The sequence below is a fragment of the Gastrolobium bilobum genome, unplaced genomic scaffold, assembly GCF_033153095.1.
Source record: "Gastrolobium bilobum isolate Gb01-03AN ecotype WA unplaced genomic scaffold, APGP_CSIRO_Gbil_v1 utg881, whole genome shotgun sequence".
Lineage (NCBI taxonomy): Eukaryota > Viridiplantae > Streptophyta > Magnoliopsida > Fabales > Fabaceae > Gastrolobium > Gastrolobium bilobum.
The window spans coordinates 22,844-94,932 of NW_026898866.1; the positions used below are offsets into that span (position 1 = coordinate 22,844).

At 34.4% G+C, this 72,089-nt stretch overlaps 6 protein-coding genes and 1 pseudogene across 7 annotated transcripts; 4 read left to right on the forward strand and 3 right to left on the reverse strand.

Moving 5' to 3' along the window:
• The first annotated feature begins 321 nt into the window (after positions 1 to 321).
• On the forward strand, positions 322 to 1,209 carry LOC133284833 (uncharacterized). Its single transcript, XM_061481945.1, has one exon. It carries the CDS (start codon positions 322 to 324, stop codon positions 1,207 to 1,209), a length of 888 nt encoding a protein of 295 aa, XP_061337929.1.
• A 13,078-nt stretch (positions 1,210 to 14,287) lies between these two features.
• On the reverse strand, positions 14,288 to 19,104 carry LOC133284854 (uncharacterized). The gene is made up of 5 exons (XM_061481963.1): positions 18,980 to 19,104; positions 17,688 to 17,789; positions 17,536 to 17,589; positions 17,235 to 17,286; positions 14,288 to 14,731 (listed from the first exon to the last, which is right to left on the reverse strand). The coding sequence occupies exons 2-5, from the start codon at positions 17,771 to 17,773 to the stop codon at positions 14,525 to 14,527; spliced, it is 399 nt and encodes a 132-aa protein (XP_061337947.1). The 5' UTR covers positions 17,774 to 17,789; positions 18,980 to 19,104; the 3' UTR covers positions 14,288 to 14,524.
• Positions 19,105 to 19,538: 434 nt separating this feature from the next.
• On the forward strand, positions 19,539 to 21,091 carry LOC133284864 (uncharacterized). The gene is made up of 3 exons (XM_061481985.1): positions 19,539 to 19,732; positions 20,468 to 20,547; positions 20,675 to 21,091. Exons 1-3 carry the CDS (start codon positions 19,661 to 19,663, stop codon positions 20,934 to 20,936), a joined length of 414 nt encoding a protein of 137 aa, XP_061337969.1. The 5' UTR covers positions 19,539 to 19,660; the 3' UTR covers positions 20,937 to 21,091.
• A 6,099-nt stretch (positions 21,092 to 27,190) lies between these two features.
• LOC133284867 (uncharacterized) lies at positions 27,191 to 29,967 on the forward strand. Of its 2 annotated transcripts, none has more exons than XM_061481988.1 (2): positions 27,191 to 27,281; positions 29,374 to 29,967. In XM_061481988.1, the coding sequence occupies exon 2, from the start codon at positions 29,403 to 29,405 to the stop codon at positions 29,685 to 29,687; it is 285 nt and encodes a 94-aa protein (XP_061337972.1). In that variant the 5' UTR covers positions 27,191 to 27,281; positions 29,374 to 29,402; the 3' UTR covers positions 29,688 to 29,967. The 2 variants fall into 2 exon arrangements, with proteins under 2 accessions (XP_061337972.1, XP_061337971.1); XM_061481987.1 differs by having other exon boundaries at positions 27,198 to 27,277.
• A 3,189-nt stretch (positions 29,968 to 33,156) lies between these two features.
• LOC133284827 (uncharacterized) lies at positions 33,157 to 38,341 on the forward strand. Its single transcript, XM_061481937.1, has 6 exons — positions 33,157 to 33,532; positions 34,081 to 34,320; positions 36,517 to 36,628; positions 36,741 to 36,915; positions 37,364 to 37,604; positions 37,813 to 38,341. The coding sequence occupies exons 1-6, from the start codon at positions 33,349 to 33,351 to the stop codon at positions 38,091 to 38,093; spliced, it is 1,233 nt and encodes a 410-aa protein (XP_061337921.1). The 5' UTR covers positions 33,157 to 33,348; the 3' UTR covers positions 38,094 to 38,341.
• Positions 38,342 to 46,978: 8,637 nt separating this feature from the next.
• On the reverse strand, positions 46,979 to 54,472 carry LOC133284834 (laccase-4-like; annotated as a pseudogene).
• A 10,517-nt stretch (positions 54,473 to 64,989) lies between these two features.
• On the reverse strand, positions 64,990 to 70,065 carry LOC133284862 (transcription factor HY5-like). Its single transcript, XM_061481982.1, has 4 exons — positions 69,800 to 70,065; positions 68,771 to 68,963; positions 65,334 to 65,490; positions 64,990 to 65,208 (listed from the first exon to the last, which is right to left on the reverse strand). Exons 1-4 carry the CDS (start codon positions 69,954 to 69,956, stop codon positions 65,161 to 65,163), a joined length of 555 nt encoding a protein of 184 aa, XP_061337966.1. The 5' UTR covers positions 69,957 to 70,065; the 3' UTR covers positions 64,990 to 65,160.
• Positions 70,066 to 72,089: the final 2,024 nt, after the last annotated feature.

Here is a 72,089-nt window from a genome sequence, read left to right on the forward strand (position 1 = left end):
CCATAAGATATTTTGAAGAATTTGGAGGAAGATTCTTGCTGAATTTTGCCACTAGCGAAAAACAGCCAAAGTCAGAATTTGCGCTGGGAAAAGTAAGACAGCAACCTGGGGAAACCCTGCAAAAATATTTGGACCGCTTCAAAATGGCGGTTCTGCAGGTTCCAGGGCTGTCTGAAAATGTTCACCTGCACCTAGTAATTGCGGGGCTCATGGCTCTTCTACGTTGGCTAAGTCCATATACAAAGACCCAGTCCGAACTCTGGTAGAGTTCACAACACGGTCGAAGAAGTATCTAGAGCTCGAACAAAGGAGATCGAGAATATGGATCAGAGGCAGTACCCCGGCCAAACAGAGAAACCTGGAAGTCGGAAGCAAAATGATTTCCGGGGTAAAAGACAATATGACAAAATCTCAGCTAGAGGAAGAGTTGATAAGTACGCACCTCTAAATTCATCTAGGTCACAAGTCTGGAGGGAAGTAGCCTCCACAGAGATGAAGAAAGTAGATAGACCTCGGCCATTGTTGAACCCAGCCGGGTTAGACCAATCTCGGTATTGCGCATTTCATGATGGCCCTGGACACACTACTGATGAATGTTGGGATCTGAGAGATGCAATTGAAAAGTATATTAGAGACGGGAAACTGCGTCAATATCTGATAAGGACTCAAGGATGGAAGAACAACAGGAAGAGAAGAGGAGGCCGACCCATGAGCCCGCCACGAGAAAAAAGATTCAAGGAGGAAGGCCGAGGTAAGAAGCCGGCCAAAGAAGAAGACGAATTCATGGAACCAGAGTTTGAAAGCAATGTGATTAGCGGGGCTTTCGGTGGGGGAGGTGATACCATGAATGCCAGGAGAAAATACTTGAGAGAGGTGCTTTCGATACAAGAACAATCTAAGTTTAAACAAGCTGAACCAGAGCCGCCACTACTGTACTTCACGAAGAAAGAGTTGGAGGATGTGGTGCCAGGATATGTTGATGGGTTAGTTATTACAAGAACGCTAGTCAACTGCAAAGTCAAAAAGATATTTGTGGACAACGGAAGCTGTGCCGAGATAATCCTATGGCAGGCATTCCAAAAAATGAATCAAGATGAGGAATATTTGAAGCCCTGCAACACGGCTTTGATTGCATTCAATGGCCATAACACCATCCACAAAGGGTATATTGATCTAAGGCTCACTTTGGGAACCAAAGAGGCATACTAATCTGAAAGGGTAAGGTTCATTGTAGCCGACTTCCCTTCGGAATATAATATGATATTGGGAACACCGACCATCCACAATTGGGATATGTTGGTTTCCTCCAAACATCAAAAACTTAAGATGATTGGTAAGCAGAACACAGTAATCACTATTGCCAGGGACCAGAAGGAATCTCGAGACTGTTATTTCAAATCGGTTAGGGCAGTAGAAAGTAATCCCAAGCCTTCAGCCGGGATGAAAAGTGGTAGCAAACAGGGTGGCTCAAGCAAGGAGGAAAAGACGCCGGTCAACATGGTGGAATTGGACATAAGGGATGATACTTAGATCCCGAGGCCTAAACCTGACGGAGAATTGGAAGAAGTGACCAATGGAGAGGAGGGACAAACTGCAAAGATCGGTAAGGGGTTGTTGAACGAGGTGAAAGTTTAACTTACCGAATGCTTAAGGAAGAGTAAAGACGTTTTCGCTTGGAAGTCCTCAGAAATTCCTGGGGTAAACCCTGCTTTCTGTTGTCACAAGCTTGCAGTGTACCCGGGATCTAAGCCAATAGCTCAGAAGAAAAGGAAGCTCAGCCCGGAGCGTCGGCAGGTGTTAGAAGATCATGTAAAAGAACTGCTGGAAGCAAGGTTCATCAGGGAAATACAATACACAACTTGGCTTTCCAACGTGGTAATGGTCAAGAAGCCAAATGGAAAATGGAGGGTTTACACAGATTACACTGATTTGAATAAAGTATGTCCTAAGGATGCATACCCTATGCCTAACATAGATCAACTGGTTGACAGTTCATCCGGGTTCCAGATGTTGTCCTTCATGGATGCCTATTCGGAGTATAATCAAATCCCGCTACATCTGGAAGACCAAGAAAAAACTGTTTTCATTGTAGAAAAGGAGAACTATTGTTACAATGTGATGCCCTTTGGGTTGAAAAATTCAGGGGCCACATACCAAAGAATGATGAATCAAGTGTTCGCAGACCAGCTGGGCAAAAAGTGTTGAGGTATACATAGACGACATGATAGTCAAGTCGACTAATTCAGCAGTGCACATGGGAGATTTGGAGCCGACCTTTGAAAAACTAAGACGATACAACATTCAGCTAAACTCGGCTAAATGTGCTTTTGGGGTCCTTACAGGAAAATTTCTTGGATTTATGCTGACTCACAGGGGCATTGAAGCTAATCCAGATAAGTGTAGAGCCGTGCTGGAGATGAGAGCCCCGACGAATAAGAAAGAGATACAGCAACTGACAGGAAGGGTAGCCTCCCTCACTAGATTTTTACCTCAGTCTGCAAAAACGGCACTACCTTTCTTCAAGCTACTTCGAAAAGAGGTGCAGTATGGGTGGACTTCGGAATGCGAAGCCGCATTCCAGGAGATTAAGAAACAGCTGGCTTCACCACCAATATTAATCAGACCGAGAGAATGGGAGGCATTGATAATGTACCTTTCTGTGGGAGATGTAGTTGTCAGCTCGGTCCTAGTTCAAGAAAACGAGGAAGGGCAGCAACCGATCTACTTTGTGAGTCGTCTCCTACAGGGTGCGGAACTCAGGTACCAGAGGTTGGAGAAGGTGGCCTTCGCCTTGCTAATCTCGACTAGGCGACTCAGAGCATATTTTCAAGGGCACCAGATTGTGGTCAGATCGGACTTGCCAATTCGGCAGATCCTTCACAAGCCCAATTTAGCGGGAAGAATGATGACTTGGGCTGTGGAAGTGATATAGTATTCGAAAGTCGTAAAGCAATCAAATCCCAAGCATTGGCAGATTTTATTAGGGAGCTTACTTCAATCCAAATGGAGCATTCAAACAGCCCGGACACATAGAAATTATACGTGGACGGATCTTCTAACTCAAAAGGCAGTGGGGCTGGGGTCATCATCGAAAACCCGGTAGGAATATCGGTTGAGTACTCTATGCAAATGCAATTTGAAACATCAAACAACCACGTGGAGTACGAGGCCTTCGTAGCCGACCTACAGCAGGCTAAGGAACTCGGAGCACGGAAGCTGCAGGTTTACAGTGACTCTCAATTGGTTACTTCCCAAATTGAAGGAAGTTATCAAGCTAGGGGACCATTGTTGACAAAATATCTGGACTCTGCAAGGCAGCTAATAGCGGAGTTTGAGAAAGAGGAGTGATGTGCCTCTAGCAAGTGTGGTTTTTCCATATTAAAATTGATAAAAATTGATTCATAAAAGAGCAACTTAAATACATATTTGCTAATTATATTGATTCTTTATTTTCAATTATATTTCTCACCTATTGGTTGTGTTTTTACAGGAAAAAGAAGCGAAAATTATAAAAAGCCTATTAACGCAATTCCACACGGTGCAGCACACTACAAGTTCCAGTAATATGGCGCGGAATGGCGGCACACTGGCGCACACCCGCGCCAATTTTCGGATTTCACAGCGGTGTTTTGCAAGTGGCGCCAACCGGCGCCAATTCCATGTTGCATAGGCCAAATTCCAGGAAAATGACGCCACTTAGCGCCAAACTCATGCTAAGTGGCGCCAAAGTAAAGTAAAAGTGGCGCAAACCAGTGCCCAAAATGACAAGAAAGTTGGCGCCAAGTGGCGCCCAAAATACAAGGAGTTGGCGCCAACTGGCGCCAAGTTACGATTAATAGGTTCCAACTTTTGCAATTTGCACAGAGGCGCGGCGCAAACTGGCGCCGGGTTACGAGAAAATAATACTGTGCTGCGCGAAGGGTATTTTTGGAAGAAAGAAAAGAGGCATATAAATAGAATCCTCATGACAGAATTAGGTATTCAGACCTATTCTTCTGAAGAGAGACGACGGCGGTGCTCAGAGAGGATTCCTGGGATCAAGTTCTTCTTCTCCTTTCTCCTTAATTTTATGCTTTTGAATATTGGATTATTTTAGCCATGATTATGTTTGGCTAGTTTATCTTTTATTGTAGTTAGGGTCACGAGCCCTATGTGAACCCTTGTTACGATGGATTGATTTAGTTTTACTCATTTATATAATTATCTTTGTCTCTACCTTGTGCGTATTTTCTATTTTCTTTATTAGAACTGATCAATCTGATAGTTGAGAATAGTTTGAGGGTTAGAACCCTAGATAAGAATATTGGGGTTTTGATCTTGAAAGGGGGTAGGATAACAATTGATATGCATGCTAGGAATAGATGTGTATTTAATTGCGGATGCTTAAATTATTGCGTTCATTGCTTAATACCATGAGGAACATTGCAAGGAATTGGGGTTCCAATTGGGGATTAAAGGGTTAACCTTGTAAGGAATTGAGGGTTAACTAATAAATATTCTTAGATAATAATTTATCTGAGTAATTATATGAATAAGTATTGTGAATCAATTCAAAGTAAGAAGTGGGGATCATAAGGTGAGTGCGCTCTAGCTACAATATTTTTCTCATATTTTTAAAATCAATTCTCATTGTTATTGTTTTATTTCTCTTAAATAAAAATTTAAAAACAAGTATTTACTTTTATTTCATATTGTTACTCAAAATCAATTCGCAATTTTTCCATACAACAAACCGAGTTTTCCAACTTAAGGGGACTGGTTATTGTAGTACTTGGTTTACAATCCCTGTGGAGACGATACTCTACTTACTTTCTATATTACTTGTGCGATCGGTATACTTGCCGGAGAGCATCAAGGAGGTTAGTCATATTTCAAGAAGCGAAAACAGCAGGACAGACATATTATCCAAATTGGCAAGTACCAAAGGATGGGGAAACCATAGGATGGTGGTTGAGCAAAGTATCCTAGAACCCACGTGTGTCATGCAGATATCGGAGGTAGATGATTGGCGTTACACCATCATCGACTACATAGAAAATGGGACGTTACCTGTAGGAAATGAGGAAGCTAGGAAGCTGGTTAGAGATGCAGCACTATACACCATGGTGGAAGGATAACTTTACAGAAAAGGGGACTTATTCCCCTTTGTTGAAATGTTTGAGTTTGGATAGGGAAAAATACGTTTTGTCTGAAATCCATGAGGGAATCAATGGCCAACATGTTGGAGGCAAGGCTTTAGCCCGAAATGCACTTAGAGCCAGTTATTTCTGGCCATCTATGAGTAATGATGCAAAGGAACACGTGCAAAAGTGTGACCAATGCCAGAAGCACGGAAAGAACCTGCTAGCTCCCCCAGAAGAGTTAAGTTTGATCACAGCACCATGGCCGTTCTTTAAATGAGAGATGGATCTTTTGGGCCCATTTGCGGCAGCTGAAGGCCAGTTAAAATGGTTGATAGTGGTTGTTGATTACTTTACTAAATGGATAGAAGCAGAACCGGTGGCCACCATCACTTCGGCTAGGATTCAGCGTTTCTTTGAGAGAAACTTGATTTGCAGGTTCGGGATTCCCGCCGAGATAGTCACAGATAATGGAACCCAGTTCACGAGCAAAGCCTTCTAGGAGTTAATGGAAAACCTTCATATTCGACATCGATATGCATCGATAGAGCATCAAACTAATGGTCAAGCAGAATAAAAGGATTGAGGAGGAGAATAGAGCAGTCTGCCAAAGGAAAATGGGTAGAAGAGTTATACTATGTACTCTGGGGGTACAGAACCACGATGCAGACGTCTATCGGGGAAACCCCATTCAGGTTGACATATGGATGTGAGACCATGATCCCGGTGGAATTGGGAGAGCCGTAATGGAGAAGAGTCCAAGCTCTATCTCAGACAGAGGAAGAAAATAATAAAAAAGTAGCAATGGAACTATATCTGATAGATGAAGCTCGAGTTATGGCTCACTGCAAAAACTTCGCGGCAAAGCAGCTAGTTGCTAACCGGTTCAATAAGAAGGTGAAGCCTAGATCGTTCATAGTAGGAGATTTGGTACTTCGAAGAGCAGACGTTGGAGGGCGAAACGCGGCTGAAGGAAAGTTGGCTCCAAAATGGGAAGGACCATACATAATTAAAGAAAAATTGTTGGAAACTCCGCAAGGGAAGAGCATTAGAAGGACATGGAATGCAGACAAGGTGAAGAAATATTTTCGTTGAAAAGAAGAACGAATTTTATGTTTCCTTCTTGTAGTTGAAATTTCAAGTTATGAATAATTGAATAAAGTAAGCATCTCTTATAGGAATGTGTTTTAACTCTAGTCCGAGGTATTGGAACCCGACTTGCCTAAGGGCAAGCTTGAGTTCCAGCCCGGACAAAAACACCGAGGTATTTGAACCGGTCTTGCCCACGGGCAAGATTGAGTTCTAGCCCGGCCAAAACACCGAGGTATTTGAACATGTCTTTCCCAAGGGCAAGATCGTGAGTTCTAGCCCGGCCAAAACACCGAGATGTTTGATCCCATCTTGCTCAAAGGTAAGACCGTGAGTTCTAGCTCGGCAATAACTCTGCGATGTCGAAACCTGCATTCCTAATGGGAAAGGATAGTGAGTTTTGGTCGAAAATTAAATCCGAGGTATTAGAACCTGCCTTGCCAAAATGAGCAAGGACGTGAGTGCTAGCCAGGAAATAAAATCCCTTAAGGCATTAAAAAATCATCGTACAAAGACGAAAGATTAGCCGGGATACAACGCATTAGAGAATAAGGGGACGCCCTTAATTCCTAAGAAATTCTTGCAGAAAGAAGCAAGAGTCGTTAAACGACGAATATTAACAAAACTTAGGACGAGTTGACCTCTAAAACAATTAGTTGTGGCACAGTGCCACATCCAAATTAGACATCATATGGCAGATTATAAAATGTTCAAAAAGCAGTTCAAAATCTCCAAGATAATTGAAAGGAAAACAGGAAATTACAAAGTAAACCGGCATCCCAGTTCTTCATTCTTGGATATCATTGTGCATTATCTCTCGCATCTCTGCTTCAAATTCTGCGCCAGCAGCCTCCACCTCTGGATTGACCTCCACTTGGGAAGTACCGTCCTCGATTATGTTTTGGTCAACTGATGGGGGAGGGATATAAATCCTGCCCCGAATATAGCCAAAACAATCAAACTGATCAAGCTTCAAGGTAAATTCAGGATTAAAGTATCGCACTTGGTTAACACCATTCTTGAAGGCTAATGACAGCTTTCTCAAGGGCAGCCTGGTTAAGATAATAAGCAACTTGCAAATTCTGGAGATCATGCTTCAATTTGTCGTTCTCCATAGTCAGTGCCGCAATTTTCGAATCTCTCTCCTTTAGTGCAGTGGATTGCTCCTTAAAATGATTCACAATACAATCCTTGTCGACAGTCAGATTAAGGGCGTCAGAAATGAACTTCAAGTCTGCTTGTGATTGTTCTAGGGAAGACTTTAGTTCGGCAGCACTATTTGTTAGATTCTCATTGTCTTGAATAGCCTTGTCATGATTAACCCGGAGTTCGTCCAACTCAGCAACAACTTCAGAATTTTTATCTAACAGCAGAGAGTATGGCTTTAGCAGTGATGCCGCCTTGAAAGTATACAATTCAGCTTTCTGAAGTTCTTCCATGGGCGAACAACACCTCGAAGCTCTGGGGTTACCCCTGAATCCCATAATACGCCCCTCCTAAGTCCAGCTGGGAGGGCGGCTGGAGCTGGAGCACCCCAGGGAAGAGAGATCACGGCACGCGTGTTACCCCCGCCAGCTGAGGTCAGTGAAGCCGGATTAGCATCAGACTCTAGATTATTAGAGTCGTTGGTGAGATCTAAAATGGAGACGCCGAAATTGAAAGCGGGATTAGAAGTGGTGGCTGCAACAGGACTGACCGTTCTTGGTCTCTTGGAAGGTGGTGGGGGTGGTGCAATGGTCGGACCTCTCAAAGACAAAATGTAGTCCGGCCCTGGCCCCTCCTCTTCCATGTCAAAATTCATGCTGGAACCTGCAAGAAAAAAGGCGACATTACAATAGTTAAAGGAAAATAACAAAAGTAACAAAGATGAAATAATGAAGCATACTAGTTGGTTCTGGGTTGGAATGTGACTTAGCTACTAAGAAGGCTACACTTAGATGGCCTTTGGAACGGACATGGGCCAATAAAGCTTTAGTATTGAGTTTGTCCTCCTTTGACAACCTCAGCTTGAAGTCAGTCGACTTGCGAAGATGATGTTCCTGAGACCAATAAAGAGGAAATACTCCTTCCTCATCATCACCTATAAACCACGGCCTCTCGCCAACCTCGGCCACCACTTTGAAGAAAAATGGTTTGAAATCCTTGAAAGATTCGCTGTATACAGAGAACAGCTTCCTAGAAGGTTTGCTAGCACGACCTCGAATGCTAGTCCAGCCCTTAAGCTCGGGAGGCTCCGAACTAGTGCGGGGGTGTATATGTTAAAAAAGTAGAAGAACAGAGGAACGGTGCATGACAGAGATAAGGATGCACACAGCTGCTCGAATGCGACGATATAAGCCCAACCATTAGGGTAAATGTGAGTTGGTGCGAGGAAAAGGTGATTCAACAGTTGTATCCTGAAAGGAGAGAAGGGAAACCGAATCCCGATCTTCGTTACGAGATCGCGGTAGAAAAAGGAAGAGTGTGGTTCTTCAGGGTTCCGTCCTGAGCAAACAGGTTCATCCTCAGCAGGAGTGAATGTGTTAAATCCAACCGGGTTGCCAATTGGAAGCCTGGATACCTCCTTAGTGGACATTTCGAACCTAAAGCTTAAAACTTCTTCTGTAACCCACGGGTATTGCTTTCGAAGGTTAGTACTAACGGGGGCAGAACCTTTCTCTGTCGGATTCACTTCGACCTCGTGGCCCTGGCTGGAGGAAGCAACCTCCACGTTTAACTTTGCAGAAGGGGACTCCATAAATACCTAAAACAGCAAAATGAGAGGATTAAAAAGCAAGAAACAATACGTAGCAAAGAGAATACGTACCAGAACTAAACGAGTTAGTATTGGAAGAACTTGAGTCATCGGATTCAACGACTGAAGCCGGGGTAGATAAACTAGGATGGTGGAAACAACTGCCTAACACTAGGTCGGCCATAAAATCGTTCCCCTTCTCAAAAAACTGGGCACTAAGATAAATACAATTGAAGCATGGTTCTAAACACCTAGCACTCGGCTGAGCGGGTGCTCTTTGGAGAATAGGAAGAGGAGCAGGGCTACAGGCTGGAATGAGAGTCGAATTTAAAGGAAGAGAATTGAGAACCGAGTTATGAATTGGACGTCAGGACGGAATCCCCAAACCACGACGGAGACCTCTAGGACCCTGGCTTCGTCCCCGAGTTGAAAGGCAAGAGGAAGGCGCTTCTCTACCTCGGAAGCCCTTTCCTCGCCCTTGGAGTGAAGGGCGAGATGAAGACGCCCCTCTACTTCTACCTCCTCGGTAACCTCCCAGTAAGGCGGCTTAGGTCTCCTCCTCCGTACGAGGTCTTCCGTACAACCAATACCTTGGACCAGGAGGCAGGCTTTGGATAAACCTTTCCTCTTCTTTAGCATGTCTATCTTCCTCCTCGACAGTAATTTTGTCAGCACGACCAAAGATGCGAGGGCAGGTGGACCCCCCTCGAATAGTAAAGTTTCTTTCACCCATCCCAGGAGAATTCTCGCACTAAGATACGTCAAGAAGTGAACAAGCGGTAGATAGTCTTATATAAGCAATACAGTGGAAATAAACAAGGTTTAACAAGACAGACAAGAACAATGTGGCACATTACAGATACAAGGATAATAGAATCAGACTCATTACAAAAATACGCATACAACTGAACCCAAAATGTAAGGAGAAGATTATAAACAGGAGATAGCGTGGAAGAAAAAGAAGCAATCAGAAGGATGAAGAAGAATGCCAGTAAGCGTACCTGAGAAGTATGAGCTTCAAGAGTAAGCAGGATGTGAAGCGAAAAAGAGGTGTGAAAAGCGATGAGATGGCTGACAAATGGTTGAAGAATTGGGATAGTGGGTTAATGAGGAAACTGAAGTTGAAATGGTTAAACTCGCGAAAACCAAAGGGCAGGGATATTAAAGTAATTTCAATATAGACAAGACAGTTGAGGGACGTTTTTGCAGTAGGAATTAATGCAAAAGCGGCGGAGGAAGAGTAATACTACACGTCGCACCCGTTGAAAAGGGGAACGTGGAAAGGCAATCATTATGTGAAAAAGGAACCGATCCTTGGAACACACCAAGAAAGTGGAACTGTTTCGAAAAGGAATGTTATACCACACTACGGTAGAGCAACCTGGATATAGCCATATCTGGGATAGCCTGAGAAATCTCTGTTATCTCCTATAGCCAGGCTGATAAGCCGAGATTTGAATCAAAATAAAATAGCAGGGCCAGATGACCAGCACCCGGGCTAAAGCACAGACATCAAGCGGCCTGACTTGGACATCTCGGCATCCTGAACGCTCAGTCTACCGGGCTGGGGGCAACTGTTATGGACCTGAGTAAGGCCCACGTCCACAAGAAGCCCAAGTAACACAAGCCCAAATGTAAGCACTATAAATAGGAGCTAAAGACCACAGGTATGACTGATCTCTCTCTAACCCTATTTTATGCAATCACAACAGTGCACACACACACACCCTTTGACTAAGGCCGTCATATAGTGAGTAGTGATCCACTGTTCCCAAGATACCTAATTCATAGATATCTAGAGAGAAAGCATTAGATCCAACATTAATCACCTGATCTACGGTTGGACATCTCTGCCTTAGGGAGAACATAAGTAAATTTATATATCATAAAAAAGAAGTCGATCAACAAACGAAGTCGTAAAAATATATGTATCAAAAAAAAAATCGTAAAAATATGTTATCATGCGAGACGAGTTCATATGATAAAGTTTGTGAGCTTCTTTTTTTTTTGGTGTGGCAGTTTGTGAGCTTTTATTGATGTGAATGTAATCTAAAAATAAAATTTACCATCAGTTAATTTTAAAATAATTAATTTAAAAACCAACCAATTAATCTGTTAGCGGATAGTACATCTTTTATGTAATATGTAATTACATATTACATTTATATATTGAGAAAGGATATTCTTACTACTAAAATCTTCTACTACCAATTCATTACCTATCTAATCATCATTGAATCAAAGAGAGAGAAAGCTAAAAAAAATTTGAAAAAAGAGAAAATGTTGATACAATGGTGATTAGATAGGTAGTGAGTTGACAATAGAAGATTTTAGTAATAAGAATATCTCTCCTCTTATATATTTTTGAAATTTCATTAATAGATTCTTTTTATAAAAAGAAACTATTCATTAAATTTCATTAAATAAATTTAAAAACCAGCCAATTGGTTTGGTAGCACATATCTCTCAGAAAAAACAATACTCTCTGTCCAGTATAGCTAGATATCTCTCTCAAGAAACAGTACCACTATAGTATTGATTTATTATTATTTAGTTTATTTTAGATAATTCGGAGATACCTGCACACAAATATCTGAATACAATCTCCTTCAATTATTTTGTCCTTAAAGTATGATCTCTAAAGCTAATTTCTCGTTAAAACAAAAGATACATTGGATCACTGTCATCGGAAAAAATGTGAGACTAATTCCCCTTCGAGAGGGAAACAATTTTCCTCCAACTTTCAAAGAATTCTAAGAATTTATTTTAGTCAAGACTTAGACTTCTGATCAAAGCAAATCCTTAAACACTCAACTGCCAAAATATTATTATTTATGTTAATATTTCTTGGAAAAAGTAAAAGTATTATTTTATTTGTGTTTACAGCAGTCCAAGTGTGAGAGTTGAGGAATTTAATAGGACAAAAGGATAATAATCCAATTGGAATAATTGGCTTATCTATATGTTACTTATTTTTTTTATTTTGTAATTTTAACGGTTAAAAGAAAAAAAAATAACTATGTAGAATACAACATGTATTTGGACATGTTAATTAATAGAGTTTCCTCTTAAAATATTAACAATTTCATTAGATATTGATAAAATACATCTACACTTTCGTGAGATACATTTTTATAAATATATCTTTTTAACTGTAATAATGGTATAGATGTACAAATCATAATGGAGAGGCGTGTCATCTAATTAGTTTTCAAGATTCTAAAAGTAATGTATTTTTATTTTTTTATAAACTACAAGTATTTTTTACAGGAGACAATTTTTTTGAGTTTGGAATATCAATATTATGGTAGGGTTAACTCTCTCAAAAGAATTTTTTTATATTTACAATGACTTATACATAAGATCTTACTTAAGCGAAATCAAGCATATATTACTTGAATTAAACATTTTTTTTTTTCTAAAAGTAATGTATTGCGCTATTGAAGGTATGTTTGGTAGAAGTTTTATTTTGAGTTTGATGAGGAAGTGTGGGTGGCTATTAAAAAATATAACGTTTGGTTCAGGTTTTTGAAAAAAATTACTAGGCAAATAGGATGGTTGGAAAACGACTTTGGTGTTATTTTTGGTGAAATTCACTGTCACTAAATACCACTTGAGATGTGATATTTTGAGATAACTAGGAAAGTGAAAAAATAGGTGCGAAGTTCCTTTCGAATATAGACTTTGCAAATTTAAATAAATTTTTCGAGTAATATTTCGGTTAACTAAACATCTTTTTTTTAACTTTTCCATCACTTTTCTACCATTTTCCCATAAATTATATTTCTTTAATTAAAAAAAATTTCTACTCTACCAAATACCCCTAAAAGTAAACAATAGTTATTATAACAAGCAATGATCAGTGGAAAAAAACTTCGGAACACTAGCAACCATTTGGTTTGAGTTAGTGATACAGTAGTTTGTTCTCCTTAATTATTTGCTGGAAAGTCTCTTCTTTATAAGATCCGACAATTATTCTAATTGAATTGGTTGTCTTCGATAAACTAAAAGGAAAAATCATTTTAAAAAAGGATTTATTAATCTCCTTTGATAGAAGATAATTTGCCTCATGTATAGAAACAAATTATGTGAGTTCCATCATTTTTTAAAAATAAAAAAAATAAAAAAAGAATGAAACAATTTTTTATGCCTCACTAGCATAAGATAATTATCTTCTACAAAAAGAGATAATTTAAACCCTTTAAAAAAACTTACTGGAAATTCCTATTATCTTCCAAAGATCATGATTTTTTATTTTATTTTTTTTGGGATTTCTCCTAATAATGAATTTTTGTTGTGTAAGAGATAAAATTTCAATGAAAAACTATTGTAAAGATTTTTGACGAAAATCCTGGTTTGTCGAAATTTTTTAATGAAAAACAAATGAATTTTAAAAGTTAAAATGCTGCTATCTTTTTTTTAGCCAAGGGTTAGTTGCTTTAAAAAAAAGCATAAATTAAAAGATAATACAAATTTTTAAAATATAATTTTATCCTTATAATATCAGCTCCATTATTTTTCCTTATCCCACAATCATTTTAAACCTATCACTTTATAATTAAATATTTCCCTCTTCTGGGTTTTCACCCCTACGATATCTTCTTTTGGTTCTCGTCAATTTTGCTTTCGAGATCCCTTATTTCTTGGTGAAAGGTACAATCCAATGCTCGGTGTTTGGTGTTGGTTTTTTTCAACCTCTTTTAAAAAGAGTAAAGTGTGTGTCATTTTAAAGAATGTAAAGTTATGTCATTTTAAAGAATGTAAAGTTATATCATTTTAAGAGAGAGAAAGAAATAGATAAAGGAGAAGAGAGAGTTGACAAAAAAAATAAAGGTGTGGGTCCCACCTTTTTGTGAGAATGAAAGAATATAAATTGTGTCATTTAAAAAGATAAATATTTTTCCCTTAAAGAATGTTGTTCATGTTTTTAAGACCATCTATATGGACTTATGTTGGCTAGGAGGGTTAGGTATTGACTCCAAGATACTTGACTAGCAAGAGTAGCCTCAGCAATACTTTGACTACCAAAAGTAGCCTCAATCCTTGTATATAATAATTGAGCAAAAATGTATATAAAAAAAAAATCCTCTAATTGAATAATGTAAATGTTTAAATAAATAAAAAATTATAATTGCAATTTCAATGTGGTATATTAAAATTATAAATGCTTTTTATCCAAACATTATGTTAAAAAAGAACTTTTACATGTCCTTTTTAATAATTATATGATAACATCCAAACAATTTTTTATATAAAAATAATTTTCAAATCATACATCCAAACACAAAATAACTTTACCTCTTAAAAAAAATTCTTTTGAAAAAAAATAATGCATAATTTTTTTTTTTTTTAAAGCACATCCAAACGGGCTTTTATAGTCTTTATTACATTTTTTAAACAATAATCTCGGTGGTTCAGCTGCAGGTGCTTTCTATGTCGTATTGCTTATCATAGATTACAAAATTTTTATGCATAGATTATAATATTTTTTTCCCTAAATCACCAAGGATTCTACATCAAGACTATTATGATAAATCGTTTTAGTTCTGACGACAAAGCTATAACAACTTTGTGCCCTTCATCATTCATTGCTTTCTATATGTGATTGGGAAGAACTATTGGAAGCATGTGACTGAGAATTCTTGTTGAGGATGTAACCTTTACACCCCATGTTTTGCAAGGACGTCATAAAATTCTGAACACCATCATCTACAGCACTCTTCATATGTTGAGAAAATAACTCTGGCTTTTGAGAAGCTTTTATGGCCGAGATTGCTGTAGCATTTATCTGCAACAAAAATAAAATAAAAAGGGTAGAAGGCATAAGCCAAATGATGGAGTAATTCTTCATAAACTGAACTGCAGGGGTAAATTACTTTTCATTCATATAATAATTAGGTGACAGCGACAGTATATGCAAAATTGGATACAGTAATCTTTCCTCTCTACATATGTTTAGGAGATATATTTTTTCCTACACTTTCATATACCAAAAAAAAAAATTAATGGTCCAGAGAAATAGAGACAAACAAGTTCAAAAAGTTTTCATTACTGATTTAGCTCATTAATCCTGGTTCATTTGACTATATATACTAAACAAGTTCAAACCTACATGAAGCTTTACCTTTTGTACTTCTAAAACCTATATAAATAATCATCATAAGCCACAGAAAAGTATGGAGTTTAAAACAGCCTACTCCATCCACATCTTCAATTGATTGAGTTTCTATGTAAGTTAAAGGAACCTTTGACTTCTAAAGATAGTTTTTAATTATAAAATGAGAGGTAACAGAAAGGATATAAAAACATTTCAGAGATTGAAAGTGAAAAATGACTTGGCATATTCAGGGACCAAACTCTGAGTGATCCTCCAAAATAATAAATTCTGGACAATAATCCATGCTTTTACAGATGACAAAGTTGGCAGAAAGCAGCAGAGAACAGGGTCCCCCCTTCCCACAAATATTTCAGCTCAAAAACCAAATATTAAAACCACCCATGGTCCAATCCATTACATTGTAGTTGTAGACAAAACTTTCAAAAACTCTAAGCCAAAAGAAGTTAGGTCCCAGAGGCTCTCAACTTTAAAATTTCTAAGAACCTATAAATTCGAGAAATTCTAGAAGTCCCAAACCATGCCCAAATGACTTTTATGTATAGCCTAACTCTGAAGAGTTTTACATAACGTAATATGGTGTTCACAAAGTTGAGTTATATAAAGCATGGATTGCAGGATTCATTAATCAAGCTCGCATACTGTAAATTACAGATCAACTAAAAGCTTGTAGATCTCAGATCAAGACCTGTATTTCCTGCCACCAACAGGCACTCTTGTAGTCTCGGAATATGTGCATTAGACATAATATTTATACAAATAGATCCAAAGTAACTCAGTCCTATATATATATATATATATATATATATATATATATATATATATATATATATATATATCAACAACATCAACATCAACATCAACAACACCTTTATCCCAAATTAATTGGGGTCGGTGGTAGATGAACCCACATGAAAGATACAAAACGGTTGAAAAAAAGTAAAAAAAGCAAAAAATAAATAAATAAATAAATAAAAATAAACAAATAAAATAAAACAATAAAATAAAATAAGATAAAATAAAATAAAATAAAAATAAAATAAAATAAAAATAAAATAAAATAAAATAAAATAAAAATATATGTATATATAAATAAATAAAAGTAAAAAAGAAAGGGACAAGAAGAAGTGGGGGAAATGAAGGGGAAAGGGACTAAAAAGGGACCATCTAGAACATAGGAATAACAGCGGGTCTAACCCTCCACCATACTTATAGCTTTTCTCTATTCCGTTCTAAGACATACTGTCCGCCAATCTATATCCCACTCCATTAAATCTTGTTTTACTACCATCCCCCAAGTAAGCTTCGGGCCTCTTTTTGTGTTTAGCTCTTGGTAACAAACCTCTGTTCTTACAGGAGCATCCATGGGCCTTCTCATCACGTGCCCAAACCAACTCAATCTATGTTCTCTCATCTTCTCGGCTACCGGTACTACTCCGACCTTTCGTCGAATATCTTCATTTCTTATCTTATCCATCCTTGTGTAACCACACATCCACCTTAACATCCTCATCTCTGCTACTCCCATCTTATGCTCATGTTGCCTGTGTGCTGGCCAGCATTCCGCTCCATATAGCATTGCCGGTCTTACTGCCGTTTTATAGAATTTTCCTTTTAACTTTAGGGGGATTTTGCGGTCACACAAAAATGCAGATGCACTGCGCCATTTCATCCACCCTGCTCTGATTCTGTGATTTACATCCTCATCAATCTCTCCACCTTTTTGTAAAATGGAGCCCAAGTATTTAAAAGCATCTTTTTTGGGTACCTCTTGACCATTTAGATGCACGGGCTCTTGGTCCCCATCTCGTACCAGAGAAAACTCACACTTCAGATACTCAGTCTTGCTTCGACTTAATGTGAATCCTTTGGATTCCAATGTGCTTCTCCAAAAAAGTCATGCTCGTGGTGTCTTTTATAAAGAAAGGGAAAAAAGAACTCCAAAAACCAATTATGAATACAAAAGAGATTACCTAATAAAACTTACTATGAAGCACAGATATAATATCATAACAAGACATAAGAAGCACAAATCAAAACAGGCCCGCTAAGAACACTGTGACGCAATAAACTGATAGCTACAATAAAATTAAGCAAACAAATCTAATAAAGAAAGTAAATGCTAAAAGCCCAAATCAAAGTAATACTTTTAACAACGACAAAATCGACATCGTACCGATTGTGAGGCCATCTGCACCAAAGCTTTGGCAAGTGGGAATATGCAAAACCTTTTGACAGATAAAGAAACAAAAATAATTAGTAAGTACGAAATAGAGATTTTGTTGCTTACTTAGTGCTGCATAAGTTCTACAGAAGTAGAACTTTATATTATCTTTGCACTCCTTACTAAGCAGACAAAGCAGTAGATCAAATAATGCTTAAAAAATATATAGTGGACTTTTTTTATACTAATTTACTTTAATTTGTTCATTAGGAACCAAATAAAAGGATTTAAAAAGAAAAGGGAAACATCATACATTCCTCGGCCACCAGCAAGTGCTTCCTCTGCCGGCTCTTTCCATTCATCAATTCTGTTAGACACAAATCAATAGTATATCATAGTTACTACTATTTGTAAAACATACCACAAGATTAATAGAAAAGCAAGAGAACGAGACAAGGAGATTACACCCATCCATAGCGGCGGTCAAACAGAAGCCGCTTTGAAGATTGTCTAGAGTTTGGAACATTGATTCTGGAGCTTGTGGATTCCATCTATCACACGTATTTGCTTAACCGAGTGTAGGAGGAGGGAAAAAGGGAAAAAAAAATAACTCCTGTTACTATAGCTGGAGATGAAGGTCACCCATGACAGTATATCCAGAAAGGGAGAGACATTTTGCATAAATAGTTTCTACCTTTTTGGTGCTTATTTTCAAAATAAAATGTTAATTTGGAAAACTTAATTTGGTTCAGACTCAAGAGATGTTGACAACTAAGAAAAAAGTGAAATACACAACAAAAACCTTATTGCAAAAACTAAAAAAACCACTCCCCAATAAACCCCGACTAATGATGGTAGGGGTGAATATGCAAGGAGACTATTTTGTGCATTTGAACCCGTGATCTTTCAGTCACAAAAGAACAGTTTTACCATTGAAGTAAACTTGCCCTCTTCAAAAAAAAAAAAAAAAACTTATTGTATGTATTTAAAACTTATTGTTCTAGCAATTTTCCACATTCAATCACAAGGCTTCTTGGTGTTTGTATACATAACTAAAAATTCTCACCCTATAGTTAAACTTTGACACTCAATAATTCTTTAAAATAACTACTGGCCCAAAATTCATATTTTAGTATCTTCAAGACCTCAACCTACAAGGCTACAAGTCTTTCAACAAGATAATTAAAGTTTTAACAAAATTTTTGCAAGCAAAGCATAATAAGATACAAAATAGTTAATCTATATCTTGAGTTGAGAAACCAACACACTTCAGCTAGAAAACAGTACAAGCTACTAATATTTGCTCTACCATTTTTCTCAACTCAACCACAGAATATTTAGCAAGCAAATTACACAATTTGAAATTAAAACCACATGTCAGGTTCAGCCTTATAAAAAAAATTTAAAAAAAAATTGCCACACAGGACCTGATTCATATACCATCTAGCCCATTTCTGTTAATTTCATCAAACACCCTGCACTCTTTCTTGAAGAAACCTCCCACACAATAAACTGGTGAGATGTTATTTAACCTTTACAATAATCAAAAATTACTGAGCACCAAAGTTTAAAAGCTACTAAACATTAATCATTAAAAGTATATATTTATATACCCTTTTCACCGAACATTAACAAAACTCTTTATATTTTTTTTCTGAGAATTTGAGGTTTAAGTAACGGAGAGAATGCACAATCAGTGATATTTCCAATCATGAAACCATCCCAGAAGACGGAAATTAAACAACAAAAGAAGGTACCTTTGAGTAAAAGTTGAAGCTTGCAAATGGTTCTGCCTCAAAGTAACACTTTTTTTTTTAACCAAAAGCGTCTTACATGATCTTTGTGTGACGAATAGAAATGGGTTCGAAGCTGTGGGTAGAATGTGGTGAGAAAGAGATGAAATAAGTGGAGCTGCAATGGGAAATTTTGGCCGGTTCGAACCCAAAATTGGTAAACCGGTCCGAGTGAAATGCAATCAAACCAGTGAGAATCGATCCGACCTAACCGTTTTAATGAAAACCGCTGACCGATTTAAGGAAAACCGGACGGGTCATGGGAATTTTTATACGATGTCGTTTTTTTTTTCCGATATATTTCTCTTATAAATTGAGAGATTTATAACGAGAAAAAAAATAATGCAAACATATTACACATAATTTATTTTGACTGAACCAGAATAAATTATTCCGGTTCAAGGAAACCGGACGGGTCATGGGATTTCATATTTTTTTTAAAACGACGTCGTTTTTTTTTTTCGATATGTGAAAATAAAACGAATCAGCGATGATAGGCATTATTAGGGTTTACGCTTGCAGTACCTAACTTTACAATTTAGGGCTTGAAATTGAATTCATTGTTCCCACTCATTTATGTTGTGAGATATTTAGAATATATTGGTATTGGTTGTCTTCAATTTATCAAGGCACAAAGAGCTTGAAATGAGTTTTAAGGAAACACCGAAGAAAGCCGGTGCTCCCCAAATTGTTAAGCTGGACACGGCATTGAAATTGGTAAACATTTTTTGTCTTTTTTTGTTTTTTTGCCCATCTTTCTATGAACGGAGAATAGGGTTTGTGTATTTTGTGCTTGTCAAATGGACAGTAATTGTTTTGTGGTATTGATGGGCAAGAAAGTGTTGATTCATGTAAAATAAAGAAAGACATGTTATAAAAGCACAAGGTATTGCCACTACCCACTAATATTCAAATAGGCTCATGATTCATGACTCTTGAGAATTTTTTTGAAAGAAATATGTGAAATTTTTGTTGATTATGTTGGATCTCAGTATGTTTACAGTATGTGAAATTTAATTCCTTATCTATATTCCCACCCTCATTCTCAGAGAAAAAGGAAACAGTAAAAAATATGTTTACATCCAAATGTTGTCTCAAACTGGGGTGAGCGGAAAACTCGTAGAGCTCCACTCTTGCAATTGGGTCGTTGCGATTCCGGGTTGGATGTATTTTGTACCAGAACCGGTGACTCACTTTATACTCCCTTTCACGCTCATGTCACGGCGAGGTGCTACGGAACAAAAAACCGCAAAATCTGATCCAATTTATCGTAATCGATTAGTGTTGGTTAACCGTATTCTGAAACACGGAATCTTGTCTTCAAATTCTTTTTTTTGCGCAAAGCTTTTATTTTTCATAGTTATATAGGATAAGGTAGGAGGGACTTTCATCAAAATATTATGAATTTTTTGGTGCTTCTGGTAGTTACTTGTCAACCATTCTGATTGGCAGGCTGAGGTATGGGTAAATAATATGAGCAAGGGTACAGATGATGAAACAACAAATGCGGATATAGAGAGTCGACCTTCTAGGTCAGTATAATAACCACTACCAGTTTATTGTTAACCGTTTGACTTCTGTAAATCCATATGATGTACCTAGTTGTCTGTCATGATGACTATTGTTTTAGTTAAATTGTAACATCACATGTCTTTGTAGGCTTGGTCTAGGTGCAAAAGTTTCACGCCAATCCAAAGTTGGTCCTTCAGATGACCCTGTTGAAAGGAAATTGTATGCCAAATTAAATGCTGGAAAAAGAAAAGCAGCCAATATTGCTAAAGAGTCTACCACAATTGCAAGAGATGTTCTGGATGACTATGAAGACGATGAAGATGTTGAAAGCAGAACTAATGCATTTGCTAAGAGGAAGGCAACAGTTCCTTTCACCTCATGTATACTAGGAAATAAGAAGAAGAAGTGACATTTACTAATATGAGTTGTGTTTTTTTTTTTTTTACTTTAAGGCTGAGTTATATCACTTATTTTGCATTTGACTTGTTGACATGTTGGCTTCAACCTAATGTAACACATTTTTTTTTAAAATAAGGTCATTAGGCATTTCATGGAATGTAGTTATACACTTGAGTAAATAGGTGAAAGTAACTAGCTTATAGCCTACCCAATTGGCATCTAACTTACCTTAGGAGTTACTTGATGCGGGATTGATTTTAATCTTATCATCAATATTTTGACTATCTTTCTTACTTTCCTCTCCAGGTCTCAAGGATCTTCATTGTAACAAGAAAAAAAGGAACAATTTTCAGAAAGAAATGTAGTTTGTATATATTGGTTTAGTTTGACATATTAGCATTTGAGCATATATACCCTTTAAGTAATTGATACTAATTTTAGCAAAGTATCGGTGCCTCTTGCTGGGAGACATACATTGCTGGTTTCTTGTATGCCTTAAGTTGTCTTCTCCATGATGTGATGTTTAACTTGGTGGCACCTAAAATTTGTAGTGTAGATTGGTAAATCAGGTTTACTGATCATTCCTCCTTGAAGAAGAAGGGACAATAATATGAAACCAAAGAAATATCTGAAAACTATTTCTAGATCAATTTCTGGATACAGTACAATTTAGTGAACCCCGGCAACCAGTGCGCTTTTTTTATTATATTTCTACTTTTAGTTTAGAGCTTAGAGACAGTAGAACTACTTAAAACATGAAAGTTCCGGATCTTGTTTTTAAAAATATGGTTTTAACTTTTAAGAACATAGCAGATAGGCTCCTCAAGGTTCTAGTGCAGGAATGCTCACCAAATTTGCTTCTGGAGTACTCAGGGCTGAAGGAACAGAAACAGGACTTGGTCGCCCAGACACATTGGTATGACTTTCTAGCTCTTCAATTTTCTTAGTGAAGGAAGAAGAGTGAAAAGGGGATGACAATGGAGATGATGGTTGGTTCTCTTCTGTTATTTCCTGCAAAAGAAACAAATGATAGTTTAGTCTTTAGATAAAATCTTACAGATATAGGGGCTTTCCAAGAAATCTTGAGTTAGGCCTTTTGTATAAATTATTCCCAATTATACTTATGGCATTGTTATCAATTTATCCATAAATCAATTATTTTTTTTTTTTTTTTGATAACATAAATCAATTATTTTACATAAAAACATAATGTATAAGTGACATTCCATTTTCAAACATTCAGAACATCTTACACCATCAGGAATTTCTGAGATATCATGATTTTGGTCCTTTCCAGTGATGAAACCATTGGGATCCGAGGATGATTCTAAAACACTAATCTCTTTTGTAAATTCTACATTATCTGCACAAAATTTAGGAAAGGATAAATATAATAATATATGTAAAGACACGCACACACACACACTAAAGTTTATCATAGCATCTATAACTAAATCTTGTACTTTGAACATGGTATCTTCAGTAACTATCTCATATCTAACAGGATAACACAGGCTTCTGCTGTATCAACAGGACAGTGATCATGTGAGAAATTCGATTCTGATTTTAGTATTTGAGCTTTCATCACTTATGCTTGACTGCTTCTCTGAATTGTTTGTTTCCTGATCCGGATGACCAATAAAGTGGTTTGGGAGCTAGAAAGCACCGACACGTTTAAAAAAAAAAAAAAATTGCGTGTGGGTGTCTGACACGTGTTTGACACATTGTCAATATTTTGGGATATGCGGTCAACGTTTTGATACGTGTTTTTGACACACGGTCAATTTTTTTTTATACGCGGTCAACATTCTGACACGCATCCGACACATTTTTTTTTTTTGGTCTAAATTTTATTTTATTAACTAAAAAAAATTTAATTTATAAGTTTAATTTTTTCTATTATGGAGTTTGACATAAAATTGACAACGTATAAAAAATTACTTTTGCTTTATATTTATATTATGAAATTTGAATATTTGATTGGTTATATGACTTATTATGTATTGTTATATGTATTAAATATAAATTATATTAAATATATTAAAAATATTATTTAATATCAAAATATGTCATGATATGTTAAAATATGATATTTTTTAGAATTAACATGTCGGAAAGTTGTGTCGGTCACGTGTCGGTGTTGGTGCAACATAAGACAAATTTTCCTCATTGACGTCCAAAGTTTTATGTAAAGTAGAAAGTCTTGCCTGTGCAATGACAAAATGACGCTCCAAATCCCTTCCCGGAGTTCCAATAGTAGAAAAGTTGTACTCAGGAAGAGATAGTATTCTCCCGAGGGATTTGGGAATCTGCCTGCTTGAAATGTCCGTGTTCTTATCTCCATTATGGAGCATCTCAACCAAATGCTTCTTACTTGTCCTAGATCCTTTATTTAGACCCAAATAACATTTTTGACAAAGTCACTTATGTATTCGTTCTAATTAATTATATGATACAAAATAAATATATATTATAACAATGAAACACAAGAAACATTTATTACATGCTTTCATTTTAATTACTTGTACACGTCGAACCAACTAGTAAAAGAACAGATAAAAACAAAGCTATGAATCTAATAGTTACAAAGGTCTATTCTACCTTCAAAGTAACAAACGATTTAAAAAATATTAAAACACAATTATTGGACAAGATAAGGTTTATAAATTCATCCCCAAAGCAACAACAAATATTATTGTTGTTGAATATGCCTATAACAGTTCTTAAAATGTCTACTGAAGAGTCCAGATAACAGCAAATCTCGATACAAAAAAAATTTCGACTTGCATGGATTAGAGTCGATTATATTTAACATTACCTTTATACTTTTACACAAAGGTAACTCAACTTGTGACCTTCATTTTTTTTTTTTTGTCATTTTGTTTAGTAATTTTCTTTTTATTTCTTTCAATACATAAGTAATATGGCTTTTTTGTATGTGTGTTTCTTATTATCATGCATAAAGCAAGATATTAACAGTTGGAAAAAAAGGGGAAAGGGAGGGAGAATATTTTTGTGCTTTTTCATGAAATATTAATGTCCCCGTCATGGAAAAATAATACATTCCAAAAACACATCTCTTTTCTCGACAAAAACAAATTTCTATGAAAACAAAAACAAAAACTTGAACCATGGGGAGAAATATCAGTTTAAATTCTTAAAAATAACTTACTAGTAGTAACACAGGATGTAGGGAATAGATTCCCCTCATATTGTTGAGATATATAGTCTCTCATTGATTGGATGGGCAACCAATGTGGGACTATATATCTCAACACGCCCCCTCACACAAGAGGGCTTGAAGAGTGGACAATGCAACAGGCTCAGCCTACCTGTGCTAAGAAACGCCACAAGAGAAAGTGGGGGGCGGCGAGACTCTGATACCATGTAAAGAACCTTGGGATACACCACCCCCAAAAGCTAGCTCAAGGGGTGAAAGTGTCCAAAGCCTTATAAAGGCCATATTAGTTGCTCATCCAATCAATGTGGGACTATATATCTTAACATATATTGTTTCAATATAATTATTTCAATATAATTATGTCATGTAAAAAAAATCAGTTATTTATTTATAAATAATATTTAGCAAATAAATTATGGGTTTGATGTTTGTCCTTTTAAAGGACATAAGTTATGTCATTTTAAAAGAGAGATAGACACAAGGAATGAAAATAATGGGAGAGAAAGTGAGTGATTTTTTTTTAATTTAAATTATAAATATATATTATTTTGTGTCTATCTCTCTCTCTCTTAAAATGACATGACTTTATATAATTTAAAATGACAAAATTTGAGGTGAGAGCATGTGTTCGAATCTCCTCAGTACCACCTTTGGGAGGGGTTTAAAGCTTTAATCCTGGACCCGCCCCGAATCGGATTAGTTGCGAAATAATGAACCGATTGGAATATTTTCAGAAAAATGAAAAAAAATTATATTATTTGAAATGACAAACACTTTTCCCATAAATTATTATTCCGTCTTTATAATTATGATTATTGATTTATAAATAAATATATAAATTTTGTTACATGATATAATTAGGTTAAAACAAAATATCCCATAAAAACAATATAAAGACCATTAGTTTAATCACAATTATAACCTAAAAGGTACATACACACATATTTTTGAGAAAAAATGTGTGTCGGAAATAGACATATTTCGACATGCGATCAATTTTTTTCGACATGCGATCAACGCTCCAACACATTCTGACACGTGATCAACGTTTTCTGGCACTCATTCAACGTTTTCCAACACGTTTTTTTAATCATATTTTTAACTAAACATGAAAAATTAATTTATAAATGAAATATTTTCTATTATGAAATTTGACATGAAAAATTATTTTTGCTTTATATTTTTGTTATGAAATTTGAATTTTTAATGGGTTATATAACTTATTACGGACTGTTATATGTATGAAATGTAAACTATATTTTTATATATTAAAAATATTAAATATTAAAACGTGTCCTAACATATTGTACTTTTATATTTTTTAGAATTAACGTATCGACGTGTTATGTCGTGTCTCGTGTCGGTGCAATATAGATTATAACTCTGGCTGAATTACAAGAATTTTTTAGGAGGATGTATTGGATTAGGATTTAAAAAAAAAAAATTGAGATAAAAATCTTATAGATTTTAAAAGACTATTTATAATTGAAGGGACTTTAAAGACTTTTTTTAGAATCAAGATTTTATAAGACTGGATTTTAAAGGATTTTAATAGAATTTATAAGATTTGGAAGGACAATATGGATTTATAATATTTTAAAAAATCATATGAATTTTGAATAAACATTCAAATTTACAACAGTCAATAAAAAAAATAACAAAGAAATGCAATGATATTAATAAAAAAAGTAAAACATAATATAATTTTCTCAATCAGTAAAACATAATGTAATTGTTAACAAACATTCAAAATTACTAAGCAACAACTCCACATATCTAAACCTATACTAGTCCTCCACGCATTAACATTTTCTTATTCATGCTCTTGGGTTTGATCAATGAGTTAAAAATTATTTTCTTCATTTGGTATTAGAGCTATGTATATATGATTATAAGTTCCAAATTTTTTTATTTATCAAAATAATTCTAAATTTACATATAGAACCTAAAGTTCATGATAGAATTCCATTTGAAAATATTTGCAATTGATCTTGAAAACTTTGGGATTTTTATTCTACGTGACGAGAGTTTTCTAACCATATATCATATGTATATTTTTATTGAGTATTCTAAGAAAATTTCGAATATGAATATCTGGATTTTATCACATGAAAGTTTATAAAATTTCTCAAATTATTTTCAATTGAAACCTTAAATTGCTTTGGGGCTTTTGAAAGATAAGTCTTTAGTTATCTATTGTCTATTGACACAAAAATTGTTTGAAATCGTTTTACATAGCGAAGGAATTTCTTTTATGAATGTATTATTATAAAATATAGTGTTCATATTATGAAAAGTTTTAATCTTTCTTTAAATTGATATTGTTTCAATGATATAAAAAAAAAGATTGGTTTAAGAGTTTTAGTTTCCCTATTGTTTTCCCATTGTTTACGTTATTTTTAATGCAAAAATCACACATTTTTGTGCCAAGAAAAATTGTAACTCATAGTTTGAAAAATTATTTTTTTAACTTCCAAAAGCTTTAAAAAATCTACCGTTTTTTAGATGGATTATAATAGAATCTTATTGATTTGTTGTTTCTGGATTGTTTTATGATGAAAATCGCTCAAAAATTTGTTATTTTTGAGCTTTAACGAAAAGCCTATGGTGAAACCTGATTTCGAGCGGGCCAATCCGTCAAAAGAAGAAGGAGACCCTATAATAGAGAAATATCAAGAAATCATAGGGATTAAGGTGAGATTGTGAGAGAAACATCCTATTTATATTTCTCATTAAAAAATCTCACGACCAATAGAAAATCCATTAAAATCGTCATATTTTTTAATACCACAATATCATTTTTCCTTTGTTTAAAATATTAATTGAATACCAACGAATTTAGACAGACTCTAAAATAATCCTTTAAAATTCAAATCGAATATCAAATAACTTTTTTTCAATCTTTTAAAATCTTAGTTGAATACCAATGAATTTTTTTGTCCAAAAATAATCCATGAAAATCATTTAAAATCTCAATTCAATACAATCCCTAAAAAATAAAAGAAATTGATCGCTAACGGCGGCGTTTAGGTAACAAATGCTATATAACTGGATTAGGACAAGTAATGATCCCTAGATCTAGCACTCAGTAGCTGTAGCCATCGCAACTCATAGCTCGTTTTCAATTTCAATTTCCAAATCCGTCGAACCAGCGTCAGTTGCGTATTTCAGTAAGTTAGTTCTCAAATCCTTCCTTGATCCTTTTTTTATGATTAAATGCGAAAACGATGTCAATAGTAGTTGGATTTTCTGTTATTTGTTCTGTTTAGGTTGTGTGGGTTTTTCAAAGTTTTGAACGTTTGTAAGGAATAGTCAAATTTTTAGCTCTATCAGAGGGTGGTGGATTGAATTTTTTTATTTTTCTTATTTTTATTTTTATTTTTACTCTGAGGAATACCATTACCAACTGGGTAGTATCAAGTTGATAACTTTCAAGGTTACCAGATATTCCTACGTATTATTATGATTATATTTGCGGCATTATAAGGGAAATATGTAAAATAAGTTGAGTAGTATGTCTGGTATTTAGATAATGAGATTTATGGCCTTACCCCAATACACTGTGAGATTCTATTCTTGCTTGGTAATTCAGCAAGCTAGATTTATGGTCAATGATTTTATCATATTGTTCTCTTAGCATGACAAACTCTTGGGCTCTGAGCTGGTGGTATTTTTTTGATCGCATTGCTGATCGAAGTATCAAATCCTTTGACTTCTTGTTGCCATTGTTTACTCGTGCACTTGTTCTAATGGTTTATTATGCTTAGTTTAAAACTGTAGAATTGGAGTAGGAATCACCAAAAACCATGATAAATTATCTTCTAGTTACACGTGGTTGTATGTGATTGTAGGGACCCTATTATGTCATATATTGTTTTTCCCTTTATTCAAAACGAACATTAAGAGGACTGAACATTTTCATTTTTTCTTAATTGGGCCGCGGGGAGGGGTGAAAACAAACCAAGTTGTTTGGATCTCTTGAGAATGATAATGAACAGAATGCATTGTTCAATTTCTATAAATACACTCTTAACTGTTTTGCTTAGTTGATGTTCTAATTAGGACTATTGTGTAGTCTAGAAATTATAGCAACTACAAATTTTTCTTGTAATTGTCTCTTCAGTTTCTTGATGCTATTGATTGGACTAGTTTGGTGTGCTAAGGGTCAGTTGTTGCTCCACATTCCTTTTAGATTCCCTAACAATGTAAAATGAATTTCTTCTCAAATCTCCATTCCTTCCTTACCAAACAGAGCCCGAATTCTCATATCTCATTTTTTAATCAATAAAGAAAGAAAATTGACATTCTCATACTAATACCAAGATATGTGTATAGAAGGCCTGAGCTTGTTGTCCGAGCATCATTTTGGTGGATTATTTTTTTTATTTTTTATTTTTGTTTAGGTTCATGTCCTGTTTTGGTGGACCACTAGGCACTGATCTTTGTTCTTCAGTGAAATATTGAATGGTCTTTTAGAGAGATTTTCTACTACGACTGTTTATTCCAATACAGTTGATGCTTGCCTTTTGTAGTTTATTGGTTCCAAATAGATTTTATCATTATAACTGTTTGTGGAAATTTAAAAGTATGGCCATCTTGGAATTTTCCTATTTCCCAAGTTAAGGGCTCTTTTCAAAAATACAGGATTTAAGTCTTGTGACTTATTATACTGGCACATATGTTATCTCCTGCTTACTATTGATAACTTCTACTTATCTTCCATGTAAAAGAAAAGAAAGTGAACAAGATTAGAATCTGTTTTTCCACAGCCCTGAAATTGAACACCAAGAGTAAGGGCTTTCTTTACCTGATCAGGGCTACTAAATTTGCCCTTTCTGGTGATCACTGAAACAGAAACCTCCATTTACTGACAAGATGTTTTCACATTTGCTATGCATATAGTTTGATCTCAGACAAATAGAATCTAAAATGCATTTAGGATTGAGTTATACTTCATTTGTGGATTATGTAACATCTGATAAACAATGTGGAAAGAATGTGTATTTTCATGTTTCCATGAGTTCATCCTAGGTAACTGAGTTACTGCTGTTTGTATTAAGCTTTGTATATCATAATTCCATGAATATGTTCTGCTTATGTGCAGATTTTTTATTTTCATTTTATTTTTTAGAAAAGGGGAAGGGGATTGGAGGACAGGAAAGAGATAGGGAATCTGCTATTTTGGATTCTTGTAAATGAAGCTATTCTAGTTTATTTAAATTAAACACTCATCTTAAACTAATATGGAACCGTTACTTTTTTTCAGATAGGCTGAGAAAGGTTGGTGCAAAAGCCATGGTTCTTGACTCTCTTTTGTCTTCCCCCCATAGGAGGTCACCATCATTCAGAAGGCAATTACAAAGAGATGAATTGGGTAGTTGGTCAGCCCTTGTTCAGAGGCACCGCTTCCTTCTAACAGCTCTTGTTTTGCTGACTTTCCTATGTACTGTTTATCTTTACTTTGCTGTCACTTTGGGGGCTACGAGTACCTGCACTGGATTGACTGGAGCTCAGAAAGCTTCATGCCAATTGAAGCATGCAAAGAACTTCATGGGTAAGGGTAAATTAAAAATTTTATAATATTTTATAGAGAGCTACATCATACCTACCTGTTGCTTGAATTAGTGTTTTTAAGCTCTAGCACAAAAGAGAACGAATGTAACCTAAACAGAGAAAAAGAGAAAGGAAAGAAAGAAGAATAAACTTAGAATTTGTGATCACCTTCTTATTGTTTTATGTAGCTACTAGCTAGTAATTTATTCTTTGTTGTCTATCACTAATCCAAGTTGTACCAAATTTAAATCTGGATCATTTCAGTTCTTCATTAACAGTCTATCTCAACTTTGTATATTATGAAAATCTGTGATATATGGGTTTTGTTTTCATGTATTTATTGGAGCTTTTGCTTCAGACGTACACTTTTAATATTTTATATAAGGGGTTTGCATTCATCATTTAATATGACACAAAAATAATTTCTACACACACAACATTTTGTGGGGCCCACACTTTTTGAAGCAAAAAAAAAAAAAAAAAACTACGACACGCAAAATGAATCTCTATAACATTACACAATCACTTTTCCTACAACATAACTCTTATAAATTTTTTTATATAAATATAATCAATTTGTTGCATTGTTGACAACTTTAGCTAAACTAGCTTTCTTATAAAAATGGCAAAAATTATTGGGCCCAAACCCAAATTTTAAAGGTGGCACCTATCTCTAATAGCAGCAAATGGTAGACATCTATGGAGAGTGCAAGCATTGGTTGACATCTATCTTGGGAAATGATTATTGCATCAAAAGGATACTTCATAAAGTGGATGTGGGGCATTGAAAAAAACCATTGAGCAAATAACATTATTGCTATATCTTTCCTCTGCACTTTATTTTGGCGTGACCGGTTTGTCTTTTCAATAAAATAGGTTAATGCAAAAAGAAATCAAAACCAAAAGAAAATCTCAATGTAATGGTTTAAATGATAATCATATATGGTTTGATTTGGTTTTCAGCATTTGTGGGGTTGTTTCAAACCAATGAATACTCCTACAGGGCTAATAGTGGATTATAGGGTTTCATATTTAATTAAAGGCATCTTATAATCCCCTAAATAAAATGCTACTAATTTACTTTCGTTAAGCTCAAAACTGTCTTATATTAAATAATTTATTAAAAATGGTTAAAAAAAACTTAGCCCAAAACATTGAGATTTAAGGTCAGGACTCGTTTGGATGGACTTATAAAAAAAAATTTCTTTATTCCTTGTTTATTTTAGAAGGATTTTTTTAGAAAAGTTAAATTTTTTCAAATTTTTTTTAAAAAAATAGATTTTCGAGTTTTTTGTGATTTTTTTTAAGCAAATATCCAAACAAATTTTGTAGTAGAAGTGTTTTTTTTTTGAAGAAAAAAGAGAGTAACTTTTGGATTAAAAAAATTGCTCATGCAAATGGGCCCTAACTGAATTGCAATCTGATAATAACTAAAGTGTTTAAATTTTTTATTAGATGAAATCATAATAGGAAACATTTTAAAGAAAACCTAACATACTTTAAAATCAACTAATTCTTTTTTAGAATGTGCAAATTTTATTTTATTTTTTCAAATGTTGGCTAACACTAATAATATTTTGAGTACTAAAATTATATTAAAAAAAAACCCAAACTTCAAAATATGTAGATTAATACATCAGGAATACAAAAGGTTGTAACCACATAGGCATGTAATGCAACCTAATAACACCTAATAAAATTAGTCATCTGCCATGTAAAACATGTGTTTTACAACATATACTTAATTGTTATCATAATCAAATTTGTGTTTAATTTATATTGATGTTAGTAAAAATTCTTAATTATCAACTTAGTTATACTTTTTTAATTAATAATATGTGAAATAGTGTATTTCGGATCAAACTTAAACCCATCAAATTTTTAATAGATTAATTTTAATACATAATTAAAATGAAACTTTATTAGTACTATTATCTAACTATGCATTGTTAAATGATTAAATAAATTTGATTATCAAAACTACTTGAAAATCAATTTTTTTTTAGTGCACTGACACACCATCATAACATAAAGAAGATGATACCAAACAACAGTAGCTCAGTTAGTACTAAAGGAACTGAGTAAAGGGAAAGAAAATAGCCTTGGTTCAATTCTCACATATCACCTTTGTTAAGTGTTAAAATATTTTTATTTTTGACGCGTTTCATGCTTCAAATTAGTCCCATAACTAATTCAAATAATCAAAATTTATAAAAATATCTAAGGGAGTCAATTCATAAAAAAATAATTAGAGTTGAATTGACTAAACAAGAGTTTATAATAATAGTTTATCAAATTTCGAATAAAGTTTAGAACCCATCTTACATCATTGCCACCTATTCCATCACCACTGGCTAGCAAACTTACGTGGTTCAAAACTAAATTCGTTAACTTTCACCGAACAACAAATCTCAACTTTATTCTAATATTATTGATACATAAATATAATATATGGAAAAAAATATTTGTCATTCTAAGTTGAACTACTGTATTTTGGTACTTTTTAAAAGAATAAAATATATTTTGGGTCTTTAACAAATATTACAGGGCTCAATTTAATCTTTTAAAAAAATTGATTTATGATATCTTTGAAATTTAAAATAGATCTATGTTAGTCATTTTGAGGGACAAACATGGGTTTTCTTAGAATTTCAGAAGGACCACAATTTTGATTAACTGGGTCTATTTTAATTTTTAGAGAGATCACAAGTCGGATTTTAAAAAAAAAATTAAAAAGGGCTCGTTATTTGTTTATAGGACCCAAAATGTACTTTACTCTTTTTTAAAAATTTTATATTCCCTCTTCAATGAAAATTAGGAGGAGAGAGAAATTAATAGTATTGTAGAATAGAAAAATATAAAAATTACTAAAACACAATAATTTCACTTAAAATAACAATATAATTTAAAGTAACAAACACGTCTTCCATTATATATTTATTTAAAATTATGAGTTTTGTATGTTTTATAAAAAAATAAAATGAAAACTAATCTATAAATAAGGCCAAAAAAAATAATTTTTAAAATTATATGAAAGGGCAGGATATTGTAATAATCAATTAGTGTTACTACAAATATTACTACCAATCAATTTTACCGTTAGATCAATTATGTTGATCCAACAGTTATATTTATTTCAATCATTGTATGGTTATGATTTCTCATATTTAATACTTTATTATTATTATTTTTTGTATGGTTATGATTTCGTTCGTATATTTAATGCTTTCAAATTAAATATAAAGAATCATAATCATACAAAGATGAAAATAAATATAATTATCAGATCCACATAATTGATTTAATGATGAAATTAATAATATTAATAATAACATTAATTAGTTGTTACAATATCGCTTATATGAAATAATGTATAAATTTTCTTTCATGCTTTCCCATTTTTGTTGATGCCCCCGATAAATATAGGATATCACGCAATGCCCCCAAGGCCAAGCAAGACGACTCGGTATCAAAGGGTGAAAAGGTCATAAGAATCCCAAGTCAGCACACACCTCCCAAGATAACAAATATTCTCTCTCTCTCTCTTCCCTCGTCGTCTTCGTCACCGCCCTAACTAAAATCCAATTCCACCCAAAATCTCCAAATCCACTCTTCAAAATCCCCAAACCAAACTTGCTCTTAAAACCCTAATTCGATCACCAAAGAAGAAAGAAAAAGCAGAAGATCGATGTGGGCAGCTTCTTGCCTGGCGTCATGCTGCGCGGCCTGCGCATGCGACGCTTGCAGGACCGTCGTTTCAGGGATCAGCCGTCGTTCGGCGAGGATCGCGTACTGTGGCCTCTTCGCCCTCTCCCTTATCGTTTCTTGGATTCTCCGTGAGGTTGCTGCTCCTCTCATGGAGTCCATCCCCTGTAAGTTTTTCTCTCTTCAAACCCTTCCTTTTTTTTATTTTTTAAAAACTTCACTTGTGTTCTTCAATTGATTTGTTTTATCTTCTATCTCAATCGGCAATTTCGCATGAAGATCTTTAAATTGTGTTTTTCCTCTCTGCTATGCCATATTCCTTTTTTTTTTTTTTTGAGGTTTTATAATATATTGATTTATTCTTGAATTGGAGTGCTGTGTGTGACCATTGCTCTTTTAATTTTTAAGGGTTATTATTATTATTTTCTAATTTTTAATTTTGGTATTTTACTTCCTTGAAAAAAAAAATCTGTATAATTCCTAATTTCCTATTTACACATACATTGTTTCTTTTTTTTATTTCTTTATTTTTTATTTCACTGAGTTTAAGTTTTATTGCTATTTAATTATCAGTTTTGGTAATGTTACGATATTGATAATACACATGAGAGTTGATTCATATATATGGTGGAGTTAACGAAATACTTAGATGAGGATAATGTCCTCTTATTATGTTCTTGAGGGTGAACCTAATGTACTTTTGTTAATGCTGCAGGGATCAATCACTTCCAACATACTCCTAGCCGGGAATGGTTTGAAACAGATGCAGTTCTGCGGGTTAGCTTGGGAAATTTTCTATTTTTCACTATTCTGGCAATTATGATGGTTGGTGTAAAAACCCAGAAGGATCCTCGTGATAATTTGCACCATGGAGGTTGGATGATGAAAATTATCTGTTGGTGCCTTTTGGTAATCTTCATGTTTTTCCTTCCAAATGAGATTATCAGCTTTTATGGTAAGAACTTCTTCCTATATATTCAAATTGATTCCTTATAGTTGATTGCCATGCATGTTAAGCTTCCTGTACTGCTAGCAAAATAAATTGCTTTAGTCTTATATTGGGGCCTATATCATACTTCATTCAGAAACTATATAATTACTATAACTTTATAGAGTACCTCTAAAAAAGTCTTCTTCATGCCTCTATACTTGTATTAGCAAGGAAACACGGACACTTGAAAAAACAGGGAGAGTTGTGTCCGATACGATCCGACAAGCTTCGACACGCTCCGACACGGTGTCTGACACGCGGTCAACTTTTTCGACACGTTGACCATTTCGACACGCGAATTTGATCGATCGTGTCCGACACGGTCAAATGGCATTTTCCTAAAAACAATTTTTTAAAAAAAAATTATATTTTAGAAAAATTAAATATATTAATAAAATTAAATATTATTAAAAAGAAATAAAATTTAATAAAAACTTAATCCTATCCTGAAAATGTAAAAACGTAAACCTATTCTTCTCTGATCTCTCTCTGCCGTCTCGCGTCTGCCTGCCTCTTTCTCCTCTCCTTCATTATCGTATGGTCTCTCCGTCTGGTCTCTTTCTCCTCTTTCTCTCTCGGCTGTCGCTGTGGTCACTGGTCTCTTTCCCTCTCTCGCTGAGTCGCTGTGGTCTCTTTCCCTCTCTCGATGAGTTGCTGTGGTCTCTTTCCCTCTCTCGCTGAGTCGCTGGCCTGTGGTCTCTTCGATTCTGGTTTGAATTTTTTTTTTTTGTTATATACTGGTTTGATTTACTGGTTGCTCTTTTGATTTATTGATTATATTTTTTTCCTAGTAACAAAATGGTGGTCTTATACTAAGCCCAAAAAAATGGCCCAATAAGAGAAATTTCTTCTTTGTTCAGATTATTGCATACTGAATAACTTCTAATTTTACCTTAGAAGGCACCTTAATAATTTATCTCTTTTTTTGTTTATTTATTTTAGACCGATTGTATCAAAATGTATGAATAATATTGTTTGGAAAATAAGTGTTAGGTTTGGATTAATACTTGCGTAAGAACTGATCAGAATTTCTTCTTGTATTTCGGGCAATCATAGCCATTGCCTTTTTCTTTTGTGTCGAATGTATGAGCGTATATGCATCAAGTGAAGAAAATGTCACCTTCCATTGTCACAGATAATATATAATAGGCATGTGAAGTGAGTGATAAAAATAAACGAAATATATTTTTCTTTATTAGATCAATATAATGGTATTATGGAAATGATTTTTTTTGGTTAAATTGATGGATATTATTAGTTTAGTTTTATTTTTTTGTTAAATTATTGAATATTAAATGAAATATAAACTATATAAATTAAAAATATTATTTAATATTAAAGCGTGTCCCAACGTGTCGAAATTCATATTTTTTTAGAATTGACGTGTGTCGTGTCGTGTCACGTGTCGAGTCGGTGCTACTTAGTGTATTAGAGCATTTGAATCATAAGTGAAGTTTGACTACCTGAGATTTATGAGTAGATTGAATCAAAATTTGCGAACTATGATAACATTATTTAGTTAATAACTTGACCCTTTTCATCATTGGAATTCTATGAATTGGAAGTTTTCTTTTTGAAGAAGTTACTTCCTATTTGTCACCATATTTGTCCACATTCTTCTTATGGAAGTATAATGTTGACACAGTCCACTGAAATAAAACTGTCTTCTTGCTCATGCAACTTTATTAATGCACTGCCTGGGGTTTATTGGAAGATGAAAGTTACAGCTGGAATGAAAAGATTACTGTAGATAAACCATAGATTCTTTAAACTAACTTATCTTAACTCTTAATTGTTGGATGCTTTGAGTTATTGCTTTGAATTGGGGATTGCTTCTCTTAATTAAAATATAGGTATAAGTATCATCTGATCATTCTATTGTTTTCCTTAAACACCTAGTGTAGTGATTAGCAATTTTTTTCTAATCTTAACATCCAAAATTTTAGTTTGCTATTCAATCTTTCAGTAGGCATGGCAGGATCTTTAAGTTTGGAGATGTATCTTATAGAAGCTCTATATTTTTTAAGATACAAAAAAACTCTTCCATTCTTAAACAGATTTGGTTGAAAGAGAAATAAAGTAGATATGTTTTTTCCCTTTGCATTTGACATGTAAATTATGTCATTGTTTATGATTATGATGAATTATGTTTATATGCAGAAACAATATCAAAGTTTGGCTCGGGTATGTTTCTTCTCGTTCAAGTTGTGCTGTTGTTGGATTTTGTTCATGGATGGAATGACAAATGGGTTGGATATGATGAACAATTCTGGTTCGTTTTAGGCTTTGCTATTATATTTAACTCCTGTAATATAGTTTCCTTTAATTGACATTATATGTTTGATCTATAATTTCAGTATTTGACTATTTATTTATTTATACAGGTATGTTGCTCTATTTGTTGTTTCACTTGTTTGTTATGTGGGTTCATTAGCATTCTCGGGAGTTCTCTTTCACTTCTTCACGCCATCTGGACAAGACTGTGGACTCAATATCTTTTTTATTACTATGACCCTGATTCTCGCATTTGTTTTTGCCATAGTTGCTTTGCACCCTGCAGTAAGTTCATTTATTTATTTTCTTTGGTGCTAACCACTATTCATTTGTAGAATGTTAATTTGCCAATTTTGTCTCTATGTAATGACTTGTCATTGCTTGAAAGTTGTAGATGATACATATTCCACTTTTTTTAACTTAAGGACATGGTGAAAATGTTATTGTATAGAAGTTCATATATAACCTGTTATTTGTTAAATCTGGTTTATTATCTGCTATTATGTTGTCTCCGTTCAATGTTTCTTATGGATGTGAACTTGGTAAAGATGGGCGTTGCAATATTTATTCCTGTCAGCTTGGGATGTATTTTTATAAGCTTGGCTTGAAGGATTAATTGCTGTAACTTAAGTTTTGTTTAGTTAGGAATTAGTTAAATTCTATACAGCCTATATGTAGACTATTCATTACTTGAGTTGGACCCTTGAGGTTTTTGAATTATTTTCATATACAGGTAAATGGAAGCGTTTTGCCTGCTTCAGTGATATCATTATACTGCACTTACCTCTGCTATAGTGCACTGTCTAGTGAACCAAGAGATTACGAGTGCAATGGTCTTCACAAACACTCAAAAGCTGTTTCCACTGGCACCCTTACTTTGGGTTTAATTACTACTGTTCTATCAGTTGTTTATTCCGCTGTCCGTGCTGGATCTTCTGCCACGGTGCTCTCCCCACCAAGCTCCCCTCGTGCTGGTAAATTCTTAAAATCCAATATTTCTTTGTTGTGTCAACTGTCAAGATATGCTAAATTCAATTTATTTGCCTTGAAGCTGATTTTGATTTTGGATTTTGGTGCCTTGAAGGAAAAAATGATTCGTCATTTTGTATTTGATTAGCATCAAATTATCAAAATTTGCCAAATGCTAATACTGGCAGCTTGCCATTTCTGGTGATTCTGCAGGAAAGCCTTTACTTCCATTGGATGGAAAGGAGGAAGCAGAGAACGACAAAGCGAAGCCAGTTACATATTCATATTCCTTCTTCCACTTGATTTTCTCCCTTGCTAGCATGTATTCTGCAATGCTTCTGACAGGTTGGTCAACCTCTGTTGGAGAGAGTGGGAAGTTGGTTGACGTTGGGTGGCCTTCAGTGTGGGTTCGGATTGTCACGTGCTGGGCAACTGCTCTGCTATACTTATGGTCTCTCCTAGCTCCTATCTTCTTCCCAGAAAGGGAGTTCTGAGGGGGACATGCTCGTTGCTTTCAAGGTTCTGAGGAATGTTGTGTGTAACCTAACTATATATTTTGTCGGAGTTGTGTTGCTTCTATAATATGTTATACGGTATGCATCTATTTCCATATACATTTGAAAAAAGTGTCTGTTATGAATGAAATAATTCCAAGTGGTATGTTTTTAATTGTATAGTGAAAGATTTGTACCCTCAATATATCTATAATTGTCCATATGGTCTGTTCCTGCTTCTTCCAGGATCACCCAATTTTACTGTCTGCACCAAGCAAGCAAAAGACCATGTCTTCTGGAAAAATAATTTTATACTTTTTTTTTTTTGGTAACATAATTTTATACTTTTTATTATAAAGAAAGCTATATATCCATTTCTTATTGTAGTGTCTTAAGACATTATCTATATCCGAGTAATATTACACCTGTGGTTTCTTGTGATTTTCTTTTTCTCGTTTTGTAGTTACGGAAAACAAATAATTGTTCATTTATTTACTATTAGGTGGAATTCGTTAAACTTTTTTTCATTTTCTTCCCGAAGGTTTATCATTTTAGTGGACTCTCATATTTACCGCTAAAAAAATTTATTACCCTTATAATTAATTTAATCACCATTTGATCATATAATTAAAGAGTTTTACTTCTCTCGTGTAGTATGAGAGAAGTTATTATATGTTATGAGATAAATAAAGTGAGATCTACTAATTTTTAAAAAAAGAAAAAAGAAGAAAAAGAAAGACACATCTTTTTATGTGAGTATAACATGGGAGATGAATTTCATATAACATAAGAGTATGATTTCCCATGATTAAATCTAATGGTTTACAATCAATCCTTATAATATTTCGAATTCGTCAATCCTTATAGTATTAATTATCATTCTTCATCCTCTTTTATTTTCTATCTGACAAATTCTCTCTCGGTCTGCGTAGTTAAACAACCATCCAAAAATCAATATATAGTGGTTTAAGTCTGACAAATGAAACTGCACATAAAATCAAAACATGAGCCAAATAAACAAACAATTATTATTTTTATGATTTTTCCTCTGACTCAATTCAACAAGCAGGTGGAACACAATTAAGCATTTCACTCATACTAAGCACAAAAAAATCACCGTGCGTTTTGTTAATGACCCGTTAATTAAACAATGAGAGTGAGATAGATAGATGTTACAACAGAATAAATTGACATTGTAATCATTCGCCTAGGGTTTTATTGGTTGAATGGAAGAAAATGATTTTCTCTCTTTTCTCCGAAAGGGGATAAGATGGAGGCAAAAATAGGAAAAACTTTGGTGGAGTGCGCTGTGTGTAGGGGTGTAAATGGGTTAGGCCGGCCTACAGGGGCCTACGGCCTAGCCTATATTAGGTCAGACTTAACCTATTACAAATAGTAAAATAGAACAGGCCTAGACTTTAAAAAAAATCTATTTAGAAAACAGGTCATAGGCTTTTTTGTACATGTCGGGCCTATAAGCCTACAGGCTGGTCTATATCATATTATTTATTGTAGATAAAATAAATCAAATTATTATTTTAATAATTTTGAATAATAAAATAATATTATTTTAGTTATTCTTTTAATTGTTGAATGTTTAATAGGTTTAAACAGGCTAACAAGCCTAGGCCAATGTTTTTATTTTTAAATATAGGTCAAGCCAAACTTGTAATTTGGGGACTACACAGGCTAACAGACCAGGCACAACGTTTTTTATATAGACCTAGCTCATTTAAGTCAAAGCCTAGCTCAGCCTATTTAGGCTCTTGGGTGTGTGTATACATTACCATCAATTTCATCAGTTTTCACGTGGAATTATCAGTTTTTGATGTGGAATTGGAAGACTAGAGAGAGGATAGACAGAAACATGTGCAATTAGAAGACCTAAAGAGAGAATGAAAAGTAATAATTAGAATTATAAGAATTGATTTTCGGCCTTTGGATTTAATTATGATCCAATGGTGATTATTAGTTATAAGTACTAAACTTTTTTTCTGGTTATTATAATCATTCAATCTTTTTAAGCCAACTTTTTTTTTTGTTTTGGAATTTACAATGAAATAAAAAAAAAAACACAAAATTACATATAGCTCCAGGCCAGTATTGGCTAAATCCCTCTGGAGAAGAGGTAGGCAACCTTGAGGGGGATTGAGAAAAATCTGTTAACTCCCAATCATGTAGGTGGGCATATGTGGCCAGCCAATCTGCCACTCAATTACATTCTCTATAAGAATGAGAAGCCTTTACCAGCCAATTCCTTTGAGTAAGTTCCCTCACACACACACGATCAGAGGCTTCAAGGGATGGTTATGCTTACAGACCTTTAAAATAAAATCTATTGCAGAAAGAAAACTACCCTCTATCCAAACTTTCTTGTATCCATGATTCCACACAAGGTAATAATTACCCCAAAGTTCAGCCATAATAGAATTACCTACCAGCAGCCATATCCTAAGAACATCCCCACAATCAGCTTTAGTGCCATTACAAGCACTTGATCCATCAACATTCATTTCCCTCTTTCTGTAGTTCGTTTCCTGAGCATTGCTCTTTCCTGTGTCCATATTTTCCACATCCAAAACATATCAAGTGCAACCCCTCATACCCAACATGGTAAACATTACCATCAATTTCAAACTCCGATAGAAATCCCTTCCTCATATCTATTTCCACACACAGCCGAGCAAACCTTGCCTTCTCTGTTTTGTCCCCTTCCCCAATCTCGCGTTGCCTTATGGAGTTCCTATCAATCTTTAGGGGTCTACCAAACATGCACCCTATATTCCAGAGGTGGTGGTTCGAGTAAAATTCTACTGGCAAACCAGGGATTCTCATCCAAAAAACCAACTTTTTAACACTGTCATCAAAGGGGTCAAAGAAAGGTCTCCAACGTTGTACTAACACATAGTGGTCAGCTACAATCCAAGGCCCTTCACTTAACACATGATTATAATCTTTCAGGTCCCAGAATCGTGCAACGAAGTACCCATTGTCCATGTTAATGAATTCATGGGCACCAGAAAGGTTCCACATTTTCATCAGTCTAAGTTGTAAGAATTTGAAAGAAATTTTCTTACCTAACAGCTTGATGAATAGGGCATTCTCCCACTTCTTGCATTCCTGTTTGAGAGCAGACTTGTCGTACTTGTAAACAGGGCAGAAAGGGTCACCAGTCTCCTCCTCTTCCTCTGTCTCAGGGGCTTCCTCAGCGTCCTCTTCTCTTCTTTGGATAGTCATCCAGTCTTCTTCCTCTTCGCTTTCCTCTCCTCCCCAGTGTTTGTGAGCAGACTTGTCGTACTTGTAAGAAGCAACATTGCGCTGATTTCCCTCCGAAAAGGCACTATCTTTAACCTCCTCGCTTCCTTCTGCCTCTTGAATGGGAGCTTCCATGAGCATTCCTTCATCCATGGACCTCCTCTGTTGACGGAGCCCTAGTTCCTCGCTTCTTCTCCTTTTCTCTCATTATATGTTCATTTTGGTAGTGGATTCTCACGGTGATGTTGACAATCATAATTGTATATAGCTGGATTAACGGTGATAAAAAAGAAGATAGTAAAAATAATTAAAATATGTAATTATTAAATCATAATTATTTATTTATTTGTGTACGTTATAATTATCTCACGTGATCATGTCGTATTCTTTTAAAACATGAGATGATTTATTTCTGTTCATTTTAGAGACCAAACATTTAAATAATTTTATTATATATAAATGTAAAGGTTAAGAAAATAAAACAACGGTATGCATTTTTTTGTTTTGAATTCTTTTTTTGTAATTCGAGTATTGACATGCCCTAATTTCATCACTTTATTTTATATTTAAACAGGGAAAACTTCTCACAAAAAAAGAGAAATATTCGTTTCATATTGTTGAAAAAAGTTATCTTATGTTTTATATTCATCAAATTTTATGTCAATTTTTTCTTTTTAAAAAATTATGAACCTCACATATTTGTGCAATATAAGATTAGTAACTCTCAATTAAATAACTACATGACAAGTTGCCTTTTGTTTTATTTTATTTTTTAATAAATCCATTTACCCAATTGGATTTAGGATTCAAAAACATTCCGCACTGCATTGTAATTTCAGCACAAAAAGTCTATGCTAACTAAAGATGGAGCATTCGTCCTTTCTTTCCAATGATTTAAATGTGTGTATGTATATTTGGAAAATATATGTTTTATGTCATGTAAGATTCATCTTTTATAAAAAAAAATTAAAAAATAAAAGGATCCATATATTTATTTATTTCTATGACTTGAGACAAAATGTCTCAAACAACATGATATATATATATATATATATATATATATATATATATATATATATATAATGGTGTCATATTTGAATATTTCTGCATGTTTTTTCTTCCTCTACTGAGGTAATTATATACATAAATGAGGACTCTAGGTCCATTACAAAATAGCTTTCAATCAGCTATGAATAAGAAAAATGAAATAACTTGTTACTATTTCTATTTAATACAAAACTCCTATGATTATGTCAATCAACTGCAAATAAGAAAATTAATCTATTTAATACAAATCTCCTATGATTATGTAATTGTGTAATCAATGATTAAAATTCCAACAACTGTACAACTCAGCAAATATTATTTCATTTCAACACTCCCCCTCAAGTTGGTGCATAGATATCAATCATGCCCAACTTGTTAATTGCTTCTTCAAACACTTTTCTTGATACAGCCTTTGTCAAGATGTCGGCTAACTGATCTTCAGATTTGATATAGGAAAATTGAATAATTTTTTGATCTAGCTTTTCCTTGATACTTGTCTATCCACTTCTACATGCTTGGTTATATCATGTTGAACTGGATTATGGGCAATTTCAATAGCAGCTTTATTATCACAATGTAACTCCATAGGTTGATTGTAGTAGATTCCTAAGTCTTGTAGGATGCTCTTAATCCACAACAATTCACACACTCCATGTGTCATTCCTCTAAACTCTGCTTCTACACTCGATCTAGCCACAACTTTCTGCTTCTTACTATACCAAGTAACTAGATTGGCTTCAACAAAAGTAAAATATCCCGAAGTTGACTGTCTGGTAGTTTTATCTCCAGCCCAATCTGAATTTGTGTAGCCTTTAATTCCGGGACTATTATTTTTTTAGTAAAGCAAACCTTTTCCTAGACACCCTTTTAAATACCTCAATATTCGATACACAGCAGCCATGTGATCCTCACTTGGCTTGTGCATACTCACAACATTAACTGCATAAGCAATGTCTGGCCTAGTATGTGATAAATAAATTAGCCTCCCTACTAGCCTTTGATATCTGCCAACATTAGTATGTACTTGATCAGGATATAAACCCAATACATGATTCATTTCAATTGGTGTTTCTGCTAGTTTACATGCTGTAATTCCTGTTTCTGCAAGTAGATCTAAAATGTACTTTTTTTGTGACAAAAAAATTCCCTGATTTGATCTAGCAATTTCAATTCCAAGAAAGTACTTTAATGATCTTAGATCTTTCATTTCAAACTCATTTGCTAAATGTCTTTCCAATAACTCCATTTCAAATAAATCATCACCAGTCAAAATTATATCATCAACATACACTATTAACACTGTTACCTTTCCTCCATTATGTTTTATGAATAGGGTGTGGTCTGCATTACTTTGTTTGTATCCAAACTTCTTCATGACTAGAGAGAACCTGCCAAACCAAGCTCTAGGTGATTGCTTGAGTCTGTATAGTGCTTTTTTTAATCTACACACTTCATTTCCCTTCAAGTTGGCATGTTTGGCGCCTGGTGGAATTTCCATATATACTTCTTCTAAGTCTCCATTTAAAAATGCATTCTTTACATCAAATTGCTTAAGTGGCCAGTCCCTGTTAGCTGCTATAGAAATCCGAATACGAATTGTGTTCAGTTTTGCTACTGGTGCAAATGTATCTTGGTAATCAACCCCGTATTTTTGTGCGTATCCCTTAGCAAATAATCTGGCTTTATATCTGTCAAGGCTATCATCTGCTTTAAGCTTCGCAGTAAACACCCATTTGCATCCAATTGATTTCTTCCCGGTTGGTAAAGGAACCAGGTCCCACGTTGAGTTTTTTTGTAAGGCCTTCATTTCTACATTCATGGCTTCCTTCCAATTTGGATCATCCAAAGCATCCTGCACATTGTTAGGAACAAATATACTAGACAATTGATTAACATATGCAATATATGATTCTGACAACGTATGATTGAACATGTAGTTACCGATAGGGTATTTGACCTTATAGTTTGGATCTGGTTCATAAAGCTGTTTTGGTACACCTTTATTTGGTCTTTGTGACACTCTAACAGGTAAGATGGGACCATCTATGCTAGTAATAGAAGGTCCATTTGAAGAAATAGGAGTAGGATTAGTGTTTAACTCAGGTATGGATTCAGGAACATCCAGGGACGATGCCTCAGTTATAGGTGTTAGACGTGTAGCAAAATCATTAGTGGGTAACATCCGGTCCAGGAGTGTGTTGAAGAGTTATAATTTCTTCTCCAGTAGTAGGTATCTCCCCCTGAGAAGAAGTAACAGAATCTCCCCCTGAATAATATGGTTCCAATTCTTGAAAAGACACGTCCATGCTGGCATGCATTTTGTGGAGAACGGGATCATAACACCTGTAACCTTTTTGTACATTGGAGTATCCCACAAATACACATTTTTTAGCACAAGGATCCAATTTGTTTCGTAATACCTTGGGGATATGGACATACACCGTGCACCCAAAAACACGAGGCTCAAGGTTGGGAATGTGAGGAATGGAGAAATAAGATTCCAAAGTCTGTTGTGGAGTTTTAAAGTGAAGGGCGCTGGATGAAGTACGATTGATGAGATAGACAGCAAACACAACAGCTTCACCCCAATATGTTTTAGGCGAATTCATACCAAAAAAGGAGGCACAAACCACTTCTAGTAGTTGTCTATTTTTTCGTTCAGCTAGGCCGTTATGTTGGGGTGTATAAGGGCAAGAGGTTTGGTGTTGTATCCCCTGTGTGCTCAAGAAATCAATAAAGCGGCCATCTAAATATTCCCTGCCATTATCAGATTGTAGAATTTGAACTTTAGACTGATATTGGGTTTGGATTATGCTGTAAAATTTTTTGAAGGCATCAAAGACATCACTTTTGTGTCTTAACAGTGACAATCAAGTCATCCAAGTACATTCATCAATAAAAGTCACATAATAGTAAGCTTTTGAGAAAGAAGGCACCTTTGCAGGGTCCCAAACAACGGAATGAACAACTTGAAATGGAATAGAACTTTTATTAGTACTAGAAAAATAAGGAACTCTGTGACTCTTGACCAATTCACAAGTGCTGCATTTGAAATCAGCATTATTCAAATGGGAAAACAACCGAGGAAATAACTTTTTCAAATAACTAAAGGAGAGGTGACCAAGTCTTCGATGCCAAAGCCAAATGGTAGCACGGGACTGTTCTGGACCGGTTGTTGCATATGTAGTATCCAAAGAAGGATGGCTAGGATCAGGGACCTCTAAGAAGTAAAGTTGACCACGTCTAACACCATAACCAAGAGTAGTCCGAGTGGGGATGTCCTGAAAAACACAGTGAGAGGGAAAAAAAGTTACTGAACAATTAAACTTTGAAGTTAATTGGCTCACAGAGAGTAAGTTGTATTCAAGAGAGGGTACAACCAACACAGAGTCTAGAAATAAGCTATCAGAAAGGGTTAAGGATCCTTGACCAGTAATTTTTGAGGTACCCCCATTGGCAGTGGAAATAACGGATTATGAAGAATTACAGAGATTGAACAACTGGGAAGAATCTTTAATCATATGGTCAGAAGCACCTGTATCAATTATCCAAATATTATTCCTAGACAATTTATAGAAAGCAAGAGACTTACCCAAAATACCGGATTGAATAAAATTGGCAGCAGGGACAGGAGCATCTCTAGCGGAGACAATGGTCATGGCTTTGGCAGGTATTTTCTTCCGGGAACGTTTATTGAAAGAATACGGGGTTGAAGATTCAGAGGAGGTTTTGGGATTGTTCATAGGAAAATAGAAATTCGAATTGGGTAACAGAAAAAAAAATTCGAGTCAGGTAAATTGAACAATACGATGTGGAAGGTTTAATGAAAATAGGTTCCTGGACTGGATCAGAAATGCTCTGATACCATGTTAATAATATATATATATATATATATATATATATATATATATATATATCAATCTTATGTAAAAGGAGACAAGATGTCTCCGGCCATAGATACAGTTTTGTGTGGGCCCATCGATTATTAAAAACAAAAAATAAAAAAATAGCAACACATACTAGTTTTTCTGTATAATATATATGAGGAATACAAGTCTGATGTAGATTTGTTATCTCATGTCATAGACACAAAATATGTGGGGCCCACTCTTTAAAAATAAATAAAAAATAAATAAATGTTAGCACAACTTTTGATGTATGAGTATGAGGAGTATGTTATCTCATGTATCATGAGAAAAACATATCCCAATATACATATGGCGAAATCTTTTTGTATGTTGGAGGAAATTTTTCTTCTTATGTCATAGAAACATTCCTATAATGAGTCTTCCTATTTTTATAAAGTAAAACAATGTGAGACAACTGATTTTTTCTCCTAACAAAGGGAGAAAATCATCTCCCATACATATATTGCATTCAAAATGGACAATTGAGTACTACCTGTAACCTAGTAAACCTACACTGCTGGACCATATCATTAAAGTCAATTCACCTCTAACACTTCAAAACCCAAGAAGAAAAGAATGGGGGAAAATTTAAAAGAAAAATAGCATTAAAAAGAAGAAGAAAAAAGCTTCAAAATTCAACCTAAAATAAAGAACAATAATAAAGTAGTATTTTTCTTTCAACATTTGGGAAGGTCAGAGGGTGGAGGTGGCAGCTTCTGATTGCGCAGCTTTCCATCTTGGACAATCCATGCCATTTTCAATCCCCAACTCGTGTGCACTTCAAGGTGGCAATGCATGAACCAAACACCTGCTCATGTATTATTGTAGGATCAGCAAATTAATTTTACAAACACTTGTAGATTAAAACACACAAGGACACACCAAAATGTATTAAGTTTATGGGGAAATGATTTATACAATTGTGTCAGAAATTATTTGTCACAGAGAGAAAATGAGAGAGAAACCAAACACCTACTCTCTTTTTTCTCTCAGACAAATGATTTCTGTCACAATTGCAAAAATTATTTTCCCTAAGTTTATAAGATATTACTTCATTTATTTATATTTTCTTTTAACCGTGATTAAGTATGTGGATAATGATATGAGATTATTTCAATTTAATTAGTGATCTGAGATTTGAGTTATGTTATGTTGTGTTAAAAATTTGGTAGTGAAAATTGTGTTTCCTTTTTGGTTATGTCCAACTTAAATCAGAATAGTCAGAGGTAATTGATAAATTAGTGAAGAATTAAAAAAAAAAGTTTGATGAAGTTAGTGTCTTAAACATTTCAAAAAATTATAAAGTTGGAGATAATCACCATCCACATAATACTTGAAATAAAAGGGTATTTGAAATATTATTGAATCGAATTTGAATCTGTACATAGGGGTCTCTATTTATAGAGACTTCTTGACCTAATTTTGACCTAATGGGCTTGGCCCAATATACAAGTAACGGACTAAATAAATACAAATAAATGACTACATAATTACTAATAAATGACTACATAATTACTATTTACAACACTCCCCCTCAAGCTGAGGAATAGATATTTATCATTCCCAGCTTGCTAGCAAGTTCTTGAAATCTATCTGAAGGAAGCCCCTTTGTCAATAGATCAGCTAATTGACGCCCAGTGGGAATGTATGGAGTGGTAATCAACCCGCTATCAAGTTTCTCTTTGATGAAATGGCGGTCGACCTCAATATGTTTAGTCCGATCATGTTGAACTGGATTATGAGCTATACAAATAGCGGACTTATTATCACATAGCAGCTTCATAGGTCTCTCACATTTTATTTTTAGATCATCAAGTACAATTTTCAGCCACAGTAACTCACAAATGCCTTGAACCATAGCTCGAAATTCAGCTTCTGCACTTGATCTGGCGACCACATCTTGTTTCTTACTTCTCCATGTCACCAAGTTACCACAAAGAAACATGCAATAACCAGTGGTAGAACGACGGTCAGTCACGGATCCAGCATAATCAGCATCTGTGTAGACTTCTAAAGATAGATTGCCATCACGTCGGAATAACAACCCTTTACCAGGAGTACCTTTCAGATACTGAAGAATTCTCTCTACTGCCTGCATATGTTTCTCCTTTGGATCGTGCATAAACTGACTGATAACACTAACAGCATAAGCTAAGTCTGGTCTAGTATGGGCCAAATATATCAATTTCCCAACTAGCCGTTGATATTGTCCTTTATCAACTGGAGGACTCTCCTCTTCATAGCCCATCTTGTGATTCTGCTCAATAGGAGTATTAGAGGGTTTACACCCGAGCTTTTCTGCTTCTTTGAGAAGATCAAGAACATATTTCCTCTGGCTGATAAAGATTCCTTTGCTCGAATGAGCTACTTCTATCCCTAGGAAATATCTCAGTTTCTCAAGGTCTTTGACTTCAAACTCAGAGGCAAGCCGTGTTTGCAGAATCTGTCTCTCCATAAAATCACCACCTGTGATAATAATATCATCAACATATACAAAGAGCACAGTAAGCTTCCCATTTTGGGAGTGCTTGAAAAAGAGAGTGTGATCTCCTTGACTTTGTTTATATCCTAAGGTCATCATAATCTTAGTAAACTTTCCAAACCAGGCACGAGGTGACTGCTTCAATCCATACAAGGCCTTTTTTAATTTACAAACTTTATTTTCTCCCTTCACAGAATCAAAACCAGTCGGAATTTCCATGTAGACTTCTTCTTCTAACTCACCATTGAGGAAAGCATTCTTCACATCAAATTGGTTTATATCCCAATTGTAATGGGCAGCAAGGGATAACAAAACTCTCACCGTATTCATCTTTGCAACTGGAGCAAATGTTTCTTCATAATCAATGCCATAGGTTTGAGAGTAACCTTTGGCAACTAATCGAGCTTTGTATCTCTCAAGAGTTCCATCAGAATTATATTTCAAGGCATAAACCCATCTGCACCCTACTGCTTTCTTTCCAGTAGGTCTATCAATAACCTCCCATGTTTTATTTTTCTCCAATGCATTCATCTCCTCTTGCATGGCTTGAGCCCAATTCCTATCTTTCAAGGCTTCATGTACTGATTTTGGGATTGCAATAGAGTCTAGTGCTGAAACAAAGCTTTTGTGCTGCACAAAAAGATTAGCAGAGGAAACAAACTGGGAGATAGGGTATTGAGTACAAGAGGGACATGAGGGACAAGATTTCTTGGGACAAACTCTTTTTCCTTTTCTAAGAGCAATGGGTAAATCATCAGAATCTGTAGTAATGGGTAAGTCATCAGAAGTATTAACATCATGATCAGAAATATGAGATTCAGGACTTACCAGTGGTTCAGACGATTGAGGTTGCTGCTGAGACAATGTGGGTTGTTTCCTTCTTTCAGGTGTCATAATCTTTCGTATCTCTGGTGTACTTGATGTATCAATCACAGGAGAATCAGTCACAGGAGGATTACTCACAAGAGGATCAGACACAGGAGGAACAGACACATGAGAAACAGACACAGGAGGAACAGGACCAGGTGGAGGATACACTGACATAGGTAAAGGAGTAGACACTGATGATTCAAACTCAAAGAAGGGAGGTGATGAGATTTCTGGTGAAGGATTCTCCCCCTAAAGATGAGGACCTTGGAAAAAGGACTCAGATTCCTGAAATGTAACATCCATAGAAACAAAAAATTTCCTACTACTAGGGTGGTAGCACTTGTAGCCCTTCTTACCAGGAACATAACCAAGAAAAACACATTTAATAGCCCTAGGGTCCAACTTACTGCGATGATTTTTATGAACATGAACAAAAGCAGCACACCCAAACACTCATGGAGGAAGACTCATCATAGTTGAAATAGAAGGGAAAAAAGAAGTCATAGAGTGAATAGGACTTACATGGTCAAGTACCCGAGTGGGTAAACGGTTGATCAAGAATGCTGCAGTAAGAATAGCATCTCCCCAATAGTATTTGGGTACATGTGTCTGAAACATTAATGCACGAGCCACTTCAAGAAGGTGGCGATTTTTTCTTTCAGCAACCCCATTCTGTTGGGGGGTGTCAACATAAGTAAGTTCATGAATCATACCGTTATTTCTTATAAATTGGGAAAAGCTATGATTAACATATTCAGTACCATTATCTGTTCTTAGTCTCTTGAGTTTTTTACCAAACTGGGTCTCAATCATTTTATAAAATTGAAAGAACAGTTGTGGTACCTCAGACTTTTCACGCATTAAGTACACCCAAGTTACACGAGTGCAATCATCAATAAAAGAAACAAACCATCTATTTCCAGAACCATGAGGGACTTTAGAGGGACCCCAAACATCAGAATGAATAAGATCAAAAGGTTCAACACTCTTAGTAATACTAGAAGGAAAGACACACGATGATGCTTAGCAAATTCACAAACATCACAATGAAAAGACTCAACAGATTTAGACAAAAACAATGACGGAAATAAAGATTTGAGTAAACTAAATGGAGGATGACCTAAGCGCTTATGATGAAGCCAAATCAAAGAATCAGCAGTTGATTGACCATAAGACATCAAGATGTGATTTGTTACTTTATTTGCAGGAGATTGTGACACCAGATAGTACAGCCCACCTTGCTCTTTAGCACTACCAATCGTCTTCCCGTGGCGAGATCCTGAAAACACAATGGGTAGGATAGAAGGTTACAATACAATTCAAATCTTTTTTAATTTTATGAATAGAAAGAACATTCGTGGAGAGTTTAGGAACATGAAGAACATCCTTAAGATGTAAGGACTGCGGTAAGTTTATGTCACCAGAACCCACAACTGATGTATGAGAGCCATCAGCTACGGCTATTGTATGAGTTCCAATGGTAGGATGATAAGAGGTAAAGGAGTCAGCACAACAAGCCATATGATCAGTAGCACCAGAATCAACAACCCAAGAATGTTTAAAATCATTACATGAAGAAAGGAAAGAATAAGTTTTGGAGCTCATACCAGTCATAGTCAAAGCACTAGTATCAGATGACTTACTCATAGAATCAAGAATGGTTCGGAGCCGTTCCAACTCATCTGGACGAAATGCAGGTTGGGTCTTATTAGGTGTAGGAGTTATTTCAGAGGAAGTCAAATGCGCTTGACCACGCAACTTTGCCATCTTTTCTAAGACAAATTGCTTTCCATAAAGGCGAAAGCATAAATCCTTGATATGACCTGTTCTTTTACAATAAGAACACCATCGATCATCTTTCTTAGGTCTAGAAGAGGTACCATCATAAAATTTTGAAAAAGAACTCCTTTGAGAAGAGGCCATACTGCACAGAAAATGGTCAAAGAAAAACTCCAAGAAGCCAAAAAATCACAAATAAATACCAAACGATGCCCGATCAAAGAGAGGAGCACAGATCCAGAAAGAGGATGAAGGGACGATCAAGATCGCGGTGGTCCGATTCGGAAAAATGGTCTCACGCGCCGATGAGATTGGCTGCGCGTGGGCTTCACTCGCGGTTGAAGGGGCGGCGCGTGTGGGCGCGTGCGGTGGCCGTCCGGTCTGAAATTTCTGGAGCAACATCGTCCGGTGAGCGCGGTTCTTTCTGGGTCTGTTCAGAGTTGAAAAACCACCGGGAAAGGGTCCAATCGTGATGAACAGATGCTGTCTTGTGATGAAGAATAATGGAGACGATGAACAGTAACAGAGATCCAGTATAACAGAGATCTTCTCGGTCCAAGAGGTCCCCGAAAAAAAAATCCGGTGGCGGCTGATGGCAGCGAGAGACAAAAAGAATAAAAGGTTCTTGTTCTAAAGACAATAGGCGCGGAAGCAGAGCCCTCAGGATCGAGAGCTCTGATACCAACTTGAAATAAAAGGGTATTTGAAATATTATTGAATCGTATTTGAATCTGTACATAGGGGTCTCTATTTATAGAGACTTCTTGACCTAATTTTGACCTAATGGGCTTGTCCCAATATACAAGTAACGGACTAAATAAATACAAATAAATGACTACATAATTACTAATAAATGACTACATAATTACTATTTACAACAATAATTAATATAACACAAAGTGATATGGAATATAACATGTTAGAATATCTAGACAATTTCATATAATATTAACATTATATCTTAATATAATTTACAGTGTGCTAAATATAACCAAACATTGTCACCCAATAGGTGCATTTAAGAATCTTTCATTTTATAGTACGCACCTGGATTATCTGCAAGGAAGCGCAAAGCAACCCACCCTCCAGATGGCACACCACCAGTGTTCCTCTCAGCTGGATCAACAAGATTGAACTTAGAGGGATCCTTCTTGGGGTCAAAGTTTCCATTTCCTTGACCAACAACAAAGAAGTTAAAGCCATGAAGGTGAAGTGGATGGCTCTCAGCACCAATAATGCTGGTGTCCTGCAGTATCAACTCCACACTTGTATTAAATGGCAACACCACTACCTTAGTCCCACTTGTTACCATGATATTGCTTGGTGGGGTGCCTGTATAGTTGAATTTGAAAGGTGGGTTAGCAGGAAAATCAGTGGTGTATACACCTTTGGATTGGTTGAAGAAGTGAGCTTGGAGTAAAGCAATGTTAGGCATCACAAATGACACATTGTTAATGGCTGCTGCTACCCTTGTGTTATTGGGTCCTTGACATGCTTGGTTCTTTGGACAAGTGCTAATTCCTAAGCCAACAGTGAAGAAGAAGCGTTTGTCAACAGTTTTTGGAACTTTTGCTGGGAATTTTGCAGTGGCCAAGCTACGGATCTTCTTGTTGAAGTTCATTGCAAAGACAGTGTCATTGAATTTAGGAAGCACTGGTCTAAGAAGAGGAAGCTTCTTGTTGTTTGATTTAGTTTTTGACAGTGAAGATTTCTTGTACTCAAGCAACCCAGTAGCTGTGGTGTTGTCAAAAGCTGCAGGACCCGTAGCATAAGGCCTTGCAGCTATGACAAAGGTTGACTTGGTTTTGAGAAGGACATTGGTGGTTTGGCCAGGTGTGATTAGTACAATGTTTGTTCTGAAGGGCTTTACATAAACAACATCAGCTTCTACCACATGCAATGCTATAGAAGAGCTCATCATTGAGTGCAGCATTGATCAGACGTAGGAGATAAGTTTTCCCAGGCTTGACCTTGAGCTTAAAGGTATCTGCATGAATGGGAAAATTATTAACTTAATGGATCGAAAGTAATCATTTGGGGTCAAGAATTGATCATGCAGAAACTTCTTTTCTTTTTCCTCCTGTTATCCTTTTTGTTACCTTTGGCTGAGCAGTTATAGAGTGGACCTGGAAGAGCATTGATGGTGTAAGCTTCTGAGAGATTTGGTGCTAATCCTGTTTGCATTGCTTGTTTGATAACAGTTTCTGTGTCAGCTTTCCACCATTCCCCTGCAGGTAGTAGAGATAATATTTTACTAATATGTAGACAGAAGATTTTTAGAAGGAAGTTTGAATGCTACAAACTCACCAAATATAATTGGGACTTCCTTGAAGGGTTGGGGGAATGGGTAAGGTACATGTCTTTTGGGAAGAATGACAATTAGACCATGAAGAGTTACTCTTAGCCATGAGATATGGGCATGCCACCACAATGTTCCTCTTTGGCCAGTGACTGTAAAGTTGTATACATAAGTTTGGCCTGTTTGAATTGGACACTGTGTGATATAGGCAGGTCCATCTGCCCAACCACTCCTTAATTGGCGAACACCATGCCTAAAGAAAAGAAGACAATGTTGAACAACTTTGTCTTTAGCCATTCAAAAATTACAAAAACTAAAATTTTGAGGTTTTATTGTATAATACCAATGGATAGTGACATTGTACTGAACATTGTTAGCCACTTTAATCACTAGCCTGTCTCCTTCTCTTGCTATGATCCTAGGCCCCGGAAATTGACCATTGACAGTCACAGTGCTCTTTGTTTGGCAAAGTCTTGTGACATTTTGCAAATTGATCTGCAGAATGGAAAAGTGAAAAGATAATAAACACTTCTAAGAGGAAATAAAAGGAAAAAAAGTTGACACTTCAGTTGAATACATTTTGTCTAGAGTATGTGTTAATGAAATGTGTTACACATACATTAAACTTGTAGTGCCTGGTGATTCTTGCATGCTTTGCAAGTGTTAGCTCCGGCAATATCCATAGGCCACCCAACAAAAGGAATATGGTCCTTATTGAGCAGAGAAAACCAAATTCCATTACCCTTGTTTTCTTCTAAATATTTAAAATCTCTTGGATTAGCCAATGGAACTTATTGTTATTCCTTTGGATGGAGAAAACAAGAATGTGAGACAGCTTATATAGTAGAAAAGGTGCTGGTGAGATTGGATAATTTGGTGATTGAAAATGAGATATTGCAGACCCACAGTACTTTTAACAAATTCAATGTTTGATCCATCCTACACAAGCTTGCTGCTTGGCAATCCTTAAGAGTTTAGTGTAATTTTCAAGGCACGTATAGCTTAAAGTCTTTTCTCTAATGGTATTAACTTCATGTCCAATAATGACCCTTATTAGGCAAGGACTGATATTCAACCAAATTGGTCTAATGCCCATAGATTTTATGTGTGTGTTAAGGGTGGTTGTCTTTGGCTAAGGTATTCCATAGGCATAACAGTGAAACTATTTTATTGGAAAGAGACCCTCCCAACAATTGCATTAGAGGGTTTGAATTTTTATCCTCTTCTATAATTGTGGCTCCCTTGCCACTACATCCAACCCTTGTCTAAGGAAATATCTAATATACCACTGTCGCACCATTTGTTTGGTGCTACCAGCCAATAAAAATTCATGAATGACTGTGACATTTGTACACATAGGAGAGAGAAATATTTTTTTTATCTAAATCTCAGTTGTTCAATGGAAAAGTTATCTAGTACAGTTGTATGGAAGATGTTCTCCTTATCTAATTACTGAACGAGTGCCACATCTTTTATCATATCAACTTATGTCCTTGGAGATCCTAGGGGAATTTTGTTGAATTAAACTAGAGCAATTTCATTTTTACTTGAATTTACGATCCTTTCAGTGTCAATTTTTTTTTTTAATTTTAACTTTTGCAACACATTCTCACTCTTTTCCATTACATTGTCTCTAGATTTGTATAATGCACAATCTACCAACTCAACATATACACAAAAAAATAAAATAGAAACACGGCTTAAAGTATTTAGCATCTTTTTAAAATCATTTTGCACTTTGGTTTGTGAATAAAATAAATAAATCATGACAAAGGAAAGGGATTGACTATCAGTTAACTAACAGGGTTAGATGGGCTTTGTTGCAAGGTGAACTTCACCCTCTCACCATCCATACTTGCTAATTAAGGAAACGGAAAATGGAAAGTTGCAAGTTACACCTTATTGTTCTATTCAAAGTGTCAGTTGTTAATTTCAATATATACATATATAACATATCTAACAGCTTTTGACTTTACTATAACTCATCTTTATGGTTGTAAAACCCTGCTTGAGAAATCTTACTCCTATTTGAGGAAAGACTTTGATTTGTATCAGTGCAGTTTTTCATTTAGTCCTTATTACATTTAAGGTTGTGTTTTCAGAACACACTTACACTTGTGCAGTTTTTGTGTGTGTGTGTGTGTTGTTTTGTGTTCAGTGCATGTGACTAAACTCAATTCTATGGACTATGGCGTTACAGTTGAATATGTACCAAAATAATCAATTTGTTCTCGGGTGAATAAAAATAAAATAAAATGAAATGTGTAACACCCCGTTCTAGAACTGATTTGTTAACATTGCTTTATGATATTAAGCGCAGTTACAATCACATTAGTTCAATTAAAAATCCGGATAAATTTTTCGTTTTCCTTTTTAAAACTTACTTGTTTTTCCTTTTTAACAACGCCAAGTTTGAGATAACCAATTGCGTGACCATAACCTTATTACTTTGCAGAATAATCAAAACTAAACTTAACATCATATCATTATTTTGTTCGAGTTCAATACTAGACTCTCTTCACTGTTTATTAAATTGAAATTTCTATACTTACTTTATAGTTCTCATCTCATACTATGTTATAGATCTCTTCGTTATCTACGCGTAGGTTCAAACCGCGCTAAATCGGAGCACCGTAGCCTAAGTTATGAATTTTCTACGAAACGAGTGCTGAACCTACTGGTCCAGGCGCGATTTGCGCCAATTCCGGCGCAATTTGCGCTAGGAAACAGAAGCTTTCCATAATTATGGCGCGATTTGCGCCAATAATGGCGCGAAATGCGCCGGGGTTGCATTTTCCCACTGTATCTTGGCGCGATTTGCGCCACCACCGCGCGACTAGCGCCAGAGTTCTGGAGATTACACCTAGCCATAGTATTTTACCCCTAACTGTAGCTATACTTATCCGATTGACGCAATCTTAGTCTTGTAGGAAAGCTAAGAAAAATATCTACAACTTCCATTAAGACACAAGGGTCCAAATCTATCATATAGGATATGCTAAATGGACAACAAAACATAATTTCCTTATTTTTCACATTAATACTCAAGCTATAGGCCTTCTTCCACCTAATTGACACTTTATAACCATTATAAGTCATCATCCTTACAATTCTAAGACATACATTTATCAAATAGGCATCCATGCCCTTCAATCATATACACAATGAGTACAATATTCAAGTGTCTCTAATACATAATCATGGGACTTAGATCCAAAACACTATGATCGAATCTTTGGCTCCCATCAACAAAAGCTAGGCCAAAGAAGATGAGCATAGGCTAAGTCCGCCCAAATAAAGCATGATATACATATAAGAATTGGCTTTCATACATGAATTATATACATATGAACTACAAAATGGCATGCATATAACAAATTAATGCAGCATCTTCATGTATCAACTAGTCCAAGTATGACCACTTGCCACCAGAGGCTCCTGCAGCATCTTTAACTGAAAGGGGGTCCCCACAACACGGGGTGAGATATACGAATATATCACAGTAAACCAGGGGTCCTTGGAGCATCTCTCCACCCCATAGTTTAGTCACAATGTAATAGCAATAACAATAAATAATGCAATAAATACATATCCATGGAGTGTGTAACAAACATCTCCAGGAGAAATCCCTCGAGCTCTTGCTGTCCTAAGGATACTCAGATGCAAATAGTCCTACTGGCCAGCTAAACTACCAAGTATGAATTACGCATCGTCATGCAACATACAAAACATAGGGAAACACCATCCTATGCCACACCAAATGCATACACATACGTATAACAAAGCATTAAACTATTTCATTGCATTTATATACACTATCAACAACCACTTCCCATTCAGGGCTTGGTGGAACAATAAAGGGATTTACACACAAGGTCCGAAGGCTTACCTCAAAGCTCCAGTTCAACCTTTTCTCACCAACAAGTTTTGCCAACAATTACAATAATCAAATTCACAAACAACCACCTACATAATGTGTAATGCAATCAACATATTGCATTCAAGAGTATCTCATAATTATCAACCAAACTATCCAATTCATACCACAACAAAAACATGAATTTACCTATTCCAATGAGCTAATCAAGCTCCATAGCTCCCTCCAATGGTTGGTCACTCAAAGGTGGTCCAATTTCCTCAATCCTATCCATCACATGGACACAATTAATATCCAACCAAACCAAACCATGTCTTACACTACTATAAACACTTCAAGCATAAATTTTCCAAGATTTTGAACATGACTTAAATAACAATCTAAACTCATTTCTACCGTTTATTTATCATTACTAACAACATTTACAAAGGCTTAAGCTTAAATCAACACCAAACTCATACAACCCCAAAAACTATTATTCATCATCTTCCTCAACATACCATCTCCATGAAAATAGAGTTCAAGGGTAGAATCTTACCACAAATAGTTGCACAACCAAGGAGTGATTGTTCCTAAAGCTTCCAAGAAGTGAAATGCTCCCAAACCCCTTCAATCTTCAAAGGGGGCAAAATTTTGGGAAGAGAAATCCCACACCACAATGCTCCCCACTCAAAACCAAGCTAGGATTAAGGATGAGAGGAAGATTCTAAATGGTTGAGGCTTTGGAATCAATGAAAACGATTAAGATTTGGTGGAGTTAGGGTCTCTCCTCCAAAATGCCTTCTCCCTTCTCTTTTCTTCTCTCTGGTGGTTCGACGGATGGCGGGGGAAAATGAATTGGTTTGTGTTGTTTTTGGTCCCTTAACATATATTAAGTGAAATCAACCGGATATTAGCTCATCTATCTATTGAACTCCATTCACCACCAAACTTTACCCAACGGTATGAAATATTTTTCTAAGAATATTTTCACTTTTATTTGTATATTTTGGGTACTTTTGCCTACACCCATTTATACCCCATAATTTTCACTGAGTACACTTTTTACCTCAAAAGTGACCCTAATTAATTTAATTAGACATTTTACTTATTTTACCCCACTAATACATGCTTAATTACTTAATCACATGTAATTAATCATGTTGGGATATTATAAAATGATACTTAATAGAAACTTCAACTTCATACATTCTCTTACAAAGCTATAGATAACACCTAATTTTACTCTTAACTTTTTTACATGATCTGAATTATGCATATTTATTATAAGTTGTACAAATATGTTTACTAAAATAGAAAATAACTTGCTTTTCAATTGATATTGGTTCCACTTTCTTGCTCTCCAACCCAAGTACTCAAAGGAGAATCAACAAAAGATAGGCCCAACTTAGAACATTGTTGTTATAAGTCCATCTAAAATTAAGAAATGCAACTAGGTTATTGGGAAAGTCCTCCCAAGGCCCTTTCCAAAAAAGTTGAATCTAGGATAGCCTCATTTCAGTGTTTCAAGGCCGAAAACCCATAAAATCTGCAAGGGCTTAATGATTATGTTGGGTTATCGTAATTTTTTTTTTTGGGGGGGGGGGGGGGGGGGGGGGGGGGGGGGGGGGGGGGGGGGGGGGGGGGGGGGGGGGGGGGGGGGGGGGGGGGTGTGGGGTTTATTAAAGTATTCAGGAACAAGTGTGTTTTTTTTTTTTACCGAATATGATTGGATTCATATATGAATGATTCTCCCAAAAAAAAATCTCTCTATTTCAAGGGTTCAAACTGAAAACTTTGATTAAGAAAAGCAAATTCCTTATCACTTGAAATAATAGTGGTTATTGGTGATATTCTAAAGCCAGTTATTGCATTAAGTCATTAACTAGTATTAAGTTCTTTTTTGAATGATTTTAAAGATATACTCTCACATTTACTTAGTACATTAATTAGTATAATTAATTATTTTTGTTGAACCAAATTTCAACATGAGTATTCAAGAAACAACAAATTTTCCGCACCTGCTAAGCCAACCCCTTGGATGACATAGTAAGCAACAAAAAAGCAAAAAGTTTTGGTGTAGCAGGCTTATTTGGGAAAGATTATCATTCAAATTATCATTTCCATTAGTTTTCATCTATTTTAATATGTATACTAGTCAAAGTCCAACTTCAAACAAAATTAACCATGGCTTCACCTTTTTAGTTGGCTGAGACTGAGATCACAGTTTTGAATGCTAGTAAGGGTGTTAACGAGCCGAGCCGAGTCGAACTTTGCTCTTAAAAGGCTAAGCCTGTATTTAAATGGGTCAGCCTGACCAAGCCTGTTACCTGTCATAAATATAATTATTAGCTTGTGGCCTCTTTTGTTTACAAAAAATAAAAGTCTGGTTTAGCCTGTTTTAAAAAAATAAGACAATAAAGATTTATCCAAACAGAATATATAATCAATAACACTAATAATTCCATAAATATTCATAAATTCAAGGTATATCCAAACAGCATAATATAGAACAAAATCATTCAAAAACTCTGTTTAACCAATAAAATGGGATGGAATAGATTGAGAAGAAAGAGAGGCCTATTACAAGTAGTATAAAAAATATAAAAATAAAATAAAATAATATACTAGGTCGGCCTGAGAGGCTCTAAGGCCGAGCTTTTCAATTGGAACCTGAGGCCTTTTTATTAAACGAGCTTTTATACAAATTCAAGCCTTGCCAACAATCAATTTTACACATGTAAGCTCAAGCCTTTCACGAGCCGAGCCAAAGGCCACTCAAAAAGCCCATGACTCGTTTAGCACCTCTAAATGCTAGTACGAGCGTTTCAAAAATTCTGATGATCTAAATTAGAAAGCCATACTCAGTTACAGTATGCATGCAGCAATTCAAGTGGCTCAAGAATATTTGATATAATTGCATGATCAATTAATGCAATACAAATGCCTCAACCATCAATCACAACTCACAAGAATCAACTAGTTTGGGTTTTTATAGCTTAATTAGTAACCTCGAGTTCAATTTTGGATATACAGCTAAGTTAAAAAAAAATTGGGAGAGCTTTGCCACTCTTATAGTCCTTCCTGTCTCAACTGGCTAGCTTGACTTTTTCTTCCACCACCTTCTTTTTGGAGCATCGTCTCGATGAACGCAGATGATTCTTGACAGTTTTTCTTCATAGCCGTTTTGGCATTCAGAATTTTATTTTTACTTAAAAAAAAAAAAACCATTTGGTATCTAAAATTGATATGTAATTTTGTTTCCTTTTGGAATTGAGATTTCTTCTCGACAATCTGGTTTGCCTGTGAAGGATATGCATAAAATTTGGATAGACTAATGAAATTAGTGCTCAACTTCAAAAAAGTTAACCCAAGAATAAGAAATAAGTTTCTCTAGCTCTTGAATTTGGTTACATGTTGAGGGATATATGCACAACCAGAACTTTGCAAGATATGGAAAGGCTAGGTTGATGAATGGTTTTGCAACCCATGTGCATGTTGGGTGTGCAAGGTGGTTGTATCTGCATTATGGTTCATTTTTGCACTAGTTATCTAGACCTAAACTTGAAGAGCAAATAGTATTGTAGGACACTGAAGATGTATGTTAAAATTTGGAAAGAGAATAACAAAAATAGTTCCAACATTAAAGGTGGTTTTTGGATAGTAGGTAGGCATGGATTTGAATGTTTGACAATCTGGTATCAAGAAAAACAATCCTAATGAAACATGGGTAAGTCCCTGCTTTTTCCATTAATCTATGAATTCAATTTGGAAATCAATAAAGAACATCTCTTTACCATTACCATGAAACATCTTTGAATTTGCCTTGGAAAGATGGAACATATTCTAAGTGTCTAGGAATCTTTGGCTTGACTAAAGCGTATAAAGTTCGATAAAAGCACAAAAAAGGATTCAGAAGTGGGACTTCTGTTACACGAACTTTATAATCTTCAGAAACGTAAGATGCTTCATAAAGAATCTAATTTTAAGGACACAAATCTAATAATACAAGAAGGTGAAGGGTCAAAAGAGAATAAGATATACATACACAAAATGTATTTTTTTTCCTAGTATATATGACATATATAGATAAGTCCTTAAAATATTAATGCCTTTCAACAACCATGCGTTTAGCTTACTATGTCAAACAAGGTGCCAATGATAAATGCTTGATGCACAAGGTTTTTGAGAGTCGATTGTGTGCAATTTTATTACAGAAAAATATTTCTACAGCTATTGTTACCAGACTCAACTGACTTGGGCCTAACAAATAAAAAGGGCCAAGCCCAATGTAATTTAATTAGTTAGTTTTCTTTTGCTGATTCAGTTAGAAGTTAGTTAGACACTTAGTTTTCATTCTTTAATTCCTTAATTCTTTCTGATAACGAGTTGTATAAATAAACCTCTTCTTCTTGAGTTTGCATTAGTTGGTTAATCAGATCAAAGGGTTTACATCTATCATTTAACATGACCACAACAATTTTTCTACACACACAATATTTTGTGGGACCCACAATTATTTAAGCAAAAAAAATAAAAATAAATTTCGGCACGCAAAACGAATCTCTATAACATAACACAATCACTTTTCCTACAACATAACTCGTATAAAACCCTCAGATCAATATACAAAACACGTTTAATTTCGAGTTGGCTTCCTTTTCTCTCTGTGATTGCATGTTGAGATCTCATCACTTGATCTTGTATGTTGAAAATAAGTTATCTGCATTTATTCCCAAAACGAAATCGTTTTGAGATTGAAATATTAAAAAATTATAATTATAAAGACTATAATAACCCTGAAATAAATTAAAATTATAAAAATACCATGATTTCGGTCCCAAAATGACGTCGTATTGGGCTTACTGCAGATAACTTATCTGCAGTGACCGCAGAAAAAGTGAACCCATTTTATTATTGTATTTTTATAAGGGAAAAAAGTTTCTGCAGTTAATGCAGATAAGTTATCTGCATTTATTCCAAAAACGACGTTGTTTTGGTATTGAAATCTGAAAAAATTATAAATATAAAGACTATTATAACCCTGAAATAAATTAAAATTACAAAATACCATGATTTCCGTCTCAAAACGACGTCGTATTGGACTTACTGCAGATAACTTATCTGCAGTAACTGCAGAAAAAGCGAACCCTTTTTATAAAGGAATTATTTTTTATATTCAAACTCCGTCATCTTTCAATTATAAAGGAAAAACTTTATTGTTGCTTGTGGGTAGGCTTGGCAAAAATGAGCCAACCCATCGGGTTAGCTCATAACCCGACTAAAATGAGTCGGGTTGGGTTAAGAAAAATGAGTCAGTAACTAGAGTCAGCCCGACTCGTTTCAGCTCGAAAAAAACCGAGCCAACCCATAGGTCAACCGGATTCGCTCGCGGGTTATGATTTTTCTTTAATATAAAAGTATAAAAATTAATGAAGGTAAAGTGAAAAACTAAAATCTAAAATTCCAATTCCAAAGACCTAAACGAAAATACCCTGCAGCTGCCAATAAGTCCAAAATCGTGCATTAAGGACCTTTTTTATAGTATATGTGACAATGTGAATGTGGTGCCAACTGCCAATAAGTCCAAGTCCAAATGTAAAAGAAATTTTCTATGGTTTATCTGTATAATGTCTTTGTATTGAATGAATTAATAATTTAGGAAAAAAGTTTAGATGTTATAACATCAATGGAATTTTATTTTATTTTTTATTCTTTCGAGCCAACCCGCGAGCCAACCCTAACCCGACTCGAGTCGGGTTGGGTTGAGTTTTCTGGCTCGTTTATTTTTCGAGCCAACCCTAACCCGACTCATTTTTTCGGGTTGAACGCGGGTTGGGTCGGGTTGAGCCGGGTTGACCCGTTTTGCCAACCCTACTTGTGGGTTCGTCCTTGTACCATTTAGGAAAAGATTACAAAAATAGGGATGTGCAAAATAATAAAAAAAATTAAACTGAACCGTTAATCGAACTATACTGCACTTAAAATAATCGATTTTTAAAAATCAATTTATGAATCGAACTAGTTTTTAAAGAACCAGTTCATGAACCGAATTGGTTTTTAAAACCATTTCATGAACCGAACTGGTTTTTAAAACCAGTTCAAGAACCGAACTGATTTTTATTACTTTATTTTTTTAATTTTTAATTTTCTTTTCTTTTCAAAATAAGGTTGAGCCGAACCAGTTTCGAACCGAACTATTTTTTTACCGAACCGAACTAGTTTTGAATTGAACTAAATCATTTTCGAACCGAACCGTTTAAACTAATTCGGTTCGATTTTTTAAAAAATTCAATTCAATTCAACCCATTAACACCCCTTCTCGAAAATAAATTAAATATACCAGTGTTTTGAACTTTTGATTGAGGGGAAATTTTTCTGACAATATATGCGAAAGAAGTATTTCTCCAGTATAGTATCACAAGATAAATATATCCTTAACAAGTCCAAAATGATATTGTTTTGTGATTTTTTTTTAAAAAATAATTTTTATTTTTCTTTTGTATTATACATTTTGTTAAAATATCTTTTTTTTAGACCCCAAAAGATTTAATGCCAATATATATATATATATATATATATATATATATATATATATGGAAAAATATTTCTCAAGCAGCTTGAGATAAATTTATCTCCGGCCACCCAAAATTACATCGTTTTATTTATTTATTTTCTTATTTTAATTGATTCACCTTTGAATGGTTATGATTTCCTTTTTCTCTCTCTTCCTTTATCATCATTGATTCATCTTTGTGCGGTTATGATTTAGTGGCTGGAGATAACGTTATCTCAAGCAGCTTGAGAAACGATAAACCCATATATATATATATGACAATAATTCTTGTATACTCATATCTCATATTTATGAACATTGAATTTTATCAATCCAACTATTGGATTTAAAGTTATTGTTAAATAAATTAAAGTCTACAAAATTTTATACAATTTAAAAAGGGTTCGGTTTTTCTGCAGTTACTGCAAATAAGTCAATACGACGTCGTTTTGAGACGGAAATCATAGTGTTTTTGTAATTTTAATTTATTTCAGGGTTATAATAGTCTTTATATTTATAATTTTTTAAGATTTCAATACCAAAACGACGACGTTTTGGAAATAAATGCAGATAACTTATCTGCATTAACTGCAGAAATATTTTTCCCATTTAAAAATGAATTTTATTTTTCTTATGTTGCAGGAGACAAGTTGTCTCATGCAACACACAAAAAGTGGGTGGGACCCACTAAAAAGGAAGAGAGAGAAAATAAAAAACGGGCCCCACCCACTTTTTGTGTGTTGCACCATAAGAAAAATAAAACCCTTTAAAAATTAGCTCATACTTTATTGTCCACTTCATTTTAACGTGTTTTATATTTTTTAAATATAAGTAGATGTCGATGGCAAAATTACATACATAAAATTGTCTAATTTATCCAAAAAAAAAATATGAGCAAAAACATCAAGAAACTAATATTACATGATTCAAAGGTTAAATTTTTTTAAATTCATATTTTACATAAAAAAAAAAACAATATATTACCCTGCTAGCTGTTTACTTAGCTGAATCTTGCCTATGGTTCAATGCTCTCATCAACTTTGGCCCTTGTGCTCATAAGAACCTGCCAATAAATAACAGTACTCAATATACATTAATTTGACACCCGAAGCTGATTCTATTATAAGTGATAAAATAGTACTCCTCGCAGATTAAAATGAATTTGTTTCAGGTCATGTGTTATGTTACCTTACGGAGCATGGTGTTCTCATTGATCAAAGTCGAGATACGCTCTTCCAACTTGGAATTCTTGTCTTCCATCTCTTTAGCTCTTGATTCCAAGTCATTCATATACACTTTTTTTCTTTCACGGGCCTGTTGCGCAGAAACCCTATTTCTCAACAACCTGTTTGCAATATCAAAAGCCATTAACTGGTTTGTAACGGTTTCATATATGAGGAATGTGCTTCTGCTGTGACCGCTAAAGAAAATTTTTACAATAACACATAAAAAGATAAGATACAACCGTGGATTTTATTTTTTTTCTTTTTATTTTAAAAAATAAAATAGATTAGTTTCATTTTCTATGTCTACTGCACTTGGAGTCGGCAAAACGGGCTCGGCTCCGCGGGCCAACCCGCCAAACGACGCGGCAGACTGGGTTTTTCAACCCATCTCAAAAACGGGGTGGGCGGACTCATTTTTTGACGGGTAGATGGCGGGCATAGGCGTTTCAGTGTAAAATAGGCTCGGGCTGGCGGGCCAACCCGCCAAACGGGGCTGGACGGGCTGAGTTTTTCAGTCCACTTTCAAAAGCAGGGCAAGACGAGCTGGCCCATTTTTTAACGGGGTGAGAAGGGGCGGAGCAGGCCGTCCACTTTGCCACCTCTAACTGCACTAGAAAAAATGATGGAGCGACAGTAGAGTTTGGAACCCTTCATATATACATATAAAGAGATAGAGTTACAGATTAACCAGCGTTAGTAAATTGAGAATAATTCTTACCTTGGTAAATAACTTAACATTAATTTAAAGTTATTTAAACATTTTATTTATTTATATAAAAAATTAAAAATATACTTTTGAAATATATTAAAATAAGAATTATATGATCACATTCTTAACGATATTTAATATTTTTTGAAAACTGACACAATTGATTAAGATGATGGAAACTGAAAAGACATCAGTTGAATAAAAATCATATTTATACAAAAACTATTAAATAATGCAATATTTGCGATATTAATTACTTCAAGAATAAATCTTGTTATGTGTGTTAAAAAAAAGAAGAATAAATCTTGTTATACTTATCGTAGTTTATGTAGATGTTAAGTATCATTAATCTAACCATTAGACTAAAAATTCTGATTAAGTAAATCAAGTTTATCAAATTGCAGGTGAATATCCAATTTATCTAAAATGTGGTGTGTATGATCATCAAAATAAGTGATATTTAATCTTTAATTTTAGTTTCATCTAATAGTTGAAATTAACTAAAATAATGAGAAAGAAAATGATATAATCTGATTTTAATAAATAAAGAGAATGCTATATTTATCTTTTAATAAAGAGAGATAATTTAAATTTATTACCTTTTATTTTTTAAAAATTGTTAAAAAGGAAAATACATTCTTTTTTAAAATGACAAATAATACAAGCAATGGCAGACCTGCTTGGGCGCCTCTGTCTGCAAGTGTGGACATAAACCCCTTGAATTATTTTTTTTTAATCATAATAGTGAAACATGATGTTGGTTAGATTAGGCTTTGCTTGGATATGTAATGAGAGGTAGAATGAAAATGAATGGAATACGGTGTTAGAATATTTTATTGGATATTTTATGATGCATACAACAATTCTTGATTAGAAAAAAAATGTTGGGAATAATTTTTTACATTAAGTTGAAGTTTTTTTTCTTATTTATATATATTTTTTAATGAATTTAAAATTTTCTTTAAAAAAATTCACCACTAAATGTGCGAACATAAATAATATTTTTTGGGTCCGCCAGTAAATACAAGTTTTAAACTACATATACAAAAAGAAAAGAAAAAGATTATTTTTAATTAAGTTCAATTTCTTAAATGAAGGAAAACTTCACAGCTCAGGATTTGTTATAATTATTTTTAAATTAAGTTCAATTATTTTTTTAAAAAAATACGGATATAAATTAAAGTTAATTTAAATTATTTTTTTAAAAAATACGCATATAAATTAAAAAGTTATTATGTACTATATTAAATGTTTTAGTAAATAAAATAAACGAAAAACAAGAAGATAAACACACGCTCAACTGAGCAGTGTTAAGTGTTAACATTATTTCAGTTTTCATAAAAAATTTGATTCAGTTTCTAACAAAAGGTTCATGATATATATGAGCGTTAACTGTAAAGGTTCATAAATACACCACTCCAAAAGTTAGCTCGAAGGGTGAGAGTGCCCAAGGCCTTATAAACTATATATCTCAACACGCTCCCTCACACAAGAGCTTATTGGGCTTGAAGAGTGAACAATGCAACAGGCCTAACCTACTTGTGCTAAGAAACGCCACAAGAGAAAATGGAGGGCGGCGAGGCTTTGATACCATATAAAGAACCTTGGGATACACCACTCCAAAAGCTAGCGGATGGGAGTGCCCAAGGCCTTATAAACTATATATCTCAACATTACGTAGAAAATAATACGAAATGATAATTAGAAACTAAAAACAATATGTAGGATTAATTTGATTGAATTTTTTTTGGAAATGAATAAAATGGGCGTGGAATAATTTTTCTAAACAATATTTTTATTTAAAGGTTTTTTTGTTTTGTTTTATGTTTTTACGTTTTGTGGTATTTATGTGTTTTTGCATTTCTTATGTTTGGATTTAATGTATAGAATTGCATATATTATTATTATTAATTTATTTTCAATATAAAATTATAAATAATAATAAGGAGAGTTAATAATAATGTCAAATTCTCTTTTTCATTAAATTTTAAGTACAGTTTTATTTTTCTTCGCTAATACCAGAGTCTACTATTTTCCTTTTTTATTAATTGAATTAATTTAAACGATTAAAAATAAAATAAAATAAAATATTTTTGCACATCATAAGATTAGAGAACATATTTGGTAGTGTTGTCCTACCGAGTAATGAGTACAAGTACAACTCCCATTCAAAATAAAATTACAGATTATGTATTTCTGAAAATATATAAATATAATTTTTTTCCCTCTCTCCTTAAAAAACATGTCACTGTGTTATATTTTTATTAGGTGGACGTAGGTACTATATTAAAAATTTCCATAAGATTAAACTCTCTCACATACACATTATAATCATTATATTTCTTATGTTTAAGAATTTTATATTAATATATAGGTCTTGCATTAAGTGCCTTGGCTTTTGAAAGTGTAATTAAATCATAACATATTATCAAAGTATCTATAATTAAATAATGTATTAAGTTCAATCGAAAGCATTTATCATTCTTCATCTACCGATCAAATACACATACCAGTTAAAGGAGCACGTTATAAATGGCTTTCTTTTTATCATATTTAATGAAGGTTGTATTGGGTACTCTTATTCCCCGAAAATATTTTCAATGAAGAAAGCATTAATGTAAAACTAAAACCACTAAACCAAATCATAAATATGCAAAAGCAGAGGTTTATGTACGTATTTATTTACGTACCTCTTGAGGCGTCTATACTCTTTGTCTACAGGGTTTCTTCCGCGGCGGCGCTTACCGCCGGGGAAGCCAGTTTGAAGCGAAGGATCCGTCACATTGCTTTGGTTAAGGTTACTATTTTGATTTGTTGCTGCAGAATGGACACTTTGTGTAGCTTCCACATCTGGCACCGTGAACAGATCTTCATCGCTATCTTCTGTACGTATTAATTGTATTCAAATGACTAATTAACATCACATTATTTATTAATAATGAATTCCCAAGAAAATATTGCACTTCCATAATAAGTATGTTATTAACTCAATGACCCATTAAAATTAAACAAAAATAAATAAAGCAGTACATATAATGCATTTGATATCCGAGTTTTGATTAGTTTGTTTTTATATTAAAAAAAAGTTTTACAAACAAAATGTTTAATTAAAAAAAATTGAGTGAAAATTTTATTTTATTTAATATGAAAATATTGAGGACGAATTTTTGAGCCACGATAACGTTATTTCTTACGACGGAAAGAGACACAATTATTCCTTGTGACCGGAAATGATGATAATGTTATTTGTTGTTAGCGGAAGATTACGATAAGGTTATTTTTTGTGACAAGAAGATAATGAGATCGAATATGAAAAACAATTTCATAGTAAGAATAAAATCAACTCTTATAAGTTGAAGAGTCTTATGTATGTTAAAATTGCGTACAATACACTTTCATCTCTATTCCCGCATGTTGAGAAGAAGTGTGCATGATAAAATTGCATACAATACACTCTCACCCCTGTCATTATAAGTGGGAGAGCCTTATGCACATTGCCATTTATATTTTAGTATATATGAAAATATAAAATGTAAATAATTATCATTTATTCAAGTGATAAACAATTTGTTTTCAGTAAAAAAATATCTTGAATTCGAATCCCGGTGAGACAAGCTCAAATCAAATTAGTCAAGAATTCCAATTAAGTGATGAGAAAATATGTAATAAAAAATAAAAATAAAAACCAAACATATATATATTAATATATTATCACATACCCACTTTGCTTCTCTTGTGTGGAGGTATAGGAGGGAAAGAGTTTCTGTTGTTGGTGAGCCTATTCCATGAAGAAGAAGAGGAAGAGGGTGCTTCCTTCATCAGCTGCTGAAGAGTGGTGTTGTTTGGTTTACCCTCTGTGGATCTTGGAAGAGACATCTCTCTCTCTGTGACTCTCTCTCTAGCTTGTTGATGCTCTTTCACTATGTATCTGCTCTTTCTGAAAGTAACTCCAATACGGCAAAAAGAAAGTAAATGCGTGTATTTGCTATTTTGGGGTCTCTCTTTCTTTGAGTAGTCTCATTCTAAACCATTGCCTGCTAAACAATGATGGGGCCAAAGAGTTTGGTTCACAAACGAACACGTTGATGTGCACATAACCAACACTTTTAATTCCTCACTGTTTTCGTACGTTAAGCTCTTTATACAGAATCAATTTTATTATTTATATTTTCGGTTTAAAACTTCTCATAAATAAAATTATATAAAAACATGTGAAATTTATATTAACTCATATAAAAAGAAAAGAGAAAAAAAAAATATTAAGCTTCGTACATTTTTACGTGTATGGTTATAATATAATAACTTTTTAAAATATATATATATATATATATATATATATATAAATAACTTTAAACCTTTATATTTTTTGAATCCAAGATAATACCAGAAACTTTGTGCTTTTTAATGTTAACAAGTTATTGTCCGATATAGACAACGTGACGGACTGACGGGGTCTGAACTCTCAATATATATTGTATCCTCTTTTCTTTTTTTTCTTTTTTAACTCCAAAAATAAATAAACAAGAGGATATATGCATTAAACATATATTATTATTCAAGTTGCAACAGTGGATCTATAAATACCAGTTCTCTCTCTCTGTGTCTCTGTGTCTCTGTGGGTAGGTTGGGGGCTTTGGGTGCATGATTTTTAAAGTGAATAAATTTATATTTATTCAAATAAAAGATTATATGTATTTTGTGTCGTTTGAATTTGGTTGAATTACAATTACAAAGCTTCAACCAAACTTAAAATGATAACCTCGTCTACCAAAAAAAAAAAAATTGATAACCTCTAGTCTACATATAGTTTACCTGGATTTGTTGTCCTAGGTAGGACGACAAGGATTTACATATATCACAAGTGCAAGTCATTCTCATTAACGGTTACTTTTAATATACCCAAAATAAAATAAAAAATTAGACAAATATAAAATTATTAATGTAGTCTCACCAAAATATTAAGATTTTTGGTTGAATTAATTTTTTATATGATATCAAACTTGGAGTGGCCAAGTGATTACAAGTTCGATCCTCACTTTCCACCACTTTGTGATGGAATTAAGTAAGTCCAAGGTAAACTAAAAATGAGCATGTGCAGCACAAGATAGACCAAAAGATGAACCTGTACAATATCGACATTTTAAGCTTAAATAACTCTTGTTTGATGGGGTGTATTAGAGAGATATAAAATCACTAATGTAATTTCACCTAAGCCTTAACATTTTGGGTTGAATTTAGTTCTTTACTTTTTTTATATAAAAAATAAAAAAATAAACTTAGTATTGCTTCTATATCATATCATTTCTTTTGCGTTTAAAAGTTTAAGAAGAAAACCTGTCAATCGTAACATTTATCGTAAGCTTTAACAAAAAAAAAAAAAAAAAACAGAAAAAATATTTGTCACTTATTATAAATAATATTATTGTATGGATTTCCATAACCCCCAAAGATATGAATGTAACATCCTGTTTTAGAACCGATTTGTTATCATTACGTATGATATTAAGCGCAGTTATTACAATCACAGCATTTGATTAAAACACGGATAAATTTTTTTCATTTGAAAACATATTATTTTATGATTAAAACACTTTTTGTATTTATAAACAAATCAAACTGTAATTATAATTCATACAAATTGCGATAACATCTAATCTCGCTTAAATATATCATACCACCACGAAGTTCTCATAAACAACATGGCTTTAGATGACAATGATGATAGTTAATCACACAAGTTGATAATCTTCTACCAACATCGCCCAAACAAAACGGACAGAGCTCTATTTGCTTTTCGGACATCTAGGGATAATTCTCACATGATATCTCAACCTAATAAGCAGTTCAATAAATATTGACATCATCTCAATCTATCCAATAGGCGTACAAGCCCTTCCATCATAATTGTATCAAAATAAATAAATGCTCACAGACTACATAAATGAAAACTTAACTAATACAAAACATATGATCAAAGTCCCCACAACACGGGGTGAGATAAACATCTCA

Bases quoted from the DNA above. Each gene is read 5' to 3' on its own strand.
- LOC133284833 (XM_061481945.1), top strand. From the start codon at position 322: ATGGATCAGAGGCAGTACCCCGGCCAAACAGAGAAACCTGGAAGTCGG.
- LOC133284854 (XM_061481963.1), bottom strand. From the start codon at position 17,773: ATGGAATCCACAAGCTCCAGAATCAATGTTCCAAACTCTAGACAATCT. The intron at 17,590-17,687 runs GTAATCTCCTTG...TGTGTCTAACAG, and splicing joins GACCGCCGCTATGGATGGGT to AATTGATGAATGGAAAGAGC. The intron at 17,287-17,535 runs GTATGATGTTTC...ATCTGTCAAAAG, and splicing joins CTTGCTGGTGGCCGAGGAAT to GTTTTGCATATTCCCACTTG.
- LOC133284864 (XM_061481985.1), top strand. From the start codon at position 19,661: ATGAGTTTTAAGGAAACACCGAAGAAAGCCGGTGCTCCCCAAATTGTT. The intron at 19,733-20,467 runs GTAAACATTTTT...TCTGATTGGCAG, and splicing joins TGGACACGGCATTGAAATTG to GCTGAGGTATGGGTAAATAA. The intron at 20,548-20,674 runs GTCAGTATAATA...ATGTCTTTGTAG, and splicing joins ATAGAGAGTCGACCTTCTAG to GCTTGGTCTAGGTGCAAAAG.
- LOC133284867 (XM_061481988.1), top strand. From the start codon at position 29,403: ATGGTTCTTGACTCTCTTTTGTCTTCCCCCCATAGGAGGTCACCATCA.
- LOC133284827 (XM_061481937.1), top strand. From the start codon at position 33,349: ATGTGGGCAGCTTCTTGCCTGGCGTCATGCTGCGCGGCCTGCGCATGC. The intron at 33,533-34,080 runs GTAAGTTTTTCT...TTAATGCTGCAG, and splicing joins TCTCATGGAGTCCATCCCCT to GGATCAATCACTTCCAACAT. The intron at 37,605-37,812 runs GTAAATTCTTAA...GTGATTCTGCAG, and splicing joins ACCAAGCTCCCCTCGTGCTG to GAAAGCCTTTACTTCCATTG.
- LOC133284862 (XM_061481982.1), bottom strand. From the start codon at position 69,956: ATGTCTCTTCCAAGATCCACAGAGGGTAAACCAAACAACACCACTCTT. The intron at 68,964-69,799 runs GTATGTGATAAT...TAATACGTACAG, and splicing joins ACACAAGAGAAGCAAAGTGG to AAGATAGCGATGAAGATCTG. The intron at 65,491-68,770 runs GTACGTAAATAA...TATTGCAAACAG, and splicing joins GAGTATAGACGCCTCAAGAG to GTTGTTGAGAAATAGGGTTT.